The sequence below is a fragment of the Phodopus roborovskii genome, unplaced genomic scaffold (assembly GCF_943737965.1).
Source record: "Phodopus roborovskii unplaced genomic scaffold, PHOROB, whole genome shotgun sequence".
In the NCBI taxonomy this organism is placed as follows: domain Eukaryota; kingdom Metazoa; phylum Chordata; class Mammalia; order Rodentia; family Cricetidae; genus Phodopus; species Phodopus roborovskii.
The window spans coordinates 4,717,364-4,787,013 of record NW_026125506.1 but is presented as its reverse complement, the minus strand read 5'-3'; the positions used below and the strand labels follow the sequence as shown (position 1 = coordinate 4,787,013).

General features: G+C 49.3%; 4 protein-coding genes and 2 non-coding genes across 6 annotated transcripts in view; 1 reads left to right on the top strand and 5 right to left on the bottom strand.

The window, feature by feature from the left end:
* Positions 1-11,406: 11,406 nt before the first annotated feature.
* LOC127216112 (U4 spliceosomal RNA) lies at positions 11,407-11,547 on the bottom strand. Its single transcript, XR_007833997.1, has one exon. It is a non-coding gene; the product is annotated as a U4 spliceosomal RNA (small nuclear RNA).
* Positions 11,548-12,275: 728 nt separating this feature from the next.
* Positions 12,276-12,416, bottom strand: LOC127216108 (U4 spliceosomal RNA). The gene has a single exon (XR_007833993.1). It is a non-coding gene; the product is annotated as a U4 spliceosomal RNA (small nuclear RNA).
* A 5,302-nt stretch (positions 12,417-17,718) lies between these two features.
* Positions 17,719-22,641, top strand: Sirt4 (sirtuin 4). The gene is made up of 4 exons (XM_051176492.1): positions 17,719-18,206; positions 19,913-20,207; positions 20,891-21,102; positions 21,990-22,641. The coding sequence occupies exons 1-3, from the start codon at positions 17,719-17,721 to the stop codon at positions 21,041-21,043; spliced, it is 936 nt and encodes a 311-aa protein (XP_051032449.1). The 3' UTR covers positions 21,044-21,102; positions 21,990-22,641.
* Positions 22,642-24,555: 1,914 nt separating this feature from the next.
* Positions 24,556-29,037, bottom strand: LOC127215992 (phospholipase A2-like). Its single transcript, XM_051176503.1, has 4 exons — positions 29,004-29,037; positions 27,059-27,218; positions 25,934-26,061; positions 24,556-24,702 (listed from the first exon to the last, which is right to left on the bottom strand). Exons 1-4 carry the CDS (start codon positions 29,035-29,037, stop codon positions 24,596-24,598), a joined length of 429 nt encoding a protein of 142 aa, XP_051032460.1. The 3' UTR covers positions 24,556-24,595.
* A 20,563-nt stretch (positions 29,038-49,600) lies between these two features.
* LOC127215899 (phospholipase A2, minor isoenzyme-like) lies at positions 49,601-60,227 on the bottom strand. Its single transcript, XM_051176368.1, has 4 exons — positions 60,141-60,227; positions 54,948-55,117; positions 53,986-54,113; positions 49,601-49,799 (listed from the first exon to the last, which is right to left on the bottom strand). Exons 1-4 carry the CDS (start codon positions 60,225-60,227, stop codon positions 49,693-49,695), a joined length of 492 nt encoding a protein of 163 aa, XP_051032325.1. The 3' UTR covers positions 49,601-49,692.
* Positions 60,228-69,180: 8,953 nt separating this feature from the next.
* Positions 69,181-69,650, bottom strand: part of Msi1 (musashi RNA binding protein 1) — a 19,315-nt gene continuing 18,845 nt past the window's right edge. The window contains exon 13 of the mRNA XM_051176488.1: positions 69,181-69,405. Within this exon, the coding sequence (XP_051032445.1) occupies positions 69,200-69,405 (206 nt within the window). The 3' untranslated portion in view covers positions 69,181-69,199. The remainder of the gene's footprint in view (positions 69,406-69,650) is intronic.

Below are 69,650 nucleotides of genomic sequence, written 5' to 3'. Positions count from 1 at the left end.
CTTCCTTACAGCTAAATCTTGGAGCACATCCTCCATTACTTCCTGAAAATCATCATTGGTTCCGACAAGCGGAATTGCTGTGTCAGGCGTTAACTGGGAGGGGCTTGGCCATAGCTCAGCGGTACAGCTAGCAGCTCGGTAGTGCATGCTTGCCTAGTGTGCCCAGCCTGTCCCTCAAAGAGACTATGTGGCCTTTGCTTGGGTGAGGAGAGGTGACGAGGAGTCATCCCTAAATCCTCCCATTACTCAGCTCCCTCACCCTTCCATTCCTACATCAACCTTCTCTGTTTTCCCCTGTAAGCATTCTACCATCCTCTTGCCTGGGCAACTAGTTAAGTGAACTTCAAATTAAACTGGAAAAGAGCCTCACTGCCTTTTTAAAGAGTCTCACGATGTATTTGAAGATATTTGACTCCACTGTGTAAAGCTATGTCACAGTGATTAAGTAAAAAGCCAATAGCCAGGCAGGGTTTCCAGACACAGAGGATGCTGAGAAGAAGGGGGAGATGCTAGGGGACATAGAACCAAGTAAACATGGCCAAGCTCTGTAAAATAACCTAGACTCAGCTGGGCAGTGTGCTGCACGCCTTCAGTCCCAGCACTCGGGCGGCGGAGGCAGGCGGATCTCTGTGAGTTTGAAGTCAGCCTGGTCTACAGAGCGAGTTCCAGGACAGGCTCCAAAGCTACACCGCGAAACCCAGCTTTGAAAAACCAAAAAACTAAAAACAAACAAACAAATAAATAAAACAAGCCTAAGCTACCAGCTGAACTTTCATAATTAATAAATCTCTGTGCCATGATTTGGGAGCTGGCTGGTGGGACAGAGAAAAACTAGCTACACCTATGTGGCCCTGGTTCCCTATGTAGAATGGACTGGCCTAGAACTCACAAGAGATCTGCCTTCCTCTTCCTCCCTTGTGCTGGGGGGGGGGGCTTTGACATAACACATGGCTTTTTTTTTTTTTTCTCTCTCCCCAAGACAGGCTTTTTCTGTGTAGCCCTGGCTGTCCCGGGAACCCACTCTGTAGACCAGGTTGGCCTCAAACTCAGAGTCCCGCCTGCTTCTGCCTCCCCAAGTGCTAAAGGCATGATCCACCACCACCCAACTCCAGACTGGTTTGAATGTTTTTTGTTTTGTCATTTTCTTTAGACAGTGTCTCATGTAGCCCAGGGTACCCTCAAAACTCCCCATGTAGCCAAGGATGACCCTGAACTCTTGACTTCCTGCCTCTATCTCTTTAATTAACCATCATGTCCATATTGCATTTTCTTGTCTTTTTTCAGGGGCTGGGGACTCTTTTCTAGGATGCACAGGGGAGGTCTGCCTTCTTTGACACAATGTAACGTTTGTGAGCTTCATCTATATTAGGTATCAGTAATTTGCTCATTTTTAATTGCTCAGTAGTACTCTGCCCATTGCCCATCGCATGGACGTTCCAGAACCAATTTCTGCGTTATACTGTTGATGATCCTTGAGGTTGTGTTTCTAGTTTGGCCTGCTCGGAATGAATTTGCTGTGAAGTTTGGAAATCTTCAGTTTACAACGCAATGTTTAAAAATGCAAATTAGGGCTCATCAGCTCCCTTTACCTTTGAGCTAAAACCTGGACTCTTCACAAGGCGCCTGCTCTCATCTGGTCTTTATCCGGTGCCCCCTGGATCCTCATGCTGGAGCCAAGCAGGTGTTCAGAGCAGCGTGTTCAGTCTTCAGACAGCGGGATTCTTCAGAGCGGTAACCCTGCATCTTGGTTTAAAATGACCACAGTCCCAGGGTTGTGTCCTTTTTTTGTGTTTGTTTATTTAGTGGCATTGACTCTACGTCATCATTCGTGGCAGGAAAGTCCTATGGCTATAGTCCTGTCCCTAGTTTGTATTTTGTTGCTCCAGCCCAGCAAACTAGCTCTAATTTAGGGCCTTCAAAGCTTTGAGCCTGCCCTTTCTGGAATGTTCTTTACAGATCATGCATGGCTGTTCATGTCATGTCATCCCCACCTAGATATTTTATCTCTAAATTCTTTGTTTGGTTAGTTGTTTTTTTTTTCAAGAGAGGGTTTCTCCATGTAAAAGCCCTAACTGTCTTGGAATTCACTCTGTAGACCAGGCTGGCCTCCAACTCCTGAGAGCTGGAAATAAAGGCCCAAGACACCACTCCTGGTTTATTTCTAGATTATTGTCTGTGTCACTATACATTATCTCCTTATCCTGGCTTATTTTATTTCCTTTCATCATCTGACATTATGTCCTGGATTTATTTACCTGTTTGTTTTTATTTATTTTATTTGTTTGTTTTTTTAGAGACAGGGTTTCTCTCTACAGTTCTGGCTGTCCAGGAATTCACTCGATCTATAGACCACGCTGTCTTGCTGGCTTTGAACTTACGGATAGATCCACCTGCCTCTGCCTCCCAGGTGCTGGGATTAAAGGCGTGTGCCACCAATGTCAGGCTTTATTTACCTGCTTATTAATCATCCCTCCCTCGCTCTTTTACATGCTACAAGAACAATAATTATAGCCGGCAAGATGGTTCAGCAGGTAAAGACAGATGCCACCAAGCCTCCCAACACAAGTTCAGTCCCCAGGAACCACACGTGGAAGGAAAGAATCGATTTGCACATTGTCCTCTGACCTCCACAGGGGTGCTGTGGTGTGTGTGCCCACATGCGCATACAGATTCGGTAAGTCAGAGTTAAAGATGGTGAGGCTGGAGTACTGCTCCAGACGTTAAGAGAAGAGCACTGGCTACTTACTATTCCGCAGGACCCTGCCTTGCTTCCCAGGAGCCACACAGCAGCTCATGCTGCCCCTAAATTCCAGCTCCTAGGGATCTAGCGCCGTCTTGTGACCACCTTGAACACTGCACACATGAGACGCACAAGCACAGATTTACCTGCAAAGCAAAACATCTAAAGACTGACAGTGGTGGCGCATGCCTTTAATCCTAGTGCTCCAGAGACAGAGATGGGCTGATCTCTGTGAGTTCGAGGCCATCTCGGTCTTCATAGAGAGTTCCAGGCCAGCCAGGACTAAACAGAGAAAGCCAGTATCTAAAAACCAAGTAAATAAATAAATAAATAAACCCAAAACAGTAAAACAAACCAGGATGAGGAGACAATGTCTAATGACACGGGCAATAATCTAGAAATAAACCAGGAGTGGTGGCGCCTGCCCCTTGTCCCAGCACTCGGGAGGCAGAGGCAGGAGGATCTCTATGAGTTTGAGGTTGGCTTGGTCTACAAAGGGAGTTCCAAGACAATCAGGGCTACACAGAGAAACCCCGCTCTCTTGAAAGACTAAAAATAAATGCATTAATTTAAGAAATTGTTAAAGAACGGGGCCTCGTTTGCTGCAGCTCACCACGTGTGTTCAGTAATAGAGTTAGGAGGCAGGGACAGACACATGACACTCCCTCTACCATTGCTACGTTCAGCCCCTCCAGTGTAGTTTTGTGGGTTTTTTTTTTTTTAATGACTTATTTGTTTCTGTTTTATGTGCCTTGGTGTTTTGTCCACATGTGTGAGACAGCTGTGATCTCCCATATGGTTGCTAGTAATTGAACCCAGGTTTGGAAAAACAGCTGGCGTTCTTAACCACTGAGCCATCTCTCCAGCCCCATCCAGAGCTGTTTTTAAGAGCTAAGAATGAGTGGGGCATAGTGGCACATGCCTTTAATCCCAACACTTCAGAGTCAGAGGCAGGGGAATCTTTGTGTTCGAGGCTAGCCTGGTCTACAGAGCGAGTTTCAGGACAGCCAGGGCTAATGATAAATCTGGGCATAGTGGTATAGACCTATAACTGCAGTTAAATGCTGAGGGGGCAGTCCAGCGTGTCCCACATAAGGAGACAACACCTCAGAAAAAGAGAATGACCACAAACAACCCAAATATTCATCACTAGGGGATACCAGAAGATTGGTCAGAATCCCCTGCTGTCTGGCAAACTCCAAGACTGGTGAGGGTCTGCTCCTGGCTCTGCACCTGCTGCCTGAGTGTCCTCGCCCACCCAAGCATCAGCTGCCTCTCACCCTTACAATGGGAGTGAGATTTGCAGGGTTGTCACACAAGCAGTATGGTGTGGACCAAGGACACTTCACCTCGCTTGCTTTAGTAAAGCCCGTCCCAAACCAAGGGCGGTGACCACACCCTTAACCCCAGCACGGGAGGCAGAGGCAGGCGGATCTCTGATCTCTGAGTTCGAGGCCAGCCTGATCCACAAAGCGAGTTCTAGGACAGCCAGAGCTGTTACAGAGAAACCCTATCTTGAAAGGACTCCCTACCAAAAAAAGCCTACTCCAGGTAGGGACGCTACTCAGTCGGTAGAGTACTTACTTGCCTAGCATACAGGGCCCCTGCTTGGTCCCCAGCACCGCACAAAAATCAGGCATGCATGGTTGTACAGACCTGTGACCTCAGCCCTGGGGCCCTGCTTCTTTGGATCTTCCCTCCTCCAGTCTATGGGGTGGCTGGGTTGGAATCCAGAACCCAGGACACATGCAGACTGCACTCTACAGCAGAGCTGGAGCCCAACACTGAGGAAGGAAGCTCCTTCCAGAACCAAAGGCTCCTGGCTCTGCATGCTAAAACCTTGCTAGATAGAACCCACCCAGCCCTCTCGGTCCTGGTAACTTCCTCCCCCTTTTCAGTTTACCTGCCCTCTCCTCGCCCCTGTGACTGCCACCAGACTTGAGTTCTTAGCTCCACAGCTTTACCCAAAGCTGTGCCAAACAGTCCTCATGTAACCATCTTCCTTACATTCTCTTGTTTAATTCCCACAAGACCTCACCTGCTCATCTCGCCTCTGCCCCGGAGGCACAGTATCTTTACCTGGGAAGCTTTTAAATGTCTTATTTGCCCAGACCCAATCCCCAGACATTCTGATTTAATTGGTCTGGAATGCTGTCTGGTTATTAGGATTTTCCCCCTCCTACTCCTCCTCTTCTGTGTATCAGGCTTTTTATTTTATTATTATTATTTTTAAGCTCTGCTGGCAATTGGCAGCCAGGGTGGGGGCCCTTGACTCCCTTCTATGGCCATGGGCACGAAGACACAGAGACAGGATTGTGTGGCTTAGGGTCGCACAGCTAGCGGATTGGAACACGGAAAGTCTGACTTCAAAGTGTGATGGGCGTGTGGGGGTGGGGAGGGATCAATTGGTCTCCTTGATTCTGCTAGTGACTGTGGGGCAGCTCTGTTCTGAGACAGACGCAGGCCCCTCAGGCAGGGGATATTTTTAACCTAGAAGCTGGTGCTTCTTGCAAACGTCCTGTAGCGACTTAGACACTAAGCAGACTGTTGGAGGCTGCTGGGCCTTTTCTCTGCTGAGGCAGCCTTGGAGCCAATCCCTTCTCAGTCCCTGGAGGCAGCCAGTGGATCTGGGCGAGCTCTGAGGAGTGTGGGAGGGGTGTGTGTGTATGTGTGTGTGTGTGTGTGTGTATGTGTGTGTGTGTGTGTGTGTGTGGTGTTTCTGATGATATTTCCATACACAAGAGTGAAGAGGGTCAGTTTGGGATAGGTCCAGATTCCTCCTCCCCTCAGAGATGAGGAACCTTCATCCAATCCAGCCCTCCTCTCCACGCCCAGCCTAGGAATGAGCTGGAGGCCTATGGATATTGATTTATTGTTTTCAATACAGGCTTTCTCTGTGTTGCCCTGGATGTCCTGGAACTCGCTCTGTAGACCAGGCTGGCCTCAAACTGACAGAGATGCCCCTGCCTCTGCCTCCCGTGCTGAGATTTAAGGCGTGCGCCACCACCATGCCCTCCCTGTTCAGCGCATCTTACTGCACAGCCAGGGTTATGGGTGCAAGTTTGCTGTCTTCTGTTCCACCCTCCAATGAGAGAGTGGGGCTCATGCTTGAGATTCCAGCACTTGGCAAGTTAAGGCAGGGGAATCAGGAGTTCAAGGCCAGCCTGGACTACATAGAAACGAACAGGCAAGAAAGCATATGTGTGAGAGCATGTCTGTGTATCTCCAAATTTCTCCACTCATGGTTTTTGGGGCAAATGCATCAGCAAGCTTTCAGATGCCAAATTGGAAGTACCCCTCAAAATACAAAACCATTTAAATAGGCAGTGTCACTTATAGAAATTTCCACACAAAAAAGCCCCACAAGGAAACCAGTCAAGGTGTGTATACACGTGTAATCCCAGCAGTTGGGAGAGGGCTGTAAAAAGATCAGGAGTTACACAGTTACACAGAAAGTTCAAAGCTAGCCCCTAGGTTACATGAAACTGTCAAAGAGAGACAGGCAGACAGGCAGACAGACAAACTGACTCACAGGAACTATGTAGACCAAAGTTTCTGGGCTTTGTTGTTAAGGAAGACACAGTTGTCTTGGCAATTTACCACCTTATTACCTAGCTATGCCCCTCTGTCCATCTGTCTGTCTAACAGAGTCTGCTAACTCCTACTCTCTCAAAACAGTGTGAAAAAAACAGAACAAGGACCTGGAGAGATGGCTCAGCAGATAAGAGCCCTGGCTGCTCTTCCAGAGGATCAGGGTTCAATTCCCAGCACCCACATGGCAGCTCATAGCTGTCTGTAGCTCCAGTTCCAGGGGACCCACACAGACATGCATGCAGGCAGACCACCAACGCACATAAAATGAAATAATAAAAAAGAAAAACAAAACAAATGAGCAGTTATTGGTCATACCAACAACCCCAGAACTTGAGAGAGATTCGAGTTCAAGGATATTAAGGGCCACATGGAAACCACACAAAAGAGCTTTTTAGCCAGACCATGCTGCTGTGAGGGGGTAGAGTAAGAGCCCAATGACATGATCAATGTCGGAAGGACTTCTAACCCCTTCCTCAAGGTTGGCACCTTGGTGCCTACTGGGCAATGTGTAATTCAATAATAATGTAAGCCCAGGCAGCTGGCAGAGCGTGTGCCTATCATACATGACCACTGCAGTCCCAGCCCCAGCACCACATAGATGCTTATGCAGGGGGTGACGGCGCAAGCCCATAACCCAAGATCGCAGTTTAGCAAGTGAAGGACAGCCAGTTTGAAGACAGCCTGGTGTACACAAGACACGGTCTCAAACAAACAAATAAATAAAATAAAACAATCTTCCAATATCCATCCACAGTGGGACCACCCAGATGCAGATGTCTGCAGCCTATCCTATCACACTAGGAGCTGAACCGTTACACACCACAGAAAATGTAAGCGGTGAGATCCAGGATGAGGAAGGGATTCCTTCTGAGCAGAGAGGCTAATCTTGTAGGCAAGCAGTTGGAAGGCGGCTGTACTTTGACACAACATTCAAAAGGAGCCCATTCTTCATCTTGCCTTGAGACTTTGAGGTGATACGGTCCCTTGCCAACTTGATGCAAACTAGAGTCATCAGAGAGGAGGAAACCTCAATTAAGAAAATGACTCCAGCTGGGTGGTGGTAGTATATGCCTTTGATCCCAGCACTTGGGAGGCAGAAGCAGAGGCAGACAGATCTCTGGGAGTTCGAGACCAGCCTCCAAAGCCACAGAGACACCCTGTCTCAAAAAACAAAAACAAAAACAAAAAAAAAAAAAAAAAAAAAAAAAAAAAAAAAGAAGAAGAAAAGAAAAAGAAAAGAAAATGTCGCCTCCATAAGATCACACTGTAGGCAAGCCTATAGAGCATTTTCTTAATTAGTGATTGATGGGGGAGGGCCCAGCCCACTGTGGGTGTGGCCATCTCTGGGCTGGTGGCCCTGGGTTCTATAAGAAAGCAGGCTGAGCAAGCCATGGGGACAAGCCAGTGAGCAGCACCCTCCATGGCCTTTGCATCAGCTCCTGCCTCCAGGTCCCTGCCCTGTGTGAGTTCCTGTCCTGACTGCCTTTGATGAACTGTGGTGTGGAAGTGTGAGCCAAACAAATCCTTTCCTCCCAAGTTGCTTTTGGTTGGTGTTTCACCACAGGGGTAGAAATCCTGACTTAGTGGCCTTGAAAAGCCTTCCACCCTCCCACAAAGAATAAGTAAACGTTTGGCTGACTGTGCTGAAATACTATAAGGTGGATGGAAAGGGTAAAGTTAGCCCTCTTAGTTGAGAGTGCATCTCTGATGTCCGTGATGCGGAAGCTCCCGTGGCCACTCTGACAGAGTTACCATGGCAAATGTTGTCTGACTTAATGCTTCAACGAGCCAGAAGACAAGTGACTGTGTATGAATGAATGGGAAAGACAGGAAATGAGAAAAACAAAACAAAAAAAACATGCCTTAGTCAGGGTTACTAATGCTCTGATGAACACCGTGACCAAAGAAACTTGGGGAAGAAAGAGTTAATTCAGCTTACACCTCCACATCACAGTTTATCATCAAAGGAAGTCAGGACAGGAATTCATACTGGGCAGGGACCTGGAGGCAGCAGCTGATGCCTGATGCCAAGGACTTGGAAGGAGCTGCTCATGGGCTTACTCCCCATGGCTTGCTCAGCCCAGGGCTGGCCCCACCCACCATGGGCTGGGCCCTCCCCCATCGATCACTAATTAAGAAAATGTCGCATAGGCTTGTCCACAGCCAGGTTTTATGGAGGCTTTTCCTCGATTAGGGTTCCCCCCTCTCAGATAACTATTGCCTGTGTCAAGCCGACATAAAATTAGCCAGCATAATAGGAGAGAGGAAAAACACTTAAACACCCATAAAACAGCAACAAGACCAAAATAAAAAAGCACCCCCTCAAAAGTAATGTCCTGTGCAAAAATAATATAAAACGAAGTCACATTGTTTTTAAAGAGTCTATTCTCCTGGATATAAGGAATTTGGAATTCTCGATCTTCTACAGTTTAGTCCAAACTTCCCAGAGGCTGAGCTCCATTTTAGTAGTAAATTAAGCCAGGTGATTGTGTGTCCTTGTCCTCAGAATGACTGAGTGGGACACAGCCACACCAGTAGTGGTAAAGACACAGACATTGGGCCTTTGGGGCAACGGAGCTCTGTGCAGATTAATTGTATTTCTCTTCAGGGTTACGCTGCTGTGGAAAAGCCCTTCCCAGTACTCCAGGGAAGTGTGTGAAGCACAGTGCCCCATCCCGGGGCACCTCCCTAACTCCGTGAGGACGTACACAGCTCAGGACTGCACACAGTCAAGCATGCCTTTGAGATCATCCACCTGCTCACTAGTAAAAATAAAACCTCTGCAGGTCCTGGAATTCTTCATCAACAGTGGTCCCCGGGGAAGACTCAACAGGCTTTGGACGCGCAGGGACAGGAAGGAGGCTGCAGGCTGTGGTGGAGTCCCCGCCTGGTGATTCAGACCATCCGGTTGCGGTTGCGGAGCGCAGGTAGCTCCCGAGGTCTCTCTGGAACACCCAGATCATTGCCGAGTGCTTTGCCGATGAGCTCATCCGGGCCGCTGAGGACTCCTCCAACTCCCACGCCACCAAGAAGAAAGACTTATGAGCTGGACCATGTGGCCAAGTCTAACTGCTCATTTCCCCGCTGCCGCCTAATAAACTGTGTCCTTTGGGACAACTGGGCGGGGGGGGGGGGGGGGGGCGCGTGCACACCTGTAACTCCAGTATATGGGAGCCGGAGGAGGCTACACAGCCAGACCCTGTCTCACAGAGGGATCTTAGTCTGTCCTTGCATATCTAGCCCTCAGCCTCCATGACTCATTTCTATTTATTTGATTACTGGTTTGTTTGTTTTTGCCAATCTCTTAAATTGTGTACCCCTAATAAAAACATCTTCTCACCTGGGTCTTGGTGTTGGCCCTTCTATATGACATTGTAAAATACTTTCTTTTCCAAGGTGAAAGGTGATTTTGTTGTTGTTTTGTTTTGTTTCTCCCCGAGACTGTTTTTCTGCGAAGCTCTGGCTGTCCTGGAACTCACTCTGTAGACCAGGCTGGCCTGGACCTGAGGTCAGAGAACCACCTGCTTTTGCCTGGGGTACTGGGTATGGGCCACCAACACCCAGCTTTTGGTTTGTTTGTTACCTTTCTTAATCCTCCCCCCCTCCCCCACATGCCTTTAATCCCAGTACTGAGGAGGCAGAGGCCGGCATATCTGTGAGTTCCAGGACAGCCAAGGCTATATAATGAGGCTCTGTCATCCTAACTCAAGCTTCAGTCCCAGAGTCTGCACTGACGTAGGCAAATATTCAAATGAGTCTGCCACTCTGGTGTTTATGGAAGCCATGTGTAGTATAAATCACCAAATCAATGCTTGTTTTATTAAAGATTTATTTATTATGTATACAGTGTTCTATCTGCAGGTATGCTTGTACACCAGAAGAGGGCACCAGATCTCATTACAGATGGTTGTGAGCCACCATGAGGGTTCTGGGAATTGAACTCAGGACTTCTGGAAGAGTAGCCAGTGCTCTTGACCTCTAAGCCATCTCTCCAGTCCCTATGCTTGCTTTATTTGCGCATTAAGTTCTTTATTTCGGATTAAAAAGATTAAACATAAAATTATTCCTTTGTTGTGTGTGTGCACACACACGAGGGTAGGTGTTCTGTCACATTGCTTATTACAGTGCTTATGTGGCGCTCGGAGGACAGATTGCAGGAAGCCATTCTCTCCTGCCACCTTGTGGGAGCTAAGGATGGAACTCAGGCTATCAGGCTGGACACAAACTTCTCTTAGCAAGCTAAGTTACCCAGGCTGGCTTTGAACTTGTGATACTCCTGCCTTCGGGCTTCTGAGAAGCTAGGACTGTAGGGATGTGCCACCATACCAGACCAGGTATGACATACTTGCTTGTCAGGGGACTGTCTTTGTTTGTTGCAGGTCTCAAGCTCGCTCTAAATTCCTGGTCCTCCTGCTTCTCCCACACAATGGTGAGCTGCCTGATGTGGTTGCTTGGAACCGAACCCCGGTCTTCTATAAGGGCAATAAGCAGTTAACCAATCGAACCGCTCCAGCACCTTCCTTCTGAGAAAGTTAATTGCAGACAGCCTGCAGAGACACGGGCCACAGCAGTGTCAGTGGTGGACCACACTTGACAGAAGCCGAGCCGTCTCACTGCTACACGCTTCTCTCTTTAGTTTGTTACCGGCTGGAGAAACATTGGTGTCCCACACAGGTCCGGCTGGAATTCCATACCCAGAGGAGGGACGCCTGAGAACCTCTGTGCAGGGACAGTTGAGACAGAAACCTCCAAACGCTTGCGCTCTGCTAGAGACGCTTACAGAAACCGGTTTTTCTCTCTGGGTTTAAGAACAGGAAGATTTGCAGATACAGGTACAAAGTTTGCCCAGAAAAGAAAAAAGCTGTAAGGAAAGACTTTAGTCACAGTTTTGAAAAACAGATGCAGGAGAATGTCTACGAACAAATCGCTAAGCCTTATGAGTCCTGAAACCTACCATCATGTCCAGTCCCTGTAAAGAGGCAAGAGTGAATTACAAGCATGTCTGCCCAAACAGCACAGCAGCCCTGAGTTTAAGAATAAGAAGTATCTGATTTTGAACCACAATTATTCAGTCTCCGTAGAGACTGTCAAAAATTGCCAATGCCGACTATATTTCAAGTCGTCACGGCGGGGTATTGGGAAAAGTTTTCAATTAGCAATAATCGCGCCTCGGATAAACCTCATTGGCTACGATACTGCCACTGCGCAAAGCTGGAGAGTGACAGGGCTCGCTCAGCTTCCCAGGGCTGAAGATCCCCATCACAGTCACGGTGAGCTCCGGCCCAGGCGGGGCCGCCGCGTGGCGGGCCCGAGCTCGGCAGGTGCCTCTCAGTCACCTGCGTGGACGGACCTTGCGGGTGGGCCGTCTCGCGCCCGGACGTTCGTGATTTGCAAACGGCGCGGACGTCGCTGGGGATGCTGGGGGGAACTCTTATGCAAATCAGGCTAACGTCACCGCGGAAGCCGGGGTGGAGACTCAACCGCGGCGGGAGGACGCGGGTAAGCCGAAGGGGCGGGCGAGCAGTCGGTCGGTCGGTTACAGGCCGTGGGGGAGAAGGGGGCCGTGAAGACGTCTTTCACCCTGGCATTCGGGAGGCGGAGGCAGGAGGATTGCTGTGGGTTCTCAGCCATCCAGAGATACATACATAGAGAGACGCTCAGTTAAAATGAGACTGCTGTTGGTCGAGAAAAAACTTACAAGAAACTTCAAACTCAAATGTAAACTCGGCTAATAACTCAAGAGATGGCGAGCAGAGAAAGTTGAAAAGTTAGAAAGTTGTAATAAAAGCATGAGGGTAAGTAGTAAGATAAAAAGTAATAGTAAAAGGTGTAGTAATAAAGTGCACAGAAGGTAAATGTGGATTACGTGACCTCACAGGAGAATCACTCACCAGAGCAGGAACTAGAAATTGTTCTTTTTCTTTGAACAGCGATTATTCAGTCTCCGTAGAGACTGTCAAAAATTGCCAATGCCGACTATATTTCAAGTCGTCACGGCGGGGTATTGGGAAAAGTTTTCAATTAGCAATAATCGCGCCTCGGATAAACCTCATTGGCTACGATACTGCCACTGCGCAAAGCTAAAGATTGCTCCGCCCTGGGCATCATGTCTAGGAAGGGTGGGTCCTATTTCAGAGAGGGGGTTTCAAGTCTAATAGAAAACCCTTCAATTATTGTTAGCGGGAAAATCGTACCGCTTACTGCAATCTTGTGGTGTCCTCTGTGTGAAACGTAGGAAGAGCTAACTGGCTTTATTTAAGTAGATTTACGTGGGGGAAATGCAGCAAAGCACTGTGGGAACGAACATGCTAATAGACTCGGTGCCGAGCTCGCCAGCGGCAATTGGAGGAAAGGGACAGCGTTCTTTTGCAAGGAGGCTTTCTTGTTTATGATTTTATACACGATAAAATATGTGTATAAAGTCTATATGACATAAAATGTAGTTTTTAACTATCTTGAGGGTAAATTCAGTGTCGTTGGCTATATTCACATACCTCTCCAGAACCTTTCGATCTTCCCAAACTAAAACTTTGTAGGCTTTGAACTCTGAGCTCTCCAGCCCCCTTTCATGCCCCGCCCTTGGCAACCACTCTCACTCTAGATACTTTACATAACTGAAAACACGTAATGTCTCTGTTTATCTTGCTGTAAAGATTCTTTTAAAGCCGGGCTTGGTGGCACACACCTTTCATTCTAGTATTGTAAGACCTGCAGAGCGTGGACCTTCAGGCTCCCACTTAGGAAAGGCGACACCCCAGATCACTCAGGAGAAGCGGTCTTGATGCAAAAATAGCATGAGGAGTTTTTATTCCAAATGCACTGGGGTCCATAGTCATACGCCATGCAGGGGTAGAGGACTGAGGACCTCGAGGGCAGAATTGAGACAGCTTTTACAGGCTTTACATCAAAGCTAACAAGGCCAGTTTCAAAGCTAGCCTGTAATTTTCATTAGGCCTAAAAGCAGGTCATGGGACAGTTCAAAACTTGGAATGGTTAGTAAGGTTTCCTAGGTTACAGAGATTTGGCACACCTGCAAGGTTAGGGGGTGTTTTTCTTTCTCAAGAACCAGCGGGCTCAGTGGCCTTGTCCTTGAGCGGCTGGGAGAATGTTCTCTCCAGTCAGGGAGTTATCTATATCTGTTGGCAGAGGATCTTGTTTTCTCTGTCTTTCCCTTTTTGCTATGAGTCCCGTCTTTTAGTTATTAATTTTCTTTGTGGACAGGATGACCCATAACAGTTCCCAGACTGTTGTTGTGGATAACAGCATTCTTCAGAAACTAGGTGATCATGAATAATAGTAATAATTTCCAGAAACCTGTCATCGTGACCAAGCTATTTCATGTGTTTTTTTTTTTTTTCCTGAGCTTTGCATGCAGCTAGGATGATTTTTAAATACATGTTGATGAACTTTTTCTAAACTTCTAACTTTTAGCAGTCATTAGAGAGTTAGGCTGTATTTTCATCCTTTCAGTATTTGGGAGGCAAAGGCAGGTGAATCTCTCGTGAGTTCAAGGCCAGCAAAGACTACAGAGAAACCCTTGGGGGGGGGTGGAGAGAGAATTAATGTTAACATTTATTTTTGTGTATGAGTGTTTTTTTTTCTCCCACATATGTGTCTCCTGGGAATGACCGTGGAGGTCAGAAGAGGGTATCTGATATCATGGAGTCACACACATTTGTGAGCCACCATGTGGGTGCTGGGACCCAAATGCACATACTCTACAAGAGCAGCCAGTGCTTTGAGAGCTGAGTCATCTCTCTCCAGTGCCTTACTGCAACCCTTTGTGTAGGCATCCCTCTGCCTCCCAAGTGCTGGGATTAAGGGATTGAGCCAACACCACCCAGCCCACTGTGAGTTTTTTATGACTCATCCATACCGTAATACACATCTGGATTCCATCCCTTCTTATGGCTCGATAATTTCCCATATAATGGGACTCTGTTTGCCTCTTCACTCTTCAATTAGCAATAATGGCACACTGAGAAACCTTCATTGGCTGCACACTTGGGTTGTTTGAGCCTTTTGTCTAACACAAATAATGCCGATACTGGTGTGCAACTATCAGTTTGAGCTACTGTTTTCAGTTCTTTTGATTACATTGATTTATCTGCCCCTGTATGTGTGTGTAGATCTCAGGACAGCCTGTGGGAGGTAGTCCTCTCCTTCTACTCTGTGGGTCCCAGGGATTGAATTCACCCCAGTGCTGAAGATTAAAAGCCACCACATCCAAGCCCTCCCTTTTGTGCTTTGAGAACTGAGACCCAAGGTTTGTCCCTGGTGGGCTTCCTAACCCTTTTGTGAAAACACTTTAATTCTGAGGAGGCTGGAGCTTTTGAAATGTGATGATAATTTCTCCGCCTGATTTACTTTGGTGAGTAGAAAGCTGTTTCACAACCTGTGTTTGAACTTCTTCCCTGAGGGATGTTGTCCATTTTTATTTGATGTTTGCTACTTATTAAAACAAACAGTACAGCTGGGCAGCGGTGGTGCATGCCTTTAATCCCATCATTCAGGAGTTGGTGGATCTCTTCTGAGTTGGAGGTCAACCTGGTCTACAGAATGGGACTGTTACACAGAGGAAAAAACTAATCTAACAGTAGCTGAGTGTTGGATCCCAGCACTTGGGAGGCAGAGGCAGAGAGATCTTTGTGCTTTCTGGTCAAGAGTGTGAGTGCATAAGTCTCTGTTTTATACTTGGCTTTGCTCACATTGACTTCAAAAACCTCAATCTTTCAAATTTATGGACGTATTTCTTCATAATCCACGTTGGTTGTGTGTGTATGGCATGTGTGCATATGTGTAGGGGAGCCAGTGGGGGCCACGGGGAAGTGTTGGGGATCCCCCTCTACTACCCCCTTCTTTATTCCTTTTGAGGCAAAATCCCACTAAACACTGAGCTCAGATTCTTCTGCCAGGCTGAGAGTAAGCAAGCCTAGCAATCCTGTTCCTCTCTGCTGTGCTGAGATGACAGGTTATATGGGTGCCGGAATCCACACTCACTGAGCCATCTCTCTAGGGCCCATAATACATTTTATTTTTTTCTTTTAGAATAAAAATGTGTGCACAGGCGGGGCAAAGGTCAACTGTGGAGTCAGGTTTCTCCTTCCACCTTTATGTGGGACCCAGGGATTAAAGTCAGGTTGCCAGCCCTGTGCAGCCGGTCTTTACCTGCTGAGCCACCAGGCAGGCTCCAGCCCATGTTTAAATCATAGCAGGGAACTTAATTACTTTGCAGTGGGAAAGGAAAGAGAGTCAATTCTGCCAATCGCGGTGGTGCATGCCTTTAATCGTAGCGGCAGGTGAATCTCTGTGAGTTGGTGGTTAAACCTGGTCTACATAAGTTCCAGGTCAGCCAAAGCTACATAGTAAAACTCTGCCTCAAGTAACAACAAAAGCAAACAAAGTTAAAAAAAAAAAAAAGACGAAGAAGAAAACAAGTAAATTCCACACTACTTCGTGTCTTTTAGCTGGGCATGGTGGCTCACACCTTTTGTCCCCCACTCAGGAGGAGGCAGGCAGATCTCAGAGTTTGAGGCCAGCCCCGTGTACATACTGAGTTCCAGGACAGCTAGGGATACAAAGAAAAACTCTGTCACAAAAAATAGGATGGATTTCTAAAACAGGGCTGTTTACATGCTATTTTACACACAGGACTTTGGGAACTAACCATTTCTTCCGGACACAGTGGCACTAACCTGTAATCCCGGCACTTGTGAGGTAGAGCCAGGAGGATGAGTAATTTGGAGTGTCATGGTCGGCTGCACAAGACCCTGTCTCAAAAACAACAAAAAACACACAACACAGAAAGGCCAACCAAGCAAACACAAAAACCCTAACAGGCACTCATGGCCGCAGGTGTCAGCAGCACATCCGGAACTTTAACTGAGCGGACCAGGAAAGACAAACGGAAGTCAGGGGACGACCGCGGTGGGACCTTAAAGTGGGAGACTTGCAGGATTGTGGGACTTGTAGTTTTCTTCCAATTATGTCTGCTTTCATGGACTACACTTCCCAAGATGCACACACAGCAAGCTAGTCCCACTGCTGGGTGGAAATTGTGGTAGGTACGTGTTCTGATCCGGCTTCAGGTTTCCAGCTGTGCATTTTTGCGAGGGGTTCCATTTGTCCTCTTTGCTCTTGTGGGGACACGGAGGAAAACAGCGTGTTCCAGAAAAACCCGACTGTTTTGCTGTTCACGTGCAGTTGTGGAATGACAGGGAGAAAACTGGGTCCTGAGCTCGTGTGTAAGAAGCCAAGCCTAAAATGTTTGCCTGTCGCTGGATAACTTCTGCATTATATCAAACACTATATCAAAGGCTTGTTTTTACAACTTGAAAACTTGACAGGCGTGTGTGTGTGTGTGTGTGTGTGTGTGTGTGTGTGTGTGTGGACTTTTTCTGTGTTCAAATAGCAGAATTTACAGATATCATGGGGGGGGGGAATGAAGGAATTTTAGGAAGTGTATGGGAAGACACAAATAAAAACCAAAAGCCTGAATGACCAAGTCAACATCCTGAGAACCTGCCATATTGGGCTGGAGTGTAGCTCGGAGATAGAATGACCAAACCAAACCAAAAACCTTACCTACTAGAATTCAAATGTCTCATGGAGAAATAAGGTCGTTCCGGTTTAACAGGGTGTGCCCTGTCTCAAGGAAAGAAAAGATAGTAACTCTGATTTAAACCAAGTGGGGTTATAGAACAAATAGTCCCTTGAGGGGTAATATGAACAAAAATATAGATAAGTAGACGGGTGTGATGCTGCACGCCTTTAATCCCAGCACTCGGGAGGCAGAGGCAGGTGGATCTCTGTGAGTTCAAGGCCAGCCTGGTCTACAGAGCGAGTTCCAGGACAGCCAGAGCAACACAGGGAAACCCAGTCTCGAAAAATCAAAACGAAACAAAACTTAAAAATGTAAGTTTTATGGGTTTGGGTAGTTTAGCTGCTCATATGTTTGTGTGCCAATTTATTTCCCAGTGCTTGCAGAGGTCGGAACAGGGTTTCTGATGACCTGAAACTAGACTTACAGATCATTGTGAGCACCATGTGGGTGCTGGGGATTTAACCCCGTCCTTTGGTAGAGCAGCCAGTACCGTTAACCTCCGAGCCATCTCTCCAACCCTGTAACTGACTTCTTACACTCACTCCACCCCACGTGCTTTCTCGTTCTCTCCTTTGAGCACAGGACAGACTGGCCTCTAACTCTCTTGTTAGCTGAGAATAGCCAATAACCTGCCTGCTTCCATCTCCCGTGGGCCACCCTGGCAAGTTTCATAGCCGAGTGTAATCTTTCCGCAGTGGGCAGACACATTTTTATCCATCCCTCTGTTGGTGGTTAACTTTCTTGGTCAAACCCAGCTTCTCTGATGGATTTCTTTAGGAGAATGAGCGGATTGACTTTCAGGTCGGCAAAGGGCCATTGGATGACAAACCTCAGCCGGCCGCGTTCTCACGGACCTACTGGGTTATTTGTGCCGCCCAGCCCTCCTTTGGACCCTGAGAAAATCAAAGAGTTACAGCGCTTCGTTACCCTTTCCAAGAAACTTGTGGTGATGACGGGCGCAGGAATCTCCACGGAGTCTGGGATCCCAGACTACAGATCGGAAAAGGTGGGCCTTTACGCCCGCACTGACCGGAGACCCATCCAACACATGGATTTCGTCCGCAGCGCTCCGGTCCGCCAGCGGTACTGGGCCAGAAACTTTGTGGGCTGGCCTCAGTTCTCCACTCACCAACCCAACCCAGCACACTGGGCCTTGAGCAACTGGGAGAAACTTGGGAAGCTGCACTGGTTGGTGACGCAGAATGTCGACGCGCTGCACTCCAAGGCGGGCAACCAGCGGCTGACAGAGCTCCATGGATGCATGCACAGGTGTGCTGGGGTGAATGGGGGGGGGGTGGTTTGGCCATCAGAGGACGTGCGTGCGCTTCCCCAGGCGAAGGACGGGCCTTTGGCTGTCTTGACCGGGGTTGCCTTAGTTCCAGAGCAAAGGCTTCCTGAGCAAGTTGTTGACCTTGGAGTTAGGTCGAGTGACCTGAGAGGGGGAGCAGGGACAAACGGAAGGGAGCAAGCAAGGAAGGGTGCTCTCCGGCTGGCTTGTGCCCTTCCTTGGCGAAGTGCTCTGGGTTCGGTTTCCCAGCAGCAGGAAAAATCGTGTGGGTGGGTGGCTGCACCCTGCATTGACTCCCAGTCTAGGATGCAATTCAGGGTTATTGCAACCTTATGGAGAGAGCCACGGTGATGTGGTGAGCAGTACAGGTTAACCCTGAGCTTGGGTTGAGAGAAAATTATTTCACCAAAAGTGAAGAAAACTAAGGTGTTAAGGATCCATCTCCAGCCCCATGTTGGTCCAGCATCACAGTTGGGGAATTAGCTCTCTGACACGATCACTTCTTCCTTCTTATTTTATTTGTTGGTTTATATGGAGACAGAGCCTGTCTATGTCATAGCCTTGGGTAACCTGTAACTCACTAGACCAGGCTGGCCTCAGACTCACAGAGGTCCGCCTGCCTCTGCCTCCAATGGTGTTGGGATTAAAGGCGTGGGCCACCATCACACCTAGATTCCTGTTTTTGGTTTTTTGTTTGTTTTTTGAGACAGGGCCTCCCGCTTCTCCAGCTGCTCTGAAACTTGCTGGGTGACAGTGGATGACCTTGACACTGTGCATATGTCCTCAGTGGTCTCCAAAACGGTCAGCTGGCAAGTCCCGGGTATCCCCCAGTCGTTGCCTCCCCCAAGCATCCTTCTACACGGGTGCTGGGCTTCTGAACCTAGGTCCTCACGTGCATGGCGGGCATTTTTCCAAGTGAGACATCTTCCTTGACCCAGCCTTGAGTTTCTGATCCTCCTGCCTCCACCTCCTGGCTGCTGGGGTTACGTGCGAACGTGCGTGCGCGTGGGACACCATACCTTCTTGTCTGTGAGCTGATGGAGATCCAGTGCAGAGCTTGTGCATTGAAAGCAAGCACTCTGTCAACCAGCTGTGTCGCCACCCTACAAAAGGTGTCTTCGCAGGGAATGATAGTGACAGTGACTCTAGATAGACAAGTGCACGGGTTTGAGCACTAAGGAAATGCAGAGCGCACGTGGGGCCAGTGTTCTGCAAAATGCAAATGGAGTAAACAGACATCAGTGCGTTCTCAACCTTCCTAAAGGCTGAGACTACATCCTGTGATGTAGTTCCTCCTGCTGTGGTGATCCCCAACCAAACATAGCTTTATGTTTGTTGCTACTTTGTAACTACAGCGTTGCTGTGTTTATGAGTCATAATTTAAACATCTGGTGTGCAGGACATCTGATACGGGACACCTTGTGAAAAAACCCTGGACACCTTGTGAAAAAGTCGAGCAACCCCAAAGGGTTGTGGCCCACAGGTTGAGAACCACTGATCAAAACAAAACAAAAAACCCCATTGCTCTAGAAGGTTGCAAAGGAGAGAAAGAAGACAAAAATGATCGTGGCTGTCCTACTAGGAAGAGGAAATGCCTTTTTTTGTGGGGGGTTAAAAGTGGTTGAGTCTGCTCTGCCAGTTAACCCTCCCAGGAACTATGCTCAGCAGATCTCATATTTGCTTTTAGAGTCCTGTGCCTGCACTGTGGGGAACAGACGCCCCGCAGGGTGCTGCAGGAACGCTTCCAGGTCCTGAACCCCAGCTGGAGCGCCGAGGCGCAGGGCGTGGCCCCTGACGGTGATGTGTTCCTCACCGAGGAGCAGGTCCGGAGCTTTCAGGTCCCTTCCTGTGATCGATGCGGTGGCCCTCTGAAACCAGATGTCGTTTTCTTTGGGGACACGGTGAAACCAGACAAGGTTGACTTTGTCCACAGGCGTGTGAAAGAGGCAGATTCCCTGCTGGTGGTCGGATCATCCCTGCAGGTACCTGACTCTGTCAGGGTCTCGGTTGCCCTTGCCGGTTTTACAGGGTGAGAAGTCCTAGCTGTTCCCTCTTATTTAGGGTTCCTTTTTAGTGTTCGTGTGTGAATACATGTGTGAGCGTGCATGTGTATGCATGAGTGTCCACGTGTGTACGCAGCTGTGTCAATGTTGCATGTCTTCCGTTGCTGTCTACCTTAGGTTTTGTTTTTGTTTTTGTTTTGCGACAGGGTTTCAGCAGTCCTGGGTGTTGGGAACTGAACCCGGGTCCTGGGCAAGAGTAACAAATGCTCTTAACCATTGAGTCAACTCTCCAGCCCCTGGCATCATTTTTGAGACAGTCTCTCACCGAACTTAGGTCATGGAATGGCTAGGCTGGCTGGTCAGTGAGCTCCTAGGAACCCTGTTGTTTCTATCTGTGGGCACTGGGGTTACACATTGATGACCACCAGACCCAGTGTTTGCATGGATGCTGGGAATCTGATCTCACTTGGATAGCAAGAGCTTCACCTAATGAGCCATTTCCCAAGCACATACCCCACCCCTTGTAGATGATTGCGTGTGTGTGTGTGTGTGTGTGTGTGTGTGTGTGTGTAGGTCAGAGGACAACTTGCAGGGGGTTAGTTCTCCCCTTTTGTCGTGGGTTTTTGGATCTAGAGCAAACACTCTGTCTTCCACCCGGGCAGGTGTACTCTGGCTACAGGTTCATCCTCACCGCCCGGGAGAAGAAGCTCCCAATTGCCATCCTGAACATTGGACCCACTAGGTCGGATGACTTGGCTTGCCTGAAGCTGGATTCCCGCTGTGGGGAGCTGCTGCCTTTAATAGACCCACAGTGACTGAGGTCTGATGCTCAGAAAGCTGCCAATGGACTGTCCGTTGAGCCCTGTTGCTAAAGGTAGGCATCGCCTCAGATGGAAGGGTCTAGCCTGGCATAGTGGTTCGTGCTTGTGATCCCAGCCCTCAGGAGGCTGATTTAAAGAGGGTGGCCTGGAGCTCAGGGCCAGTCTCCATACACAGTGGATCCTAGGCTAGCTTAGTAGACCACAGGTATGAGATCAGCTTCCTATTAGACTAAGGAGTTAGGTGGGTGATAAAAGAAACAGTTCTAGAGTTAACATATGACTACTTTTTATTTTTATTTTTTTGCTTCTTTTCCAGACAGGGTTTCTGTGTGGTTTTGGAGGCTGTTCTGGGACTAGCTCTTGTAGACCAGGCTGGTTTCGAACTCACAGAGTGCTGGAACTAAAGGCATGCGCCACCACGGCCCAGTTATGACTTTTTTCCAACTGAAACTAACTTCATTTTAAGCAGTGGTTGGGATTTTTACTGTTCTGTTTTTGTTTTCAGCCTGTTTTTATTTTTTCTATTGTCTTGTTAATGAACTGTTTTTATTTTTTTGTATATGATGCTTTGCCCACAGAGGCCTGAAGAGGGCGTCAGATTCCCCGGCACTGGAGTTACCGGTTGTAATGTACTACACGGTGCTGGGAACCAAACCAGGTCCTCCCTGGGAGCAGCAAATGCACTTGAAGGCTGAGCCACCTGTCCAGCCCTGTGTTGTTGGCTTCCTCTTTTGTGTCTTTTGAGACAGGGTTTCTCTGTGTGGTCCTGGCTGTCCTGGAACTCACTCTGTAGACCAGGCTGGCCTTGAACTCAGTGCCTGTCTCTGCTTCCCGAGTGCTGGGATTAAAGGTGCCTGTTGCACCCTGAGTTTTTAGTGGGTAGGCTGATGATTACAACCATTTCTTTCTACTGGCATTAACTTGTTTGATTTCTTTTCAGGTCCCTAAGGATTCATTCTTCCCTGACCTTCAGAGGAACGGAAACGTACGGGTTTCATCCTATAGAGGGCAGCAAAGCAATATGGACAGGCTAGGGCATTGCTGCACAGGGCTGTTTTCAGACCAGCTGTCTGTGTCCTTGGGTCGATGCTGTTCTACACACACACACACACACACACACACGCACACACACACACACACACACACACGCACACACAGACCACACACTCACTCACACACACCGCCTCCAAGACAGGGTTTGTAACAGTCCCGGCTCTACTGGAACCAGCTTTGTAGGCCAGGCTGGCCTTGAACTCACTACGAAGCACCTGCCTCTGCGTCCCAAGTGCTGGGATTAAAGGCGTGTGCCACCAACGCCCAGTTGAGTAGCTGTTCTTGATGGCATAGCTCCGTCACCATCCTTTTCATAACACCCAGAAGAAAGAAATAGCTGGGAAGTAATAATAAACCAGAATGGTCTGTGGAGAGCCAACGCTGCGATCTCACCAATTCAGAGAATGACTAGAAGGACATCTATAATTTACTTATAACTCCAGATGGTTGTACCTGACTGAGGCACTTTGATATTTTTAACAACACGAGTAATAGCATACATGGATTTTTTTTATTAACCAAACAATAAATTATTTTTAATAGCACACCAAGTGTGTGGCCTGCTCATTTGTATATATAAGAAGGTAGGGGATTTGTGTTACTGTGCTATAAGAATTTCTACTTGATGCTGGCTGTCAGAGGCGATGCCTACCTTGAACCTGGTATGTAAAGAGAAGACAGTTCCTTCCCTGGCGGGTCCCTCAGCTGGTACGTTTAATCACTGCCCTCAGTGGAAAGAATCAGTGTGTCCTGAAATGTGAGGCCCATGGAAGACTCACGCTCTACCCATGCTCACCCTGCCCCTGCTTCCGGAGCAGCCTCAGCTCGCAGGGTAATTAGCGGTCTTAGGCTGTGCAAAGCAGCGGCGCTGCCCAGTCATTCATCCCTAGGATTTCAGGGTTGTAAATCGTTGTTTTGTTTCTGCTTTTCAAGATAGGGTTTCTACAGGCGCTGTTATTTTCTAAAAGACGAGGTTACTCAAGAGCTGCGGTGGCGCTTACTGTTGACAGCTTGTCCAGGGTGATCAAAGCCCTTGGTTCAGTTGATGGCATCGTAAACTAAAACCTGAAGAGCAAGACTCCTGGAGCACCGTCCAAGTTTGCTCTCTGTTGCTGTGAAAAACACCACTACCAAAAGCAACTTGGGGAAGAAAGGGTTCGTTTTGTCTTCACACTCAGGATCCCCCCACCCTCCCAGCAGGTCTCTGGACCGCCATCACCAACCTCTACCAGTCCCCGTGCCTGTGAAGGGGGCTCTAGCTGCACCTGTTGCTCACCAGACCTGTCCTTGGGAGGGGCAAGGACAGGGGTGGGGATAGGGATGGCAGGAGAAAGGCAGAGGACTGGTCAGCTTCACTAAGCGAAGAGACACAGAAATCAACGCAGTCTTAAACCAGGCAACGAGATATTTTATTCCTAAATCCTGTAGACCAGGGAACCAGAGATTAACCTGTCTACACCTGTGAGTCCTGTGATAGAGACGGAACAGAAGACATGGTATTTTATTTGATGCAAAAAGGCTGCGGTGTACTTTAGTGGGACGATTATCCTGTCACGAGGTTTTAGTGGCGAGTCCAAGGCCACCAGGATGTAACCCTGCCTTCAGGTCATTTCCTGCCAGTCCAGTGTGGTTTCCTGTATCCCACATCCTAGAATCAGCACACCAGCACACAGCAGAAGCTCTTTGAGTCCAGTTTTTTTTTTTTTTTTTTGACCAAGCTGTCCCTTTAGTGAGCATTGATACTGTTTCTTTCTCTCTCCTTCCTTCCTGTTTCCTGTTTCCTCCCCTCCTCCCCTTCCCCTGCCTCGTCTCTCCCCTCTCTTTCCCTTTTCCGTCCCCCCCCAACGTCTCCTTACCTTGGCTTGGCTGCTGCTGCTTCTTTTGTGGTGATAGCTTGCTTGTACAAATACAGCCTGTCTGAAGGTCACAGAGAAAGAGCGAGCCACGGCACACCTCACCTCCTTGGCGCCTCAGCAGGCAGGGGAGCCATTTCCTGTTTCTGCCCAGCTACCTCACTTCCTGTCTGCCTGTACAGACCTCCAGACCTCTATGGTTAGCTAGTGGCAAGCTCCATTCTCCGACCCGCTGACAGGCTTTATTTGTACAAGCAAGACATTTCCTCCTCTCTTTTTTTTTCCCTCCTCAGACAGGGTTTCTTTGTGTAGTAGTCTTAGCTGTCCTGGAACTCATATTTATATCACTTTGGCCTTGACTCAAGAGATCTGCCTTCCTCTGCCTCTCTGCCCTGGAGTTCTGGGACACAAGGCCTGACTGGGCTCAGCATCCACTCTTCAACATGCTCCCCTAAAGGCAACGTCTTTCCCATTAACCCTCAGCCCCCACAGCTAGGGAGAGTGATGTTCCCTGAGGATGGAGTTGTGATGTGTAGACGAAGCCCAGCTCTGTCAGTAGATGCTTTATTAGAGGACCCAGTGTGTGGTGAACACAGCCAGGCAGGCAGGGGCGGTGTAGGCAGTAGCTGAGGTGACAAGTCTAACAGTAAATGCCTTTGTACTGCTTGTTGTAGGGGGTCTTGGAGAAGCAGATGGCGGCCTGGCGGTCACAGTTGCAGATGAAGGCCTCGCAGGGTTTGTTTTTGTCTGCAGAGAAACAAGAAAGGAAGTTGACTACTTTGCTCCCTGCAATTTGTAGCCTAGAGAAACCGGCGGCCCTGCCATCTTGGCAGACTCAGGGCTGAGAGACAGAGCACACAAAAGGACATTGCGTCGCCCAAACAGCTGGGACACACTTACAATAAAACATTCGTTGTTGTGGGGCTGGGGAGATGGCACAGTTGGTAAAGCTGTTGCCATATAAGCCTGAGGGCCGGAGCTAGGATGCCCAGAGCCCATGTGAAATGCAAGCTGCGGTTGGGGCTTATGTAGGTCTGTTGGGAAGTGGGGAGCACTGGTCCCCACAACTTGTTGGTCAGTCCTGTTTAGTGAGAGACCCAGGTAGTCAGTGACTGAGGAAGACACAGGATGCCAACTCATCCCTATACATTAAAATATATAAACGGGGGGGGGGGGGGGAATCTAATCCTTAAACCAGGAAAACTGCACACATCAACCACCACTTCTAAAATCATGTGATTTAAGACAATCCTCCTGCCTCCACCCAACTGCTGGGATCGCCTGTGTCACCACCACACTCAGTGTAAGGGCTCTGGAGGAGGAACCCAGGGCTCTGTGCACACTAGACAAGCTCTGCAGAAACTGAGCTGTATCCCCAGCCCTCTGAATCCTCACCTGTAAAATGGGGATGATAAACCTTGCCCTGCATAGGTATTGGGTCCAGTGTTTGACTTATAGCCAATGATACAGTTTTCAGTTGTTTAGTAAACATGGAATCAGTATAACACACAGCTAACAGGAGAGGCTGTGGGCAGGCAAGGTGGATGGCTCAGGGAATAAAGGCGCTTGCTGCCAAGTCTGAAGCGGAGTTCCATCCCCAGGACTCACATGGAGAGAACAGACTCCTGCCCTCTGTCCTCAGAGAAACGCACCTGTGTTGTGGCACACAGGCATGATTCCTCCACAAATATATAAAATCTTTAAATGGGTTTAAAAACAACTTTGGACTGGTGTAGACCTATGTTCCAGAGCCAAATGCCATCAAGTCTAACCTGGGTGACCTTGGGCGAGTGGCCCAGCCTTCCTCATCTCCCTCATCTGAGATCTCACCTACGTTTGGTATGCACCTGATAAAGTTGTTTGAGTTTGGATGGGACCAAGGAAAAGACCACTAAGGTGACGGTGCTTGTTACTTCCATGACCCTACAAACAAGCCTAGGGACAAGCAGAGTCCGGAGGTCCCAGAGGGTAAACGTACCACTGCAGGTGATCTCAGACCCAGAGCAGGAGTATAAGTAGGAGCTGGTGTAGGGGTTTCTTATGAGCAATCCACAGTTTCCCAGATAATCAACCTGAGCGTAGCACTTGTCACGAGCCCTGCAGCACCTGGAGAGAGGGGGACTGATGAGGGAGGGGCATGGACCCACAGGAGACACTTCTCACCTGCCATCTCTCTTAAACACATCAAGATGATTAAAACCCGATGTTCTAGCAGAAATGGTTCTGAGGCTTGAGAATCTCTGATATTTATTTATTTGTGGTGGGGGTGTTTCGAGACAGGGTTTCCCAGCATAGCTTTGGAGCCTGTCCTGGAACTAGCTTTTGTAGACCAGGCTGGTCTCGAACCCGCAGAGATCGTCCTGCCTCTGCCTCCCGAGTGCTGGGATGAAAAGCCTGTGCCACCACTGCCCAGTGAATCTATGATTTTTATTAAGCATATATTTACTGAAATTAACTTCTGTGGAGTCCAGTAGGTGCTGGCCTTTAACCCCAGTTCTGGGGAAGCAGAGGCTGATGGATCTCTGAGTTTGAGGTCAGCCAGGGATGCATAAGTGGACCCTGTTTTAAAAAAGTGATTTTTTAAAAAAACAAAGCTGAAGGGATATAGTGAAATTATATATTTCAATACTTCAGTGACATGTCAAAGCCAAGGCTGACGCTGTGATGGTGGCTGTGACATTTCACCATGCCCTAGACTGTCACTAGATGGCAGCATTGCCCAGCATTTACATGTCACAAGTTTGCTTTCAGGGACCAGTCTTGTATAGGGTTTTCTTGTACAATTTCTTTACATGACAAGACGGGGAAATGCATGCTGGGTGTGCTGATGCCACACTGCAAATCTCAGCACTCGGGAGGCAGAGTCTGGAAGATGTCTGGGTTCAAGGACAGGGTCTGTAGAGAGAGTTCCAAGACAATTAGGGCTGCACAGAGTTTCCATGTCTGGAAATAAGCATAAATAAATAAATAAATAAATAAGACAAAATATATGTTGTTTGGTGAATTTGCCTGTCTCCTATTCATGCTTCATGAGATGCTCTGCCCGTGTACTGCCCCCACCCCAACCCAGATACTCCAGTCTCCCACCAGATGGATCACTCACTGGTCTAAGTCTTCCATCCATGCGCTCCAGCTAAACAAGCCACAGTAACAGCCATAGAAAGTATACTGCTTCATGGGAACAGGCAGAGGAAGGATGCACTCTATTGCATTGCCGGATTGCCACACAGCCGGAGGATTGATGCTCTGTGCCGTAGCACCGGCTGCAAGAAGGCCCAGAACATTCCATCAATCCCATGCGGCTTTACCACCTGCCTGCTGGATCCCTCCTTCACTCCTACCTACTGCTGCATCGGGAGAGCAGTGAGTAGAGGTGCGTGTGTGTGGTATGTTCATTCTCACACACATTCAAAAGCACACACTTCTTTGCACTTATAAATATCATGCTACACACGAGGAGGTCAGAGGTCAGCTTTAGGGGGGTGGTTTTCTCCCTCCACTATGTAGGTCTTCGAGACCAAACTCAAGTCACCAGGCCCTGAGCAGGAAGGTGTCTACCTGTTGGAGACAGCGAGTTGCCCTGTAACCCAGGCTAAGCTCCGATCTGTAGCAACTCTCTGGCCTCAGCCTCCTCAGTGGAAGGATTATAAATGGACAGCACTCTACAGCGCTGGGTTGCCTCTTTGAGATTAAGTTCTACAGACGATGCCTTTTGTCAAGCTTGCCTTCTCATTTCTCAGGACAGACAGACAGCCGCCACACTGAGCTGCCCTGGGGTCCCTGTGTTGAGGAGCTGAGAACACTCCCCAGTCAGCAGCCAGGGATGGACTCATCTCTTAGTTCAATAACCCAACAATACAACTCTCTTCAGTGTGAAAGCCGCCCCTACGCAAGCCTAGGTGGAACCCTACCCTTAGCCAGCAGTGGGATTCATCACAGCTCTAGCTGAAACCTTGAGTCAGAGAAGCAGCCAACACATGCTTATTGATTAACACTGGAGAATTAGAAGGGATCTTGTATGACCACACAAGGCTCATGTACAAGGTTAATGATGAGCTCAACATGTGCGACATCTGTATTTGACATAACAAAGTGCTCATCAGCTGAGGAGTAGGAAAACAAGCCAGGACTCAGTCTGCAATGGGAAACTTGCTCACCATTAAAATGAACGAGAAGCCAGATACAGTGGAGCACACACTGTGTAATCCTAGCACGGGAGGCAGAGGCAAGGGGACCATTGGTTCAGGGTTGTCAAGGGCTGGCGTCTCCGAGCTTTGATCCCTGATATCTGAGTTCATAGCTAGCCTGCTGTATAGAGTGAGTGTTAGGGCAGTCATGTCTACACAGAGAACAAAAAGAACAAGGAAGAACAGGAAGAACAGCAGAAGTAAGTCAGGCATGCGTGTGACCCTAACCCTTGGAAGGTAGAGGTAAGAAGGTTCAAGTCTGGGCGAAAATGTTGAGTTGCAGGAAATCCTCAGTCACATAATAAGTTTATGTAAAAAACGTAATAACAAAGGACTACAGAGATGGCTCTGTAGTCATGAGCATGGGCCGAGCTTGCACAGGACCCAGGCTGGGGTCCAGCACCCACATGGCAGCTCACAGCTGGCTGTGACCGCAGTTCTGAAAGATCAGACCCCTCTTCTGTCCTCTGCAGGTTCTGCTCACACAGTCTGCAGACACACCTGCAGGGAAATGCTCAGACACAGAAATCAAAAGTAATACTTTTAAAAGGCTAAGGAAATTCAGATTGCCGGGTAGCTTAAAGGCAGGCAAATGGGTGCCAGGGCAATATGGCAGAGGCAGAGGGGCTTTCTTTCCTTGGGGAGGTGAATGTACCGGGCTTTTCTAAGGGGCCATCTGAGTTCAGACCTAGAGACTACAGGTGCAGGCTGTTGTGGACATGGGGTGAGCAGGGAACCCCAACCTAGAGGCTATTAGACCCCAGTGGGAACCCCAAACCAGAACTTCAGGAGAGACCAGCGTGGCCTGTGCATTGAAGCCAAGGGAGGATGTGGGGCTCTCAGAGGGGACAAGGGTCCTACCTGTGAGCAGAGCGACCAGCAGAAGGAGTTTCATCTTGAGTGAGGGGAGGACTCAGGTGACTCTCTCTATAGTCCTGTAGCTGTGCTCTGACCGTGTCCAGTCAGCACACGGGGCCTGTGACTGCCGTGTGTGTAGCACAGGAGAAGGTGTCCACCCTCACACACAGTTCCAACTGGCAGAGCCACTGCAGATGGGGGCAGAGCCTGAATCAGTGCTGTCACAAGGTGAAAAGAAAGGGCTGGCTGGACACCCCACAGCAGCTCAAGAGCAGTGGCTGACAGAGCGCTGTGTCCCTCCCCCATGGATGCTTTGAGATCAGAAGAAGATACAGACATCGCTCCTGGTGTTGGGTCTGAGGGATGCTGCAAGTGAAGTGTGGTCCCAGGCAGGAGTCACTGGCCCCAACAATCCTCCCTGTTAACTGTATAAACTAAGCGCTAAGTCTGTGTGAAGACCCTACACAGCCTACAGGCAGATCCAGTTACAAATTCAACCTTTAATCAACTAATTAATTAATGTGTGTGTGTGTCTGAGAGAGAGAGAGAGAGGGAGAGAGAGCTCGCATACTTGTGTACACGTGTGGATGTCAGAGGATGACTCTGTGGTGTCTGCTCTCCCCTTCTACCTTTCAACGGGTCCCAGCACTTGAGCTGAGGGCTACAGGCTGGCACTGTAGGCTGCATCTTACCAGCCCTTAAACTCCATGTAAAACCTGGGATGTATGTAGATGAAGGTGGTGGAGCATGCATTTAATGTCAGCACTCAGAAGGTAGAGACAGGCAAATATGTGCGTTCAAGGCCAGTCTAGGGAGTGAGTTCCAGGACTATCAGCGATACACAAAGAAATGTTGTCTCACATCCCCCTACCCCCACCCCGCCCTAAAAAAAAGATAAAATAAAAAAGAAAGACAGCAAATGCTCAGCAGCTGCGCCCACAGGCCAGTGTGATGCAGGCAATCCTTCAGCCGAGGCTCTCCCTCCCTCCCCAGGGTGTGAAGCTGACAACCAACCATCACAGGGGCTGGAGAGATGGCTCAGCACCTAAGAGCACTCTCTGCTCTTGCTGAGGACCGGAGTTCAAGTCTCAGCACCACGTGGTGGCTGGTGAGGTGGTCTGCTGTCCCAATGCCCCTGGCTTCTGGGTTTGGCCATCTCTCGTGTTCCCCCTAACACAGCACTGCAGCACCTCCTTTCCCCCAATTCCCACCTCTTCCCTGGATAAAGGCCCTGTCGGGGTGAGTGGAGTTGGGTGTCCCCATGCTCCCCATGTCCTTCCACGGGGACTCTGGACAGCTGCGGTCAGGAACTACCGGCCACTGTGCCTGTGCGGGACGCTCTACCTACAGCTGTTGCTCACCAAGCCTGACCTGGGGAGGGGTGAGGCCTGGGCCTTGGGACCTGAGTGGTCATGGGGTGGGGGTGGAAAGGCAGGGGACTAGGCAGCTGTTCACTAAAGAGAAAGAGAGACCAGAACCATGTAGCCTTAAACCACCAAAGAGACATCAAAGTCTTAAGTGCAGGTTATGAGGCAGCCAGAGAATAACCGGGCTTCACCTGTGTGTTCCGGTGACAGGGAAAGCCAGAGGAGACAACGTGTTGTTTTGTTTGTTGCGAAACATTGGGCTGCTGTGTACTTCAGCGGGACAATTGTCCTGTGTTTCAGGCAGGGAAGACTCAAAGGCCACCAGGATGTAACCCTGCCTGTGATCACTCACTGTCACTCCAGCGTGGCTTTTCCTAGAGTGAGCACACAGAAGGGTTTGAGTCCAGTATTTCTAGGGCCAAGACGATGCTTCGGTGCCCGTGTGACCTTCCCTCCGTCTTCTCTCCCCTCCCGCCCTCCGCTTTTCTTCCTTCCCCCCTCCCCTTCCCCTTTCTGTCTCTACCCCTGAGTAGCTCGGTCTGGCTACTGCTTCTTCAGGTTTTTGGTTTGTTTTATTGTTTCTTTCTTTCTTTCTTTTTGAGTTTTGAAATAAGCTATATTTGATTTGTAGTAGTCTAAAGAAACTGTCAAAGACCATTCAACAGTGTGACAACTATTTTCAATTCAGTGCTATCCAGTAAAGAAGACATGAACTACCACATAAGTAAGAACACATGTGAAAATCCAAACAAATGCATGGCTAAAATATTTGGTTCCCTATAATGAGATTGATGACTATCTTATATGCCACCCTAGAGCCTTTACCCAGTAGCTGATGGAAGCAGAAGCCGAGATCCACAGCTAAGTACTGAGCTGAACTCCTGGAATCCAGTTACAGATAGGGAGGAGTGATGGGCAAAGGGGTCAAGATCGTGCTGGGGAAACCCACAGAGACAGCTCACCTGAGCGAGTAGGAGCTCACAGACCCCAGACTGACAGCTGGGGAACCAGCATAAGACTGAACCAGGCCTCCTGAATGTGGGTGTTAGTCGGGACGCCTGGGCAGTCTATGGGGCCTCTGACAGGGGAACCAGTATTTATCCCTAGTGCACAAATGGACTTTGGGAGCCCCTTACCCATGGAGGGAGGGCACTCTCTCGGCCTAGATACACAGGGGAGGGCCTAGGGCCTGCCCCAGATGATGTGACAGACTTTGATGATTCCCTATGGGAGGGCTCACCCTCCCTGGGGAGTGGGTGGGGGATGGGATGGGGGTGCATAGGAGAATGGGGGGCAGAGGGAACTGGGATTGGTATATAAAATAAGATCGTTTTTATTTAAATAAAAATTTATTTAAAAAAAAGTTAGGCTGCTGTGCACTTACTTTATCAGGACAATTATCCTGCATTGTGTGTTTAGGAACTGTGACAACTTAAAGGCCACCAGGATATAACCCTGCCTTCAGGTCATTTACTGTCACTCCAGTGTGTTCTCTGTAGCCACTTCCTATGAGGAACTCACAGCAGAAGCTCTTTGTGTCCAGTACCTTGTTCTTTTCAAGACAAGGTTTCTCTGTAGCTTTGGACCCTACCCTGGCACTGGCTCTGTAGAGCAGGCCGGCCTCAGACGCTCAGATCTGCCTAACTCTGTGTCCAGAGTGCTGGGATTAAAAGCATGGGCCACTGCTCATCACCAGTCCAGTATTCTTAGGGACAAGATGTTGCCTCTGTGCCCAAATGACACTACAACTTTCTCTCTTCTCTGTCTCTCTGTCTTTTATATCCTTCCCTCCCCCTCCTCCTTCCCGTTCTGTGCCCCCTACCCTCTGTCTATCCCAGACTGGCTTCCTCTTCTATTTTATATCTTACAAGCTTTCTTTGTTTAATAGTCCTGGCTGTCCTGGAACTTGTTTTTTAGATCATATTTGCCTTGAACTCAAGAGATCTGCCTTCCTCTGGCTCTGCCTCTTCCTCTTCCTCTGCATCCAGAGTACTGGGGTGAAAGGCATGGCCAGGCCCATAATCCATACCTCAAAGTGCTTGCTTCCTGGAAACACCTTTCCCATTAATCCTCAGCTTCCAGGGCTAGACAGAGTGATGCCTGGTGGACAGAGAATAGACTCACCAAAGCTGCGCCTTTTCTCCAGGTTCTTTACCACAGGGCACAGTGTGTAGTGAACACAACCAGGGAGGTGTGGGTGATGTAGGCAGTAACCGAGGTGGCAAGTCTAACAGTGAGTGACTCTGTTGTTCTCTGTTAGACTTGTCACCTCAGTTACTGACTACACAGAGCCTTGGAGAAGCAGATGGCGGCCTAGCGGTCGGTCACAGTAGCTGATGATCGCAGGTGTTTTTTTTTTTCTTCAAGAAACAAGAAAGGAAGTTGAGTTGAGTGGAGTCCACGACTGCTCCACGTGATTTGTAACCAAAGGCACCGGTGACCTCGCATCTGTGCAGACTCCAGGCTGGGAGACAAAGCGCACTAAAGGGCATGGGGTTGCCCACATTGCTGGAACACACTTATAATAATGACAATAAAATCATTTGTTGTGGGGCTGGGGAGATGGAAAATTGGTGAACCATTTGCCACACAAGCATGAGGGCCTGAGCTAGGATGCTCAGAGACCATGTAAAAAGCCAGGTGCAGCTGGGCATCTGTAACTCTACTGGGAAGTGTGGAGTATGGAGTCCCACATTTATTGGTTGGTCAGGTTAGCTAAAGTTGAGTGTCCTGTTTAGGAGAGACCCAGCCTCTAAAGACATGGTAGACGGTGACTGAGAAAGACACAGGATGACAACTCATTACGCTACATAAAAAGAAATGAACCTGTGTGTTTAATCCTAAAACCAGGAAAACTACAAATATCAAATAACACATATAAAATTCTGTGACTTAAAACAATCCTCCTGCCTCCACCTCCCAACTGCTGGGATCGCCTGTGTCACCACCACACTCAGTGTAAGGGCTCTGGAGGAGGAACCCAGGGCTCTGTGCACACTAGACAAGCTCTCTAGCAACTGAGCTGTATCCCCAGCCCTCTGAATCCTCACCTGTAAAATGGGGATGATAAACCTTGCCCTGCATAGGTATTGGGTCCAGTGTTTGACTTATAGATAATGATACAGTTTTCAGTTGTTTAGTAAACATGGAGTCAGTATAACACCCAGCTAACAGGAGAGACTGTGGGCAGGCAAGGTGGATGGCTCAGGGAATAAAGGCGCTTGCTGCCAAGTCTGAAGCGGAGTTGCATCCCCAGGACTCACGTGGAGAGAACAGACTCCTGCATGTTGTCTTCAGTGTGTTGTCACATAGGCTTAACCCCCTCACAATTATAAAAATTCTTTAACTGTTTTGGAAAGGGCATTGGTATGATGTAGACCTTTGTTCCAGAACCATATGACATCACTTCTAAGCTGGGTCACCTGGGGCACCTAGACCAGCCTTCCTCATCTTCTGTATCAGGGAGCTCATCTATGTCTTAGCATCCACCTAATAAGACTGTTGTGATGTCAAATGACATCAGGGAAATGACCACTAAATGGTGACTGTCCTTGTTACTTCCCTGCCCCTTCCAAAACTACAGAGGACCAGGTAGAATCCAGAGTCCCTGGAGGGTAACCCAGCCATTGCTGGTGACCTCACTCCCAGAGCAGGAGTATGAGCAGGCGCTGGAATAGGGGCTGATGAGCAATGCTGTTTCCCAGGTTATAGGCCTGAGAGTGGCAGTTGTCACGGGTCCTGCAGCTCCTGGAGAGAGGAAGGGCCAGCAGAGAAAGGACAATGCAGGTCAGCTCTTACCCGGAGTCTCTCTTAAACGTGTGAGGATGACTTAAATCACAATGTTCCGGAAGAAGTGGTCCTGAGGCTGTGGATCTGTGATTTCAGTTAGTACACATTTCTTGAAAGGAACCCTGTGGAGTGTGGTCGGGCGCTGGTCTCTAATCCTAGTAGTGAGAGTCAGAGCGGTTTGATCTCTGAGTCTGAGATCAGGCAGGGTTACAAACGTGAGACAGCGCCTCAAAAGAAAGTGATTTTTAAACAAAGCTGTAGGAGTAGAGTGGAAGTATATATTCTGATGTTTCGATGACTTTTTAAAGACCTGGATGACACTTTTTGTTAGTTTGTTTGTTTGTCTTACAGAGTGGGTTTCTGTGTATCTCTGGCTGTCCTGGAATCCCCAAGGATGGCGCTTTGCTGGTGGCTACGATGGTCCTCTGTGCCCTAGTCTGGTGCCTGATGCCAACATTCCCCACTATTTCCATCCCACATTCTGCTTTCAAGGACCATGAGGTGCATGGACTTCTGGGACTGATTTCTTTACCTGACTGTAGGGGAAACACATGTTGGGGGTTGTGGTTGTGATGCACACATTTCATCTCGAGACTCAGGAGGCAGAGTCTGAAAGATCTCTGAATTCAAATCCTGCATGGTCTCTAGCGAGTTCCAGACAAACAGGGCTACACAGCGAATCCATTTCTGGAAACAAACGAACGAACAAAAATAAGCCAGATAAAATATATGATGTTGGTGAGTATGAATTACTCCCATTCCCGTCTCAAGCAATGCTCAGCCGCATGCTGTCCCCACCCCTGCCCAGGTCTCCCACCAGATGGAGCACTCCCCTGTTGTCCCAGCTGAACAAGCCAGTAGCATCCACTGTAGCTGTACTCAAAGGGGATGGATGACTCCATCGTAAGGTACAGTCAAACACAGTGCCACACAGCCCCAGCATCGCCTGCTGAAGAACGCACAGCACGTTCCGTCAATCTCACCCGGCTTTACCAGGGTCTGACGCCTGCCTGCTGGCTTCCTCCTCAACTCCCACCAGCTGCCGCATCAGGAGAGCAGTGAATATAGGTGTGTGTGTGTGTGTGTGTGTGTGTGTGTGTTTTGCTCCCATACACAGGTTGAGAGCATGAACTTGGGAGCACTCATAAACGTCATGAGGAGGTCAGAGGTCAGCTTTAGGGAACTGGTTTTCCCCTCCACTCTGTAGGCCTCGGAGAGCAAGTCAACTCACCAGGCTTGGCGGGGATGTTGTCTACCTATCTGAGACAGAGAAGTACCCTGTAACCCACGCTAGCCGCTCAGTGTGTAGCGACCATTCACCCTCAGCCTCCTGAGTGGTAGGATCAGTAATGTACACGTTCTACCAGACTGTGCTGACTCTATAGAGATTGCCTCTTGCCTTCCATTTCTCACTGCCAGGACAGACAGACACCACACTGTGGTCCCTGTGTTAAGGAGCCGAGTACGCTCTCCACTCAGCATCCAGGGATGGACTAAAAACTCTTAGTTCAGTAACCCAACAATCCAACCAATTCTTGATTTTGAAAGCTGCTCCACCCCTACTCAAGCCTAGATGAAACCCTAGCCTTACCCCGCAGTGGGATTCATCACAGTTCTAGCTGAAACCTTGAGACAGAGAAGCAGCCAAAATATGCTTATTGTTTAACTCTGGGAGAGTTAGAAGGAATCTGTTGTATGGCCACACACAGCTAATATACAAGGCTAATGGTCATGTCATCGTGTGTAAGGTCAGCACTGGATATAACAAACTGATCATCAGCTGAGGAGTAGGGAAAGAAGCCAGGATTCAGTCTGCAGTGGGGACCTGGTCACCATAAAAATGAAGGGAAATCAAGGTAGAGTGGATCACACCGTAATCCCAGCACTCTGTACGAAGGTCTGGAGAGGTGGAGGTCTGATGGGAGATGTCATTCAGTAAATATGTTTCTCATACTGGTTAATGAATAAAGCGCTGTTGATCAATAGGAAAGCAAGACAGGAGGGACTAGGAGACAAGGAGGACAGAGGAAGTAGTAAGGAGGAGTCAACATGGAAGACGGAGAGAGCAGAATGCCAGCAGGCTCTCTCTCCGGAAAGATAAAACCACGTGGAGATTAGTAGAAATGGGTTAATAATTAAGACAGAGCTAGCCGATAAGAAACTAGTACCTGGCCAAGAGCGTTATATCAAATACAGAGTCTCAGTGTGTTAATTGGGGCTGGTGTGGCGGCGGGACAAGACCAGCGGCGGGCAGAAAAACCTTACTCCTTACAGATAACAGAGTGCAAAGCCAGCCTGGTATAGACAGTGAGTTGTAGGACAGACATGGCTACACAGAAACTATAGCTTGTAAAGCTTGGAAAAATTGCAGAGACAAGCCAGTCATGTATGTAGTCCTAACCCTTGGGAGGTTGAGGCAAGCCTAGGATATAACATTAGTTGAAGGACATCCTGAGCCGCACAATATAATAATGTAAATAAGATAATATTAAGAGCTGAAAGATGGCTCTGTGGTCAGCAGGACTTGCTGAGTTTCTGTAGGACCCAGGTTCAGGTCCAGCATCCATATGGCTGCTCACAACTGTCTGTGACCCCAGTTCTGGAGGATCAACCCCTCTTCTGTCCTCTGTAGGCTCTGCCCACACAGGTCACAGACACACCTGCATGCCGAACACTCACACACATAAATATTTTTAAAAAGGGCCAAGCAAATGGGTGCCACGGGAAAATGTCAGAGGCAGAGGGTCCTTCTTTGATTTTGCTATTAAATGTAGGGACTTTTCTAAGGGGTCATCTGAGTTCAGACCGAGAGAATAAAGCCGAAAGCTGTTGTGGATTCTGATGAGCTGGAATCCCATTGAACAGGCTTTCAGACCCGAGTGGGAACCCCAAACCAGAACGTTGGGAGAGACCAGCATGGTCTGTGCATTGAAGCCAAGGGAGGATGTGGGGCTCTCAGAGGGGACAAGGGTCCTACCTGTGAGCAGAGCGACCAGCAGAAGGAGTTTCATCTTGAGTGAGGGGAGGACTCAGGTGACTCTCTCTATAGTCCTGTAGCTGTGCTCTGACCGTGTCCAGTCAGCACACGGGGCCTGTGACTGCCGTGTGTGTAGCACAGGAGAAGGTGTCCACCCTCACACACAGTTCCAACTGGCAGAGCCACTGCAGATGTTGGCAGAGCCTGAATCAGTGCTGCCACAAGGTGAAAAGAAAGGGCTGGCTGGACACCCCACAGCAGCTCAAGAGCAGTGGCTGACAGAGCGCTGTGTCCCTCCCCCATGGATGCTTTGAGATCAGAAGAAGATACAGACATCGCTCCTGGTGTTGGGTCTGAGGGATGCTGAGTGTGACGTGTGGTCCCAGGCAGGAGTCACTGGCCCCAACAATCCTCCCTGTTAACTGTATAAACTAAGCGCTAAGTCTGTCCCAATTCCTGACACAGTCTTTGAGATAAATCCAATTGCAATTCTGATCATTAATTAATTAACTGATTACTCTGTATGTATGTGAGAGGGAAAGATTAACAGACACACACACAGAGACACAGAGACAGAGAGACAGAGAGCACCCGTGTGCACATGCGGACGTCAGAAGACGATTCTCTGTGGAGTCAGTTCTGTCCTTCTACCTTTCCATGGGGTCCAGGAATCGAACTAAGGTCTTCAGGGTGGCATCATAGGCTGCATCTTACTAAGCTACAAACTCCATTTACAAACTGGGCATGTAGTCCAGTGCCCAAGCTTTTAATGTCCGCACTCAGAAGGCAGAGGGAGGGCAATATCTGAGTGCAAGTTCAGCCTGCTGTACAGAGTGAGTTCCAGGACAGCCAGAGATTCACACAGAAATCCTGCATCTAAAACCAAAAACCAAAATCTAAAGAAAGACCAAACGCCCAGCAGCTGCGCCCACAGGCCAGTGTGATGCAGGCAATCCTTCAGCCGAGGCTCTCCCTCCCTCCCCAGGGTGTGAAGCTGACCACCAACCATCACAGGGGCTGGGGAGATGGCTCAGCACCTAAGAGCACTCTCTGCTCTTGCTGAGGACCGGAGTTCAATTCTCAGCACCACATGGTGGCTGGTGAACAACGTCTGCTGGCCCAATGCCCTCTCCCCTCTCTCTGTGTTTGGTCGTCTCTCATCCCTTTCCCCCACTCCTCACCTCTGCCCGGGATGAAAACCTCCCCTCCCGGCCCCCTCCCCTTTCTCCTTTCTTTTCCTCCTCCCTTCTTCACATCTCCCATCTCCTTCCCCTCTCTGTGCCACCTCAAACCCCTGCATCTCAGGGTGACATTCTTGTCCTCCTCCTGTTTGTTTGTTTTGTTTTTTGTTGTTTTGCTGTTGTTGTTGTTGGTTTGTTTGTTTGTTCTGACACAGGCATCTTTGTGTTGTAGTCCTACCTGTCCTGCAACTGGATTTTCCCAGCAGGATTGCCTTGAACTCAAGAGCTCTGCCTGCCTCTGCCTCTTCCTCTCTATCCCAGAGTGCTGGGATGAAGGGCATAGCTGGGCTCATCATACACTTTCAAAGTGTTCCCCTAATGGCAACGTTTCCCAGGAATCTTCACCTTCCAGGGTGAGACTGAATGATATTCGTCAAGAGCTACTCATGTTCTGTAGACAGAGAATGCAGTCACCGAAGCCCAGCTCTTTCAACAGATGCTTTATTAGACGGCACGGCGTGTGGTGAGCACAGCCAGGCAGGCAGGACTGGTGTAGACAGTAACTGAGGAGACAAGACTAACAGTAATCTCCATTGAAGTCCTTGGAGTAGCGTGTCTTGGAGAAGCACATGGCGGCCTGGCGGTCACAGTTGCAGACGATGTCCTGACAGGCATCGTTTTCTTCTGCAGAGAAACAAGAAAGGAGGTTGAGTGCATCCCGTGAGTCTGCCCCCAAGATTTATAACCAAAGGACATCGGTGGACCTCACATAGGTGCAGAGTGTGGGTAGAGAGAGAAACCACACAAAAGGGGTTGCTCAAATTGCTGGAACAATCTTATATGAAAGCATTAGTTGTTGTGAGGCTAGAGAGATGATACAATTTGTAAAGCTGTTGCCATATAAACACAAGGGCTTGACCTAGGATGCCCCGAGCTCTGTCCAAAGCAAGGTGTGGTTGGGCATCTGCAACTCTATTGGGAAGTGAGGAGCACAGATCCCCACATTTGTCCATCAGTCAGGGTAGCTAAAATGAGTGTCCTGTTTAGGAGAGACCCAGCCTCTAAAGACATGGTAGTAGACAGTGACTGAGGAAGATATGGGTGCCCGCTCATTCCTATACATAGGAATACACATGTGTATTTAATCCTAAAACCCAGAAGAAGACAAGCACCTGTCACCACTTCTGAAATCAAAAGATTTATGACAATCTTCCTGCCTCCACCTCCCAAGTGCTGGGAATCAGGTGTCACCACCACACTCAGTTTAAGGGCTCTGGAGGAGGAACCCAGGGCTCTGTGCACACTAGACAAGCTCTCTAGCAAGTGAGCTGTATCCCCAGCCCTCTGAATCCTCACCTGCAAAATGGGGATGATAAACCTTGCCCTGCATAGGTGTTCAGTCCTGTATTTGACTTATAGCCAATGATGTAGTTTTCAATTGTTAAGTAAACATGGAGTCAGTAAGCATTGATTAATAGGAGAGGCTTTGGGCAGGCAAGATGGCTCAGGGAATAAAGGCGCTTGCTGCCAAGTGTGAACCTGAGTTGCATCCCCAATACTCACATGGTCAAAAAAAAAGAACAGACTCCTGTACTTTGTCCTCAGAGATCTACATCTGTTTTGTGGCACAGGCATAACTCCCCCAGAAATATATAAATCTTTAGATGATTTTTTTTAAAGGCTTTGGGATGAAGTAGATCTGTGTTTCAGAACCAAATGCAATCACTTCTAAGCTGAGTGGCCTTGGGCAAGTGGCCTGGCCTTCCTCATCTTCCTTATCAGGGATTTCATCTATATTTTAGTGTCTTCCTGATAACACTGTTGTGAGGTCAAATGGAACCTAGGCAATGACCCCTAAATGGTGACTGTCCTTGTTAAGTCCCCGCCCCTTCCAAATCTACTGAGGGCAAGCAGAATCCAGAGGTCCCAGAGGGAAGACCTACCACTGCACGTGACCTCAGACCCAGAGCAGGAGTATGAGTAGGAGGTCGAGTCCAGGTGGCCTAAGCGGAAGGTACAGTTTTTCATGTTATTGCCCTGAGCGTAGCAGTTGGCTCGAGCCCTGCAGCACCTGGAGAGAGGGAGGCAGAGCTGAGGGGGGGTGTGGAGCACAGGAGGTCACAGGAGGTCAGCTCTCACCTGCCGTCTTCCTCAAACACCTGAGGGTGACTTAATCACAATGATCCACAAGAAATGGTCCTGAGGCTTGAGATCTGTGATTTCTATTAGTACACATTTATTGAAAGCAACTTCTGTGGTTTTATGCTATTAATCCCAGTACTTGGGAGGCAGAGGCAGATGGATCTCTGAGTTATCGATCAGACGGGGATAAATGAGTGAGACCCTGTCTCCAAAAAGTGACTTTTTAAAAATCAAACCTGAAGGAATATAGAGAAATTATATATTCCAATGTTGTGAAAACTTCTTGAAGCCCAGGCTGACACTTTGATGGTGGCTCCGATGGTTGTCCACACCCTAGTCTCATCCCTGAGGCCAGTAATGTTCACCATTTACACCTCACACATTCTGCTTTCGGGGACCGGGTGCAGGATCTTCTTGGACTGATTTCTTTACATGACAAGATGGGAAAATACATGCTGGGTGGTGATGCACACCTTTAACCTCAGCTGGAAGATCTAACCCTTCATGGTCTCTAGAGAGAGTTCCAGAACAACTATGGTTGCATGGATAACCCATGCCTGGAAACACAGGAACAAGCAAAAATAATAAAGAAGACAGAGTATGATGTTTGGTGACTATGCCTGTCTCCTGTTCATGCCAAGTGAGATGCTCTGTTTGTGTCCTGACCCCACCCCAACCCAGACACTGCAGACTCCCACCGGATCGATCACTCACCTGTCTATGTCTTCCATCGGGTTGTTCCAGCCATCAAAGATACAGTACCAGCAATAGAAGTTGTACTCCGTGAAGCGTTGAATCAAAGGGATGGGGCACCTGAACACATTGCCAAACTGCCACACAGCCTGACGCCTGATGCTGCGTGCAGTATTGTCTGCTGCAAGAATGCACAGCACTTTCCATCAATCCCACTCGGCTTTACCAGGGTCTGACGCCTGCCTGCTGGGTTTCTCCTTCACTCCTACCTACCCTGCTGCATCAGGAGAGTGGTGCATAGAGGCTAGAGGTCTGTGTGTGTGTGTGTGTGTGTGTGTGTGTGCGCTTGCCCACATACATGTTCACAAGCACATATTTGGGAGCACTCATAAATGTCATGCTACACATGAGGAGGTCAGAGGTCAGCTTTAGAGAGTTGGTTTCCACCCTCCACTATGTATGTCCACCTATTAGAGACAACGGGTTGTCTTGTAACCCAGGCTATCCTCCAACTCTGTTAACAACCCTCTGGCCTCAGCCTCCTCAGTGGAAGGATTATAAATGGATAGCACTCTACAGTGCTGGGTCACCTCTCCAAGATTAAGTTCTACAGACATTGCCTTTGCCTTACTTGCCTTCTCATTTCTCACGTCAGGACAGACAGACAGCTGCCACACTGAGCTGGCCTGTGGTCCCTGTGTTGAGGAGCTGAGAACACTCTCCAGTCAGAAGCCAGGAATGGACTCACCTCTTACTTCAATAAATCAACAATCCAACCATATCTTGAGTGTGAAACCTGCTCATTCAAGCCTAGGTGAAACCCTAGCCTTAGCCAGCAGTGGGATTCATCACAGTTCTTGCTTAGACATTGAGCCAGAAAAGCTGCCTACACATGCTTATTGTTTACATTGAAGAATTAGAAGTGTGACCACACAAGGCTCCTGTACAAGGCTAATGGTCAGGTCTGATGGGAGATGTCATTCTGTAAATATGTTTCTCATACTGGTTAATGAATAAAGCACTGTTGGCCAATAGGAAGGGAAGATAGGAGGGACTAGGAGACAAGGAGGAAAGAGGAAGGAGTAAGGAGGAGTCAAGATGGAGAGGCCAACACCAGCCCATTCCCCTGTAAGATGGAACCACGTGGAAATACTTAGCTTAACAGAAATTGGTTAATACTTAAAACAGAGCTAGCCGATAAAAAACTAGTACCTGGCCAATAGCATTATACCTAATACAGGGTCTCAGTGTGTTAACTGGGGCTGGCGTGGTGGCGGGACTAGACTAGCGGCGGGAGGAAAAACCTTACTCCTTACACAGGTCATCATGTATAAGGTCAGCAATGGACATAAACTGTTCATCAGCTGAGGTGTAGGGAAAGAGGCCAGGACTCAGTCTGCAGAGGGGCCTTGGTCACCATAAAAATGAAGGAGGAACCAGGTAGGTGGAAAACACACACTGTAATCCCAGCACTCTGGAGATATCTGAATTCACACCAGCCTGGTTATAGAGTGAGTTCCAGGACAGCCATGGCTACACAGAGAAACCTACTCTTGGAAAAAAAGATGCACACACAAGCCAGACTTGTTTGCAATCCATGTAATCCTAACACTATGGATGTTGCAGGAAGTCTAGTCTATAATGTTGAGTTTGAATACATCATGAACTGCATTAAAATGTTATATCAAAAAGAATAGTAATACAATAACAAGAACAGCACCAATAAGGGACACTTGCTGAACTTGTGTAGAACCCAGGCTTGGTTCCAACACCCATGTGGCCACGTGGCAGCCTACAGCTGTCTATGACCCCAGATCTGTAGGACCAGACCCCTCTTCTGGCCTCTGTAGCCTCTGCTCACACAGGTCAGACACACATGCAGCAAAAATGCTCAGACACATAAAGTAACAGCCAACCATTTGTAAAAGGAAGAGAAAAATCACATCCCCCGGGCACCGTGTGGTGAGGGAAGGGTACCAGGGCAGAATGGCAGAGGAGAGGGCTTTCCTTTCCTTGTGTAGATAAATGTAGTGGACATTTCCAAGGAATCGTCTCAGGTCACACCTAGAGGCTAAAGATGCCACTGTTGTGGACATGGGGTGAGCAGGGAACCCCAGACCAGTACTATTAGACCCCAGTGGGAACCCCAAACCGGAGCTTCAGCAGAGACCAGCATGGTCTGTGCATTGAAGCCAAGGGAGGATGTGGGGCTCTCAGAGGGGACAAGGGTCCTACCTGTGAGCAGAGCGACCAGCAGAAGGAGTTTCATCTTGAGTGAGGGGAGGACTCAGGTGACTCTCTCTATAGTCCTGTAGCTGTGCTCTGACCGTGTCCAGTCAGCACACGGGGCCTGTGACTGCCGTGTGTGTAGCACAGGAGAAGGTGTCCACCCTCACACACAGTTCCAACTGGCAGAGCCACTGCAGATGTTGGCAGAGCCTGAATCAGTGCTGTCACAAGGTGAAAAGAAAGGGCTGGCTCGACACCCCACAGCAGCTCAAGAGCAGTGGCTGACAGAGCGCTGTGTCCCTCCCCCATGGATGCTTTGAGATCAGAAGAAGATACAGAGGGATGCTGAGTGTGACGTGTGGTCCCAGGCAGGAGTCACTGGCCCCAACAATCCTCCCTGTTAACTGTATAAACTAAGCGCTAAGTCTGTGTGAAGACCCTACACAGCCTACAGGCAGATCCAACTGCAATTTTGATCACTAATTAATTAACTGATTGTGTGTGTGTGTGTGTGTGTGTGTGCAGGAGAAACAGACAGACAGACACATACAGAGATATACAGAGACAGAGATAGAGAGCATCTGTGTGCATATGGGGACATCAGAGGTCGACTCTGTGGAGTCAGTTCTGTCCTTCTAGCTTTTAATGGGGTCCAGGATTCAAACTCAGGTCTTCAGGCTTGCATAATAGGCTACATCTTACAAAACTACAAATTCCATTTAAAAACTGGGGATGTATCCTGATGGTCATGGTGCTGTACCTCTTTAATGCCTTTAATGTCTGTACTCAGGAGGCAGAGGCAGGCAAATATGTGAGTTCAAGTTCAGCCTGGTCTACAGAGTGAATTCCAGGACAACCAGAGATTCACACAGAAATCCTGCATCTAAAACCAAAAACCAAAATCTAAAGAAAGAAGACAGCAAATGCCCAGCAGCTGCGCCCACAGGCCAGTGTGATGCAGGCAATCCTTCAGCCGAGGCTCTCCCTCCCTCCCCAGGGTGTGAAGCTGACAACCAACAATCACAGGGGCTGGAGAGATGGCTCAGCACCCAAGAGCACTCTCTGCTCTTGCTGAGGACCGGAGTTCAATTCTCAGCACCACGTGGTGGTGGCTGGTGAACAATGTCTGCTGGCCCAATGCCCTCTCCCCTCTCTCTGTGTTTGGTGATCTCTCGTGAAGCACTTAACTTAGCGCGCCAGAACCTCCTCTTCCCCACTCCTCACCTTCTCCCTCGATGAAAACCATGTAGGGGTGGGTGAGTTGTTTGTCTCTATGTTCAAGCTCTGCCTATACTTTCTGTGGGTCTCTGGACAGACACTACCAGCTACCACAGTCACTGTGTCTGCTCTGGGGGCTCTAACTGACCTGCTGTTCACTAGGTCTGACCTTGGGATTGGTTGATCTCAGCTCTGGGACATGAGTGGGGTTGGAGGTGGAAAGACAGGACTGGGCAGCTGTCCACTACAGGACAAGAGAGACTGAGAACCACGCAGCCTTAAACCAGCCAAGGAGACACCTTCTTCCTAGCTCTGGTTGACCAGGGAAGCAGGGATCAACCTGGCTTCATCTGTGGGCTCCTGTGATAGAGAAAGGAAGAGGAGATGTGTTATGATTGATTTATTGCAACAAGTTAGTCTTCTGCGTACTTTCGTGGAAATTATCCTGTGTTCTGCGTTCAGGCACAGTGAAGACTCAAAGGTCACCAGGACATAATCCTGCCCTCAGATCATTTGCTGTCACTCCAATGCGGTTTCCTGTATCCACTTCCTGTAATGAGCGAACAGAAGAAATGATCTGAGTCGGCCATTTCTAGGGCCGCGTCCATGTGACGCTGCTTTTCTCCCTTCCCCTACCTCTCTGTCTTCCCTCCCTTCCCCTCCCCTCCTTTGCTGTCCTTTGATCTGCCCATCTCTCCCCTCCCCTTCTTCCTCTGTCCCCAATCCCTCCCTATGTAAGGCAGACTGGCATCTCCTCCTCTTTCTCCTCCTCCTCTTCTCTTGATTTCTCGAGAAAGAGTGTCTCTGTAGCTTTGGAGCCTGTCCTAGAACTTGCTCTGTCGAGCAGGCTGGCCTTGAGCTAGCAAAGATCAACCTTTCTCTGCCTCCCAAGAGTGCTGGGCCAAGGCATGTGACACCGACACCCCAACCTTCTTCTTTTTGAGGTGGGGAGATTTACAAGTAGGGTTTCTTTGTGTACTAGTCCTGGCTGTCCTAGAACTGTATTTTTAGGCCACGTTTGCCTTGAACTCAAGTGATCTGCCTGCCTCTGCCTCTCCACCCCAGAGGGCTGGGGTGAAAGGCATGGCTGGGCTCATCCCCCACTCTTCACTGTGCTCTCCTAATGAAGATGTCTTTCCCATTAATTCTCACCTTCCAGGACTGAATGAATGATGTTCTCCGAGTTATGTTTGGCAGACAGAGAATTCAATCACCAAAGCCCAGGCCTTTGAATAGGTGGTTTATTAGAGGGCTCAGTGTGCAATAAAGCCAACCAGACAGGCAGGGATTGTGTAGGCATTAGCTGAAATGAGAAGTAAATAGTTGAAGCCTTTGTGGTGACTGTTGACAGAGCCTTGGAGAAGCAGATGGAGGCCAGGCTGTCACAGCTGTAGATGTGATGATGTCCTCCTCCCAGGCATGAGTGGAGCCCATGGCCTTCCTCCTGACAATTCCTAACTTAAATAAAAAAAAAAAAAAAAAAAAAAAAAAAAAAAACCAAAAAACTAGTGGCCCTCCCTGTTGGGGACCATCATGATCCTCACAACCTCAGGTCTCTGAGCTAGATAGAAAATTACTGCCTCCTAAAGAAATAAACAGGATGTTCAGCAGACCATTCCAAGGTACAGGCTTGCGGTTTCACAGCCAGCTAAAGAATAGTTAACCAGCTCAGGGCTATCTCTCCTGCTGCAATCAACAGCCAATGACAGATTAGCTAAACAACTCAGGGCCTTCCTTCTACTGACCTTCTCACTCTGTCTACAAGCCGGCGCCCACGCCCTGGCCACGTGCAAACCCTGCTCACATCCTGCCCAGAGTCCTACATAAGCCTCTCCTGAGAAAATAAAACTTGTCAGCGGATCAGAATACTGTCCGTTCTTTGTATCCCTTGCCCCCCATTCTCTTCCCGGTGTTCACCGGTTCATTGTTGACTGCACCGAGGGTCGGGGCACTTCCCACCAGTTCAGACCCAGGGTTGAGAGCAAAGCAAACTAAAGTACATTGGGTTGCCAAATTACTAGAACACACTTATAATAAAAATTATTTTTTGTTGGGGCTGTGGAGATGTCACAGTTGGTAAAGCTTTTGCCATACAAGCATGAGGGTCTGACCTATGATGCCCAGAGCCCATGTAAAAAGCAAGGGATAGGTCTGCAGGGATGGCTCCGTGGTATAAAGAGTACTGGCTGCTCTTCCAAAGGACCCAGGTTCAATATCCAGCCCCCACATGACAGCTCACAACTGTCTGTAGCTCTAGTTCCGGAGGTCATCCCAAATGTACACAAAATAAAATTAAATAAGTCAACAAAATCCAGGTGTGGTTGGAGCATCTGTATGTGTATTTGGCTGTGGGGAGCACAGATCCCCAAAACTTGATGACAGTCAGGCTAGCCAAAGGTGTGTGTCCTGTTGAGTGAGATACCCAGCCTCTAAAGACATGGTAGATGGTGACTGAGGAAGACTGGGCTGCCAACTCATTCCTAGACATAAAAATATATGTATATTTAAACCTAAAACCAGTAAACTACAAATATCAAATACCACATATAAAATCATGTGATTTATGACAATCCTCCTGCCTCCACCTCCCAACTGCTGGGATCGCCTGTGTCACCACCACACTCAGTGCAAGGGCTCTGGAGGAGGAACCCAGGGCTCTGTGCACACTAGACAAGCTCTCCAGAAACTGAGCTGTATTCCCTGCCACGCCTTTCATCCCACCACTGAGGGATGCAGAGGCAGAAGAAAGAACATCTCTTGAGTATGAGACCAACAAGGTCTAAAAAGTGAGTTCCAGGACAGCCGGGACCTCTACACAGAGACACTCCACATCAAAAAACAACTACAACAAAAGAAGAAGAACTCAGCCTGTGATATACATAGGGGGCAGGGGCAGACAGAAGGGGAGGGGAGGGGAGGGGAGGAAAGAGAAGACAGAGTTAGGAGGAGAGAGAAGAAAGATGCCATCTCACATGGGCACTAAGGGAACATCTTGGCCCTAGAAATACTGGATCAGATCTCTTCTGCTGTGTGCTCATTATAGGGAGTGGATACAGGAACCACACTGGACTGACCGTTAAAGACCTGAAGGCAGGATTACATCCTGGTGGCCTTTGCGTCTTCACTGCCTAAACACAGAACACAGGATAATTGTCCCGCTAAAGCACACAGCAGCCTAGCTTTTTGCAATGGGCAAAAAACATCATGCCATCCATATTCTAAACTTTTCTCTCTCCCAGGACCCAACACGTGAAGCCAGGTTAATCTCCGGTTCTTTGGTCAACCAGAGATAGGAAGAAGGTGTCTCACTGGCTGGTTTAAGGCTACATTGTTCTTAGTCTCTCTTTTCCTGTAGTGAACGGCTGCCCAGTCCCCCACCTTTCCATCCTCACGCCCATGCCTACTCCTGCCCCAAAGCTCCAGCTTTGTCCCTCCCTAGGTCATGTCTGCTGAGCCACAGGTGTAGCTAGAGCCCTATGCACAGGCACAGTGTCTGGGAGGAGCTGTTAGCGGCTGTCCAGAGTCTGCTGGAAGGGTAGGGGGAGATTGAGCATGGAGACAACCTACTCACCTCACCCCGAGGAGGTTTTCATCTGGGAAAGAGGCGAGAATTGGGGGAAAGGAGGTGCTGCATGCGGTGCTGTTGGGGGAACATGACAGATGGCCAAACCCAGAGGCCAGGGGCATTGGGACAGCAGACATTGTTCACCAGCCACCATGTGGTGCTGAGAATTGAACTCCTCTTCCCGGGATAAACGATGTAGGGGTGAGGTGAGTAGGTTGTCTCCATGCTCAATGTCCCCCTTCCCTTCCAGCAGACTCTGGACAGCCGCTAACAGCTCCTGCACAGGAGGCTGGAGCCCAGCGGCTCCTGTTGCTCAGCAGGCCTGACCTAGGGAGGCTGAGGCCTGAGCTTTGGGCTGGATCAGAATGGGGTGTGGGTGGAAAGACTGGGCAGCTATTCACTACAGGAAAAGAGAGACTGAGAACCACGCAGCCTTAACCCAGCCGAATAGACACCTTCTTCCTAACTCTGGTTGACTAGGGAACCAGGGATTAACCTGGCTTCACCTGTATGGTCCAGTGTATTGAGTAAGGTTTTTCTGCCCGCCAGTGGTCTTGTCCCGCCGCTGCGCCAGCCCCAAATAACACACCGAGACTCTGTATTAGATATAATACCGTTGGCCAGTTACTTGTTATCAGCTAGCTCTGTATTAACCCGTTTCTATTAATCTAAGTGTTTCCACGTGGTCTCATCTTAACGGAAAGTGGCTGGCGTCCTGCTCTCTCCAGACTCTCCATGTTGACTCCTCTCTACTACTTCCTCTTTCCTCCTTGTCTCCTAGTCCCGCCTATCTTGCTTTCCTATTGGCCAACAGTGCTTTATTCATTAACCAGTAGGAGAAACATATTTACAGAAAGGCATCTCCCATCAGTCCCGTGATAGAGAAAGGGAGAGATGAAGTGTTGTGTTTTTGTTGTAAAAAGCTATGCTGCTGTGCACCTTTACCAGGACAGTCCTCCTTCCATATTTGTTTAGGCACAGTGAAGACTCAAAGCCACCTCCATCCAATCCTGCCCTCAGGTCATTCACTGTCATTCCTGTTTGGTTTCTTAACATGCAGACTCCCATATTGAGCGCACAGCAGAAGCTCTTTGAGTCCGGTATTTTTAGGGCTAAGATGTTCTGTTAGTGCCCATGTAATGAACGCTCCTTCTCTCCTCTCTCCCCTCCTTGCCCTGTCTTCTCTTTCCGTACCTCCATACCCTTTTCCTGTCCCTGTCCCTGCCTCCCATCTCCCCTCTCCATCCCTTCTGCCTGCCCCTATCTCCCAGAGTGCTTGGATGAACGGGCATGGCTGGGCTCATCACCCATTCTCCAAGGTGCTCCCCTAATGGTAATGTCTTTCCCATTAATCCTCAGCTTCCAGTGCTAAGTGAATGATGCTCTCCGAGGATGGAGTTATGTTCTGTAGTCAGAGAATAGAGTCAGCAAAGCCCAGCTCTGTCAGTAGATGCTTTATTAGAGGACTCAGTGTGTAGTGAGCACAGCCAGGCAGGCAGGGGCGGTGTAGGCAGTAGCTGAGGGGACAAGTCTAACACTTAATGTTTTTGTTCTCCTTGTTGTATGGGGCCTTGGAGAAGCAGATGGCGGCCTGGCGGTCACAGTTGCAGATGAAGGCCTCGCAGGAGTTGTTTTTGTCTGCAGGGAAACAAGAAGGTAAGTTGAGTGAAGCCCATGACCTTACTCTATATAATTCATAACCAAAGACATTGGTCGCTCTCCCAATGGTGCCGACTCAGGGCTGAGAGACAGAGCACTCAAAAGGACATTGTGTCGCCCAAACTGCTGGAACACACTTACAATAAAAATTTATTTGTTGTGTGTAACGTGTACGGTTTTTCTGCCCGCCGACGCCCGGTCTTGTCCTGCTGCTGCACCAGCCCCAAATAATGCACAGAGACTCTGTATTTGATACAATGCTGTTGGCCCTGTTACTTGTTTCTTATCGGCTAGCTCTGCCTTAATTATTAACCCATTTCTGATGATCTATGTATTTCTCTTACCGGGGAGCCGGCAGCATACTGCTTTCTCCAGACTCTCCATCTTGACTCCTCCTTCCTACTTCCTATTTCCTCCTTGTCTCCTAGTCCCTCCTATCTTCCTTTCCTATTGGCCAACAGTGCTTTATTATTAACCAGTATGAGAAACATATACAGAATGACATCTCCCATCATCTCCTCTTTTCTGTTTAAATAAAAAGAAGGGGTTTAACCTTAACACAGCAAAATATATCACATAACAGTTATCAAATAAGAATCACAGTTAACAATATTTAGTCCATTAACATTTAGCAAGATTAAAGGAAACTATTCTATCATCTATCCTATATTTGTGAATCTAAAGTCCTATATGTATCTTATCTTTAAACCTAACTAAGGAAAACTATAACCATAACTATTTGTCTTCAACTCCATCAAAGACCACAGAAGGATAGTATATAAACTCTAGAAATGACAGAGACAACTCACTGCCTGGTCACCCGAAGTTCTTTTGTAATCTTCCATCTTCAGCCCATAGGCCATAGTGTGTCTAGCTGACTCTTCAGCAACGCAGGAAACTTTAAACTGTCTTTTTGTATTGGCAGTTTGACAGTCACTTTTCTCTGTGTCCTGCATACTGTCTCGCAGACTTTTCCATGAAGCAGGATCTCTGTTAGCAATGTCCATCTTGAATCAGAAGTCACTTTTCTGTGGGTCCTGCATGTCCAGTTTATACAGCATAAAGTCAAACAGTCCAGACAAGAGCAGTATCTTGTCCAAATGGCTAGTCTTGCCATATTGGAAGCAAACTTCATAATGCATTTCTTCGATGTCCATCTTCCTTTCTGGTGCGGGTGGTATTACCAGGAGCAATTATGTCTCATTGTCAAGTAAAACCCTAAATCATTTTAAATGCCATATTCTGTAGGTCTTTGAAAGGTTTGAAGAATGCCTATCCATCTCAAATATATGTCTGTATATCTAGAAATACTAACTAACTTAACTATAAGTTCTAACTATCATAGGTAACTATCTATAATCTGTACTACATTATACATTACATTTCTAACTGAGCTCAATAAACACAATACCTAAACAAGAGGAGAAATATACATATCACCTTATTGACCTTAAATTGTATCAATAAATGAAAATCCATTCCAAAACAAAGTATTCATATCTATACCATAATTCCCTTTTTACCTTTAAAAATAATTGGCTGCGATCATTACCCATTTAAATGAAAACAAACATTTATAAACAATATTTGGGAATTTGGGCGTCGTTTTTTCCAAACTACTTCCTGCTGACAGGGGGCGCTGTCATGGGGATCCTAAGAAGTTGCAGAAATCTTGGCTGTAGTCTGCAAGTCTGCCTTGTTCAAGCTGTTTTGAATGTTGGATCATCAGGAACTCTGTTTTAGGGGGTCTGGCTTGCTCAAACCACATTAGTCTGGAAGGAATCCACAGCTTTTTATTTTCTGTGGAAACAAAATTAGAAATCCTTTTCCCCAGTAACTTGTCCTTAAACTTAAATGTTGGAGTCAAAGCATTTTTAAAATATATAAATTCAATTAATCCAGCAGCATTTCCTTTATCAGTTGTTATTTTCTCAGCAGTCAAACAATGTAGAGACAACACAATAGCATACAGTAACCAGATTCTCTCTGAGCTTTTCATCTTTATGTGGCTTTATTATTACTCTGTTTCTTTTACTTTTTATTTTTTGAGACAGGTTTCTCTGTGTAACTCTTATCTGTCCTGGAATTCACTCTGCATACCAGGTTTACTTTGCAATCACAGAGATCTGCTTGCCTTTGTCTCCTGAGTGCTGGGATTAAAGGCGTGTGCTACAACACCCAGTTCCTCTTTGTCTCTTTAAAACCATCTTTTTTTTTCATGTCTACGTATATTTTAAAACACACGGTAAACCTTTAGAGGTTTTTCTTAATATGAATCTGTCTTTACTGTAAATCTTCATCTTCGTCTGGCCACAAGTCTTTTATCTGGTAAACAACAACATTGCTAAAATGAAAGTCATAGCTGTGTCAGCCACGGTTTACCAAAGATGGTGGCGGGTACTTTTACCGCCAGCTCGGAAAGCTGTGCTCACCACCTTGGTCTGCGCTGCCACCCAGAAAGCATGCTGCCGGCTTGGAGATGTGGTCACTGCCATTGCCATCTCTCATACACACCAATAAATTGTTAGCAGAGTTATTTAAAAGCTGTGCGGTTTTTTGCCATTTATGCTGAGTCAGGAACCTTCCCTTAAAGGAGCCGTGCGAATATCTGCTTGTCTCTAGCAAGTCAGAGTCCAACCAAGAAAGATGCTGTTACCAAGAAACCTTGATTGTCTCTGTTCTTTTGTTTCTACAACCATTTTTTAACCTTTTGTTAAATTTTAAGTGTCAGTTCTTACTAGCCACGTGGGCGCCATCTGTAACGTGTACGGTTTTTCTGCCCGCCGACGCCCGGTCTTGTCCTGCTGCTGCACCACCCCAAATAATGCACAGAGACTCTGTATTTGATACAATGCTGTTGGCCCTGTTACTTGTTTCTTATCGGCTAGCTCTGCCTTAATTATTAACCCATTTCTGATGATCTATGTATTTCTCTTACCGGGGAGCCGGCAGCATACTGCTTTCTCCAGACTCTCCATCTTGACTCCTCCTTACTACTTCCTATTTCCTCCTTGTCTCCTAGTCCCTCCTATCTTCCTTTCCTATTGGCCAACAGTGCTTTATTATTAACCAGTATGAGAAACATATACAGAATGACATCTCCCATCAGTTGTGGGGCTGGGGAGATGGCAGAGTTTATGAGGGCCTGAGCTAGGATGCCCAGAGCCCAGGTAAAAAACAAGGTGTGGCTGGAGCATCTGCAACTCTATGGGAAGTAGTGAGCACAGATCCCCACATTTGTTGGTCAGTCAGGTGTGCTAAAAATAAGAGCCCTGTTTAGTTAGAGACCCAGCCTCTAAAGACTTGGTAGACAGTGACTGAGGAAGACACAGGATGCCAACTCATTCCTAGACGTAAAAATGAACAGGGATATTTAATCCTAAAACCAATAAAACAACAAACATCAATCACCACTTCTAAAATCATGTGATTTATGACAATCCTCCTGCCTCCACCCAACTGCTGGGATCGCCTGTGTCACCACCACACTCAGTGTAAGGGCTCTGGAGGAGGAACCCAGGGCTCTGTGCACACTAGACAAGCTCTCTAGCAACTGAGCTGTATCCCCAGCCCTCTGAATCCTCACCTGTAAAATGGGGATGATAAACCTTGCCCTGCATAGGTATTGGGTCCAGTGTTTGACTTATAGATAATGATACAGTTTTCAGTTGTTTAGTAAACATGGAGTCAGTATAACACACAGCTAACAGGAGAGGCTGTGGGCAGGCAAGGTGGATGGCTCAGGGAATAAAGGCGCTTGCTGCCAAGTCTGAAGTTCCATCCCCAGGACTCACGTGGAGAGAACAGACTCCTGCCCTCTGTCCTCAGAGAAACGCACCTGTGTTGTGGCACAGGCATGATTCCTCCACAAATAAAATCTAGATGTTTTTAGAAAGAGACTTTGGAAATGACGTGGATCTTTGTTGGAGAACCAAATGCCATCACTTCTAAGCTGGGTGACCTTGGGCGAGTGGCCCAGCCTTCCTCATCTTCTTTCCTTGTCAGGGACCTCATCTATCTTTCAGTGTCGACCCCCTAAGACTGTAGTGAGGTCACATGACAGCAAGGAAATGACCGCTAAATGGTGGCTGTCCTTGTTGCTTCCCTGCCCCTTCCAAACCCGCCGAGGGCCAAGCAGCCCACTCATTCCGGACGGTCAACCCACCACTGCAGGTGATCGTATTCCCAGAGCAGGAGTACGAGTAGGAATTGGTGTAGGGGTTGTCGATGAGGAATTTGCAGCTTTCCAGCTTCTTGGCCTGGGTGTAGCAATGGTCGTGCGTCTGGCAGCACCTGGAGAGAGGAAGGCAGAGCTGAGGGGCTGGGGTGGGGGGCATGGAGCACAGGAGGTCAGCCCTTTTCAGGACCCTGAACCTCCCTCACATGTGGCTATTGCTAAAACTGATGTCCCAGAAGAAAGCGAGCTCTATGAGCATGTCTGTATTTACTTTTTTGTTTGTTTGTTTGTTTGTTTTTTTTTGTTTGGTTTTTTCAACAGCCCTGGGCGTCCAGGGATTCACTCTGTTACTAGGCTGGCCTCAATCTCACAGAGATCCACCTGTCTCTGCCTTCTTAGTGTTGAATTAAAGGCTTGTGGAACCACCGCCTGGTATTAGAATATGTTTATTGAAAGCCATGTTTGCCAAGTGTGGTTGGTGTCGGCCTTTAATTCCAGCACTTAGGAGGCAGAGGCAGGGTGAATCGGTTCAAAATCAGCCATTGATGCATAAATGAGAACCTTTTTTCGAAAAAAGTGATATTTTAAAACAAAACTGCACAATATAGTGAAATTATGTATCCTGAATGTGTGTTGATGTTTTAAAACCAAGGCTGGCACTGACGGTGGTTGTGATGTTTCGTCATGCCCTAGTCTGGCATTAGATGGCAGCATTGCCCACTACTTACGCCTCACACAGTCTGCCACACCTCAGATCTCTGCGCTCAAGGTGGTCTACAGAGAGTTCCGGGACAATAAATAATAAGTAAATAAAAAAAAAAAAAAAAAGAAAGAAAATATGTGATGCTTAGTGAATATGCCTGTCTCCTATCCTTGCTTCATAAGATGCTCTGTTTGAGCCCTGTTCCCATGTCAACGCAGACACCCCAGCCCCCACCTGACTCACTCACCTGTCTAATTCATCCACCGGGGTGCCTGAGCCTCCCAAGCCACAGAAGCAGCCATAGTTGTTGTAATCCTTCAAGGGGTCACTCTCGGGGATGGTGCACTTGATCATCTTTCGGAACTGCCACAGAGCCCGTCGGCTGACGCTGTGTGCAGCAGCACCAGCTGTAAGAACGCAATGCACGCACGGCACATTCCATCAACTCAACTTGGCCTTACCCGGGGTCTGACGCCTGCCTGCCGGCTTCCTCCCTGACTCCTATCTGCTGCTGCATCAGGAGAGCACAGAATAGAGGTAGGTGTGTGTGTGTGTGTGTGTGTGTGTGTGTGTTTGCCCACACACACACACACACACACACACACACACTTGGAGCACTCATAATTGCCATGCTACACATGAGGTCAGAGGTCAGCTTTAGGGAGCTGGTTTTCTACCTCTACTGTGTAGATCTTACAGACCAAATTCAAGTCACCGGGCCTGAGCAGGAAGATGTCTGTCTACCCTTTTGAGACAGGGAGGAACTGACCTCTCAGTTCCATAACCCAACAACCCAACCATCTCTTGCACGTGGAACCTGCCCCACCCCCACTGAAGCCTAGGTGAAACCCTAGCCTTAGGCCAGTGGGATTCATCACAGCTCTAGCTGAGACCTTGAGTCAGCACTGTGGAGGAGAGGCAAGAGGATCAGAAGTTCAAGGTTATCTTTGGCTACTAAGAAAGTTCAAGTTGGAGAGATGTCTCAGTGGTTAGGAGCGCTGGCTGCTCTTCCAGAGAACTAGGGTTCAATTCCCAGCACCCATATGGCAGCTCACACCTGTCTGTAATGCCAGTTCTAGGGGATCCAGAATCCTCACACAGACATATATGCAGGCAAACCTTCGATGCACATAAAATATAAGTAACTGAAATAAATAAGTAAAAAAGCCGGGCATGGTGGCCCACGCCTGTAGCCCCAGCTACTCGGAAGGCTGACACAGGAGGATGGCTTTTTTGGGCTGTAGTGTGCTATGCCGTTTGGGTGTCTGCAGTAAGTTTGGCATCAATACGGTGACCTCCTGGGAGGGGGGGGACCACTAGGTTGCCTAAGGAGGGGTGAACAGGCCCAGGTCAGAAAGTTCAAGGCTCGCCTGGGCAATATAAGACTCCGTTTCACTCAAAAAAGGCAAGGGTCGAGGACTCCGGATTGCGCTTGCCGAGCTTGGAGGAACCCTGACGCCACACACACCCCCCCCAAATCCCTGGAGGGTCAGAGAGTCAAGGTGCACGTGGGGCCATGCGCTACCCTGCCTCACAAGAAGAATTTGGAGAGGGAGGAGGAAGAGAAAACAGAAATCAGGTAGGGTTGGAAACACAGTGCGGCCTCCAGCACTCAGGAAACCCCAGCAGCAAGTCGATCAGCTCGGAGGTTGGTGTTGAAGCCACATCAGTGTGGGTCAGCTCTGGGTGTGTCTCCCTGTACCCTTTCAGGGTGAATACATAGGATGCCCCTCAGCCTCCCCACCCCACCCCGTGTCATTCCTGAGCCTGTCTCAGCCTTCCACAGTCTGGGAATTCCGCTTCACGTGTTCCTTCCTTCCTCGTCCATCCGGGCCCAGGTCACAGATGAATAAGTGTCAGGACATGACAACCCACTCGCCTCTTCTAAGACACTCTCTACAAGTTCTGGGGCAGAATTTTTATTATTTAATCTTCTGCTTTTTTTTTTTTAAGGGCCTTCCCGTATTCCAAGCCGGTCTTGAATTCTCAGCCCCCCTGCCTCAGCCTCCTGAATGCTGAGATGGGGGGCATGCACCAACCACGGTGCATGGGGCATCATCTCACATCTTGAAAGGCTGGAGGGAGTTTGGCTCCGATGCTCCCCATTACGGAGGCCCTTCCTGGCCACGCACCCGAGGAGACCCTCTGCTGTTATTTCTCTTCCTGTTCCTTTCGCTGCACAGCACTTCGGTCTGTGTCTGTATTCCTGTTCACACGTGTGTGTGCATGTGTGTGTACATGGATGCAGAGGTCAACATCGGGAGGCTTCTTAAGTCACTAGTTTTTGAGACAGGGTCTCCCGATGAGCCAGGAGCTTCCTGTTTGGCTAGGGTGGCTAGCTAGCACTCCATAGAGACCTTGCTGTCTTCATTTCGCAAGTGCTGGGACTGTGGGGTGCGCCACCGCTGTGCCTGGCTTTTTCTGTGGGTGTTAGGCGCCCTAACTCAGGGCCATGCTGTTTCTTAGCTTTTCTTTTCTTTTTTAAGATTATTTTATTGTACCACTTGCCTGCCTGGTGCCTGTGATGGCCAGAAGGGGGCGTCAGATCCCCTGAAGAAGGTTACTGGTGTGAGTACTGGGAATTGAACCCAGGTCCTCTGGAAGAGCATCCAGTGGGCCATCTCTCCAGCCTTCATAGCATTTCTAACTCCCTTTACATCCATGTGCTAACCTTTGCCCTCCCTCTCTGTAAGACACAACGTTCCCAAGGGCAGATCTCACGCTTTTCATACTCCTTAGACGCTATCATTGTGCCTAAGAAACCGTGTGTGTGCGTGTGTGTGTGTGTGTGTGTGCGTGCGTGTGTGTGTGTGTGTGTGTGTGTGTGTGTGTGAGGCAAAGAGAGGTGAATCTCTGAGTTTGAGGCCAGCCTGGTCAGCAGAGTGACTTCAGGACAGCCAAGGCTACACAGAGAGACTCTGTCTCAAAAAAGAAAAAGAAAGAAAGAATAATTGTAGATATAATCCTGGCATGTATGCAATCCTAACACTTGGGAGTTTGAGGCAAGTCTGGGCTAGGATTTCCTCATCTGCATTATAAGACTATGTCAATAATAATAGTAGTAGTAAAGATGGCTCTGTAGTCGTGAGCATGGGCCGAGCTTGCACAGGACCCAGGCTGGGGTCCAGCACCCACATGGCAGCTCACAGCTGGCTGTGACCCCAGTTCTGAAAGATCAGACCCCTCTTCTGTCCTCTGCAGGTTCTGATCACACAGTCTGCAGACACACCTGCAGGGAAATGCTCAGACACAGAAATCAAAAGTAATACTTTTAAAAGGCTAAGGAAATTCAGATTGCCGGGTAGCTTAAAGGCAGGCAAATGGGTGCCAGGGCCATATGGCAGAGGCAGAGGGGCTTTCTTTCCTTGGGGAGGTGAATGTACCGGGCTTTTCTAAGGGGCCATCTGAGTTCAGACCTAGAGACTACAGGTGCAGGCTGTTGTGGACATGGGGTGAGCAGGGAACCCCAACCTAGAGGCTATTAGACCCCAGTGGGAACCCCAAACCAGAACTTCAGGAGAGATCAGCGTGGCCTGTGCATTGAAGCCAAGGGAGGATGTGGGGCTCTCAGAGGGGACAAGGGTCCTACCTGTGAGCAGAGCGACCAGCAGAAGGAGTTTCATCTTGAGTGAGGGGAAGACTCAGGTGACCGCTCTCTTTATAGTTGGGGGCCCCTCACTTCCATGATAAGGCTGTTTGCTCTGCTCTTAGCCACTCTGGGTTGGCCTTGAGCCTACTGGAGGAACAACCCAGAGGGATTTGCCTGTAAGAGATCTTGAAAACAACGTCATGGATTTGTGGCTGGCATCTCCTCACCATCTGGGTGTTCTGGAGTTTTCAGGCCTTGGAATCTTTTATTTTCTTTCCTTTTTTGGCCAAGTCCCAGGCTGTCCTGGAATTTACTAGTATCTGAGGAGAACTTTCAACTTGCTATGTAGCTAAGGATGACCCTGAATTTCTTTTGGGAAAAAAAATTCTTACTTTTAGTTATGTGTATGTCCGCGTGTCAGTGTGTGCATGTGTGGGTTCAGATGCCGGAAGAAGGGCGTCAGAACCCCTGGCGCTGGAGTTACTGGTGGTCGTGAGCCACCAGCAGAGGCGCTGGGAATGGAAGAGGTCTCTGCGGGAGCAGCACACTCGAAGCCCAACCCTGAGCTTCTGACGCTCCTGCCTTCATCTCCAAGCATCCAGTTCACACGGTGCTGGGGATCAAACCCCCGGTTTCATGCTTGCTGGGCAAACCCTCCCCAGCCCTGACTGAGTTCCTCGCTCCATCCACAGCTTCCGAGGAGCTGGGGCAGCTATCCTGTTGGACACCTGAGGAAAAGGTCACAAGGCAGAGATGAGTGCTGTACCTGTGTCCTGTGATGCTTGGGTGTGCGTGCGTGCGTGCGTGTGTGTGTGTGTGTGTGTGTGTGTGTGTGTGACACCATTGCATGGTGCTGTCATGCACTTCACAGAGGAGTTAATGGGCTCAGAGTGCTGAGGGGATTTGCCTGAGGTCACACAGCCAGCAAATGGCAGAGCGAGGTTGGCTCAAGCTTCGATCTGCCAAATCCCAAGGCACACATCTTCATTTTCCCCCACCATGTAAACATCGCTTCCCTTTCTCGCTCCCCAGGGGCGGTTTGTGAGAAAACTGTGGGGATGTGGACTTTCAGTACAGTTCTATCAAGTGTGTACGAGGCATTACGATTTAAAGACTTGTGTTTGTTCATTATGTGTGTTCGCACATATGGTGCGCAGGGGGTGGGGTGTCAGAGGGCAACTTGAAGGCTTGGTTCTCTCTGTCCACCATGTGGGCTCCAGGGATGGAAACGAGGTAGGCAAGCTTGGCCCAGAGTGTGTTCGGCCACTGGGCCTTCTGACCAGTCCCAGGATGTAACTTTATCTTTTTTATTTAATTTTTTCTTTTTTGGTGTATAAGCGGCACCGAACGCCCTTACCATGTTTCGAAACTACCACCCCTTCATTAGTTCCAGAACATTTTTATCATCTCAAAAAGAACCTTGCTCCCACTGGTAAACTATTCCTTCCCAACCCCTGACAACTCCCCATCCTCCGTGTGTCCCCACGGACCTCTCCCTCCCGGACGCGATCCAGGGCTTTGCACGTGCTGGTCAAACACTTAACTGAGCTACATCTCCAGACTCTGGTTTTTGGTTTTGAGACAGGGTCACTGTGTATTCCAGCCTGGCTTCAAGGTCACTCCCAATCTGTGTCCTCCACCTCCAGCTGGCTGGGACTATGGACACACAGTACCACACCTGCCTGCCTGTACTTCGTGTCTGGCGTGTGCACATGTATGTTTGCAAGTATTGAATGCGCGTGCATGCATGTGTATGTTGGTGCCTGTGGATATCAGAAATTCTTCCTCAGTCACTCTGTACCTTATTTTTTTGGGGGGGGGGACATGGTGTCTCACTGAACTGGAACTCACCAATTCGGCTAGACTGGCTGGCCGGCAGTCTCCAGGGCTGTCGGTCTCTATGCCCAGTTTTGGATCTAAACTCTGGCGCTGTTTCATCTTCCTTACAGTAGTTACATTTTACACTACTAATGACTGGTGCTGAGACCCCAGCCTGGGGGGGGGGACTCTGTTTCTCCTGACAAGGGCTCTGTTCCTACCACTGAAGGAAGATCTAGCTAAATCTCTTTGCATTAGAGATTCAAAGGCTAGGGTGAAAAACTGTGTGCTCAGAGAGTTAGAGTACCACCCTCACACACAGTCCTGACCGGCAGAGCTGCTGTAGATGGGGGCAGAGCCTGAACCAGTGCTGTCCCAGAGGCAAAGAGGAAGGGCTGGCTCAACACCCCACAGCAGCTCAAGAGCAGTGGCTGACAGAGCGCTGTGTCCCTCCCCCATGGATGCTTTGAGATCAGAAGAAGATACAGACATTGCTCCTGGTGTTGGGATGCTGAGTGTGACATGTGGTCCCAGGCAGGAGTCACTGGCCCCAACAATCCTCCCTGTTAACTGTATAAACTAAGCGCTAAGTCTGTGTGAAGACCCTACACAGCCTACAGGCAGATCCAGTTACAAATTCAACCTTTAATCAACTAATTAATTAATGTGTGTGCGTACACACATGTGGAGGTCGGAGGACGACTCTGGAGTCACTTCTCTCCTTCTTCCTTTAATGAGGGATTGAACTCAAGATGTAAGCAACTTTACCTCCACTGGCTGACCCGTCTTAGTAGTCCACAAATGCCATTTAAAATCTGGAAATGTAGCCAGGTCGTGGTGGTGCACACCAGGCGGCTCTCTCTCTCTCTCTCTGGTTTTTCAAGACAGGATTTCTCTGTGTAGCCCTGGCTGTCCTGGAACTCTGTAGACCAAGCTGGCCTCAAACTCACAGAAATCTGCCTGATTCTGCCTCACAAGTACTGGGACTAAAGGCATGCACCACCACTACCCAGCAGCACCATCTCCACCCGGCAGCTGGGGGAATCTCCATGAGTTCGAGGCCAGCCTGCTCTACAGAGTGAATTCCAGGACAGCCAGGGCTACACAAATAAATAACAAACAAACCCAATGCCCTCCAAATACAAAACAAAGTGGGAATGTAGACAAATCACTTCCCTGTGAGTGACAGCACCTGGGTTCCCCCCCCCAGAACCACAAATAACAACAAACTGCATTTTCCAGAGGGTGCTTCGGAGGATGAGCAGTTGAGTGACACCTAGCCGGTGGCATCTCAGGGCAGTGAGTGCTGCAGTCTCCTCCAGGGCAGTGTGGACCAATTCTGCACGGGGCCTCGGGCTGAGACCCTGCAGTGGGGAGAGATGGCCTAACAGTGTGTGCCGTACAGAGAGGCCACACTGATAGCCATGGTCTGCAGTCACCGAAGACCTCCGGGGCCTTGCACTCTGCCTGGGCTTCTGCTGGCCGAAATCCACGCACAGGTGTGTGAAGCACCCCCCTCTCCGAGCCTGGAAACCGAGCACAATCTCTAGTGGAAAGAACAGCCCGATAGCTTCTTGACTCCTTCAGGTACCGGCACAGCCACACTCCAGGAAGGTCAAGGTCACACCTGCTGGCTCCTGCTTCCTGGAACTACTTTCAAGAGCGGCCGCTGCTGAGTGCTCCTGCAGGCTGGCACAGAAAGCCATGGATTTAGCCCAAGATGCCCAGGCAAGTCGTCTCCCCCATTTGATGAGCTGGGCTCCGAGAGCTCGGATGACTTGTTCCAAGCCACACAGCCTGAAAAGCAAGCGGGCAAGCGGGGGTGGTGGAGAGAGGTGTGGTAGTGCTGCACTTGGGGAGCTGCAGAAGGACACCTGTGAGTTCCAAGCTGACCTGGGTTACAGAGTGAGGCCATGTCTAAAAATAAGGCGGGTGGGCAGGGGCTGCAGAGATGGCCCAGGAGTTAAAAGCTCTGTCTGCTCTTCCAAAGGACTAGGTTCGATTTCCAACACCCACATGGCCTCTTCTGGCCTCTGCAGGCACCAGGCATGCACATAACACACATGCACACATACAGGTAAAACACCTGTGCATAAAAAAAATAATAATTAAAAGGGAGGCGAGGGCTGGGAAGATGATGCAGTGGATAAATGCTTGCATGCAAGCATGAGGACCTGAGTTCAAATCCCCAGAACTCAGTCAATGCTGGTGGGCATGACAGCTCTCTTGTAATCCCAGTTCACAGGGAGCTGGAGAAAGGGGACCCTCTCCCCCCAAAAAAACCAAAACACCCAGCAACCTGGCATGTATCATCAGGCTCTGGGCTCAACTGAGAGAGACCCTGACAGAATGAATGAATGGAGAGATGGGGGGACACTGCTCAGGGTGGGTGCTGGGAACTGAGCCAGCCTGCTGTTCCTTCCTTCCTTCCTTCCTTCCTTCCTTCCTTCCTTCCTTCCTTCCGCTGGAGGCAGAAGCTGGGTAAAGTGGGAAATCAGGACCAGGAAGAAAACAGGACAGGACAATAGCAGTAAAGATGTTAAAAGTGTGGGTGTGTGTGTATATGTGTATGTGTGTGCACGCATACACGTGTGTGTGCATGTGTGTATTGTGTGTATGTGTGTGTATGTGCCTGTGTGTATCTGTGTGCATGTGTGTATGTGTGTGTGTATGAGTGTATGTGTGTGCCTGTGCCTGTGTCTGTGTGTGTGCATGTGTGTATTGTGTGTATGTGCCTGTGTGTATCTGTGTGCATGTGTGTGTGTATGAGTGTATGTGTGTGCCTGTGCCTGTGTCTGTGTGTGTGTCTGTGTGCGTGTGTGTATGTATGTGTGTATGTGTGTGCCTGTGTGCGTTTTTGTGTATGTGTGTGCGCATGTGTGTCTGTGTGCGTGTGTGTATGTAAGTGTGTATGTGTGTGCGTGTTCCTGTGTCTGTGTGTGTTGTTGCTGCTGCTGTAATTTAAAGAGTGGCATGAGAGAGGGAGATAGTATTAGACAGAGCTCACATGGAGGGGTTTTTATTAGGGGAAAGGGAATGGAAAGGGGGAGACAGACCTCTGGGGGACAGAAGCAGCAGAAATGGGGGAGGGAGAGAGACACAGAGAGAAGGGGAAGCGGGAGGGAAGGGGAGGGGAGGGGAGAGAGGTGGGAGGGGCGGGGAGAGAGGTGGGCGGGGAGGGGAGGGGAGGGGAGAGAGGTGGGAGGGGCGGGGAGGGGAGAGAGGTGGGAGGGGCGGGGAGAGAGGTGGGAGGGGAGGGGAGGGGAGAGAGGTGGGAGGGGAGGGGAGGGGAGAGAGGTGGGAGGGGCGGGGAGAGAGGTGGGAGGGGCGGGCCCCTGTAAAAGGGAACGAGGTGAATGTGCACAGGTGGTGCTCTCAGTGGCTGCAGCTGAGGGTGAATCCTGTCAGAACCCCAGGGGCAGGCCGGTACAGATGCCTGAATGCTAACACGTGTGTGCACGCGTGTGGGTGTTGTTGTGAAGCTAGAGGACAACTCTGGAGTCAGTTCTCCCCCACCTTGACCCCAGGGTTCCAACTCAGGTCCCCAGAGTCATGCAACAAGGACCCTTTACTGCCGGCCACTGGAGTCCTTTAATGCCTTAAAGTTTCCATTTGGGCAAATGAGATGGTTTATGGAATAAAAGCACCCGACACGTAAACCTGACGACGACGTGAGTTCCGCCACCCTAAACCACAACGCAAGTTCAAACCGAGAACAAACCTAAACAGTTTTTCCTTTTAGAGATCTTTAAATGTACACTGGGTTAGCCTTGAACTCACAGATCTCTGCATGTCTCCTGAGCTGCCATCAAGGCCACCGCCAGGAGGCTTTACGTTTGGGGCTTTTCTTTCTTCGGGGTGGGAGATGAAACAGGGCCTCCCTGTGTAGCTCTGGCTGGCTTAGAGCTCACTAAGTAGACCAGACCCACCTTGAATTTGCAGGGATCCTCCACCTCAGCCTCCTGGGTACTGGGGCTGTGGTCACGAACCTTGCCCGGCTCCTTGCCATTGGTTTCTTTGAGGTCATTTCACAATGGAGACATGCTGGGTTGGAGATCCCTTTGCTTCATCGCCCTGGGTGCTGGGATTACAGGCGCACATACCTGGCACTTACAGTGTGTGCGTGTACCCACATGCGCACATGAATGGGAACGGGTGTTGAGGCCAGAGGGTGGTGGTTTGGGGATGTCAGTCTCTTCCCCCACCATGTGGGACCCAGGGACCAAAGTCAGGCCCACGGGCTTGAGCGGTGAGCACCTTTACCCCCCCCCCCAGCCACCCACCAGCGCCCGAGTGGGCATCATGAAAACAGTAAAAGCCTAGAACTTTCTCCTGTTACTTCACCTTCTCTTTGTATGATACTGGGCACTGAGCCTAGGGATTTGTGCACGCATTCTGCCAAGCTGCGTTCACCTGCTGCCTGTCAGATGAACCTAGAGGAGGGGCTTTCGACGCCAGCCCCTTCCACCTCCGGGGGCCACCTCAAACAGGGCACACATGGACACTCAAGCTCAGCACCGTTTTCAAATAATTTATTAGGAATTTAAAACAAAATACGACCTGGAAAAAGAAGTTACAGATGTGGAGAGATCGAGGGTGGAACTTGCTGGCTTCAAAAACACCATGTAACATCTTTAAAAAAAATATTTTCTGTTTTCTCAAACAAATCAGAAAATGGAATTCCAGGTCCCTGAACCCAGGGTTAGGCCCAGTGGGGTGAACGGGTCCAGGGATGGGGAAAAAAGGAAGCTAAGTCTCCTGGGGCTCAGCTCAGATGCGTAGAAAATTAAAAATAAAAAAAAAAAAAAAACCAATAAAATGCAGCTTCTCTTTTATTAAGAAATATTAAAACAAAAAACCGAAAACAGCCGCGCATCTTGGTGACAAAGATTATTGCTTTGAGTTCTCAGGGCTAATAGGTTGAGTGAGTGCCTCACAGGGACAGCTAACTCTCCAAGGGGGGCTTTGGGGGTGGGGGCTCTGCCGGGGGAGGACACAGAGAGGGTGACAGCAGGTAGGCCTCAGCCCTGCCACGCCAGCCAGGTGTTCACACCCTCTGAAAGGGGCTCCAGGGTAAGGGGCTCCCAAGGGCTCCGGTCGCGGGACTATCCTGGTGGCGAACTTCAGTGAGAATGTGGGGTTCCCTGAGAAGCCCTTTGCTTTCCCTGGCATGTCTCCTAACTGAAGTGCCGCTGACACCACCCACGGTGAAGGTCCTGCCCAAGCTGTGGCCTTCAGGAGAGCTCATTCCTTCCCAGCAGTGGCTCTAGGCAGGCCCTCCTCTTCCCTGCCCCAACACTGGGTTTGGGGGAGAACAGGCCTTGAACCCGGGAAGTCTTACAGTGTGGGCCTGCCGTGGCCAGAGCTGAGGTCTGCAAGCTTACAGTAAGTCTGAAGAGGAGGAGGGACAGAGACAGGGACAAGGGGGGAGACCTTTGCCCTGTGGGGTCGGGCAATGCCCGCACCCCAAGGGGTCTTAGGGAGGGTGGGGTCGGCTTCACCTCACGGTATTTACATATGATACAGACTACAGACGGGATGGTTCCAGGGGCTCGGCCTGGCCTCCCGCCGCCCTGCCCTCCTCTCCAGGGCTGGAGGGAGGTGGCCAGGAGCCCACACCCATAGACACTTTGTTCTCAGCTGGTGGGGGGCACCTGGCCCTTGTCCCCTGCGGCCCGGGGCTTCACATTCACAAACCTAGAAATAGTTTAAAAACAGTTCCTTAAAAAAAAAAAAAAGAAAAAAAAGTAAAGAGCTAAAGAGGGAAAAGCCAGAATTAAAAAAACGACGAGGGTTGGGGCTGCGGCCTGTCGCGGGCCCCCTCTGCCCCCGCTCCAGCTATGCACAGATACAAAAGCCATCTTGGGGTGTTCTAAGGGGGCAGCAGGGATGGCGGGGGCAGACCCGGGAGGAGAAATCTGGTAGGGGGAGGGCAACCGGCTAATCCAAAATAAATAAAAGTGAACAGGGCGAGAGGCGGAGGGGAGAGGAGGCTGGCACACCAGAAAAGGGGAGATTAGTAGGGAGGAGCCAGACGTGGGGACAGCAGGGCGGGGCTGGGCCCAGAGGCCGGGGACAGGCAGTAGCGGTCCGAGTTGCAGCGGAGGGGCTGGGCTGCTGCGGCTGAGGTGTCCCCATGCCCTTCCTGGCTCCCTCTGGTCCTCAGTCAGCTGCAGGCTGGGGCGCTGAAAGATAACAGCAAGATGTAGGTGCCCTGGCCCTCCTGGTTTCTCTCGGGTGCACAGGGGAGCGGCGCCCCTTTCCTAACCTTCCTACAAGGATCTTGCTCAGACTTTACAGCTCCTGTTGCATGGCGGGTTGGCGCTGGGCACTTTGCCCGGATCTCGAGTGGCTAGGTTTTGTCATGGTCACTGGGGCGCTGGTCCCACTGAAAACAGTACTTGTAAACTACTTGCAAGTATCTCGTTTGTTTGCTTTATCCTTACATTTTTGAAGATTTACTTTTTGTTCTGTTTTGTTGTTTTATTGAGACATCTTTATTAATAATATGTTTTTAACTATGTTTACTGCTGGGCGAGTTGGTAAACGTCCTGTAGGCAGAGGTAGGCAGGTCTCTGATTTTAGGTCTTCCTGATCTATACAACAAGTGCCAGGCCAGTCACTGCCTCAAAAATTAAAATAATGTGCACTTGGGTGTGTGCGTGTGCATGTGTGTGCGTGCACATGAGTGCAGGCAGGAGCCTACGGAGAGCAGGGAACCCTGAATTTGAATTCCTAGACTAGAGCTACGGGTGGTTGTGAGCCATCTGATGTGAATTCAGGTGCTCTGCAAGGATAGTTAGTGTGTGTTCATAACCACTGAACAATCTCTAATGCACCCTTATTTTTACAACTTTTTAAAGATTTATTGTGCATTGTAGGTGACCACAAACTTGTAGTGTCCCTCCTCTGTCTCTCTCCCCTCTCCCTTCCTCCTTCTCTTCCCCTCGGGTTTTTGTTGTTGTTTGTTTGTTTTTTTGGAGACACGGTTTCTCTGTGTAGCCCTGGCTTGCCGGAACTCGCTCTGTAGACCAGGCTGGCCTGAACTCACAGAGATCTGCCTGCCTCTGCCTCCCAAGTGCTGAGACTAAAGGCGTGCGCCACCAGCACCCAGCACCTCCAGCCTCCATCATCCTCTTGAGTGTTGAGATCACACATAGGAGTCATATAAGTCTATCTCATATCCTATTTTAATATCTGTGTAATTTTCTATTGCATGCATATATTCTGTCTGGCTACATTCTTTTGTTCTGTCTTATTTTGTTTTTTGAGATAGGATCTCCTTATGTAGCCCTGGCTGGCTTGGAACTTGCTGTGTAGACCAGGCTGGCCTTGATCTCACAGACATCCATCTGCCTCTGCCTCCTCCTAAGTGCTGGGATGAAAGGCGTGATATATCATGCCATCTAATTTGCAGTTTTTAAAATAAATGCCTAGAAGTAGTTATTACTGAGTCAAAAGATATGACTGTTTAAAACCCTGGGTGGGGTGCTCAGTGGTTAAGAGCACTTGTTGCCTAGGACCCGGCTTTGATCCCCAGGACCCACATGGCAGCTCACAGCCGCCTCTGGCTCCAGGAGCAGAGGCCCCGATGCCCTCCTTGAGCACACATACATGCAGGCAAAACACACATGCACATAGAATAAATTTAAAACCAAATCAAACCTGGACGGGCTGGGGCCACAGCTCGGTGTAGATCATCATGCTAGATGTGCACAAGCCCTGGGTTCAATTCCCAGCACAAGTTAAATATCTTAGCATGTAAGACTGCTCCTTGGGAACTTGGAGCCAATTCAGACAGAGAGCAATGCTGGGTGTTATCAATGGTAGGAAAAATCTTCATCAGTCCAATGAAGTATGATTAATTTATATTTCATTTTACAAATGAAATATACAAATGGCTTCTTGAAACAGGGTCTTGTTATGCATATCAGTCTGGCTTTGAACTTACAATCTACTGACCTCTGTCTACCCAGTGCTGAGCTACTTTATATGCTAGTAGAGGCATGTGTTGTACGGTGTGTTCACTCGTTAGTGGGTGTACACACACGTACGTGAAGATTTAAGTGCATCCATGTGCCTGTGCAGGTGGAGGCCAGAGGCGGACGGCAACCGTCTCCTCCGTCTGGCTGGAATGGCTGGCTAGTGAGCTTCCGGGACCCACCTGTCAGTGCCCGGGGTGATGGGGGTCCCGGGCGTGTGCCACCACGCTCATCTGTTTCTGTGGGATCTGAATGGGGTCTCCACGTTTGCTCAGCAGGGACTTTACCGGCTCAGCCATCCCTCCTGCTCTCTCTGAGACAGTTCACCATGTAGCCCTAGCTGGCCCACAGCTCAAAGGAATGCCTCCTGCATCAGCTTCCCACGTGCAGGGTTTACAGGCCTGTGCCACCCTGCCTGGCATAATGTATATCAGACTGTAGCAGGCTAAGCAGCTCCCCTTGCATTTGCTGGCCCCTGCTGGAGTGCAGGTCTGTGCCGGGACCCCCCTCCCCTGCAGCTGAGCCTGCTGTTAAGTGGGGCTGGCATTCACCACAGCATCCAAAGGACCCACTGCACAGGCCCCGCCCCCTCCGTCCCCCGCGGCCCCGCCCCCTCCGCCTCCTCACCTCCTGCTACCTCTCCCCTGCTTCAATGGTACCCATTAGTGAAAGCTGTGGCGATCAAGGGACCCTGAAAAGAAAAGAAAGAAAACTCCTGGGATCCTGGGGCGAGTACAAACAAACTTGGGGCTCCTGTCATTCCCGCGGGAACCTTAAGGTGAGATGCAGATTCTTCTAGACGGCACGTGCTGCCCTGATACTGATCTACGCATGCACGTGTAAGGTAGGGCCTGGGAACCTGTGTAGAGCAATTCCCTGGTTAGCACTGGGGTACTCCTGCTGGCCTCTGACCACACAGAACGGAGATGGTACCCTGTCTGCCCAACACCCTGGCGTCACCAGTGTCCGGTAGACAGTGGGGAAACTCGTCACAAGGCACCCTCTTGTCCTCACTGTCCCTCAGTCTCACTTGGCACGAGAAAATGGACAAAGCCTCTCCCGCCCCCAATTTCAGAGATCGCCCAGGATGAGGGGGCGAGGTGGAGGCCCTCAGGCCAGGCCACTCACCCCGAGGCTGTGGCCGAAACCAGTGCTGGGGGCAGGGCTGGCGGCGCTGATGTAACTGCTGACCCCCGAGTCTTGGTTGGCCGCCCCATAGAGCTCAGCCATGGGGCCGGGGCTCGTGGTCCCCAGGAAGCCCCCTGTGCGGCTGGGAGTAGAACCTGGAGGAGGAGCCATCGTCCAGGGGTGAGAGCCTGGCAACCCAGAAAGAAGACAGTGATAGCCCGGGTGCCCACGGCCACCCCACGACACACCCAACTCCCTCCCATCCCTGCCCAGGGCCGGCAGCCGCCCTCGCCCTCCCTGGAGGTCACCGTGTCCCTTCTTTCTCCCCAGGCCCTGGCCGCTGCAGCCGCCTCTCCCTGGGAGCCCCTGTAAGTAAGCCCCACCCCCAGCTGCCTGGTGCAGAGGGTGAGGCTGGCCTTTGCCACTGTTGCTC

Excerpts from the sequence above, each read along its gene's own strand:
- LOC127215899 (XM_051176368.1), bottom strand. The coding sequence starts at position 60,227 with ATGAAACAGCGCCAGAGTTTAGATCCAAAACTGGGCATAGAGACCGAC. Across the intron at positions 54,114-54,947 it reads CCGGTGGATGAATTAGACAG|GTGCTGCCAGACGCACGACC; the intron begins GTGAGTGAGTCA and ends TCCTCTCTCCAG. Across the intron at positions 49,800-53,985 it reads GAATACGATCACCTGCAGTG|ACAAAAACAACTCCTGCGAG; the intron begins GTGGGTTGACCG and ends GTTTCCCTGCAG.
- Sirt4 (XM_051176492.1), top strand. The coding sequence starts at position 17,719 with ATGAGCGGATTGACTTTCAGGTCGGCAAAGGGCCATTGGATGACAAAC. Across the intron at positions 18,207-19,912 it reads CTCCATGGATGCATGCACAG|AGTCCTGTGCCTGCACTGTG; the intron begins GTGTGCTGGGGT and ends ATTTGCTTTTAG. Across the intron at positions 20,208-20,890 it reads TGGTCGGATCATCCCTGCAG|GTGTACTCTGGCTACAGGTT; the intron begins GTACCTGACTCT and ends CCACCCGGGCAG.
- LOC127215992 (XM_051176503.1), bottom strand. The coding sequence starts at position 29,037 with ATGAAACTCCTTCTGCTGGTCGCTCTGCTCACAG. Across the intron at positions 27,219-29,003 it reads GCTGGTCGCTCTGCTCACAG|CCGGTGCTACGGCACAGAGC; the intron begins GTAGGACCCTTG and ends GCCTTCTTGCAG. Across the intron at positions 24,703-25,933 it reads GTCTGAGATCACCTGCAGTG|ACAAAAACAAACCCTGCGAG; the intron begins GTACGTTTACCC and ends GTTTCTCTGCAG.